Source organism: Phyllostomus hastatus, unplaced genomic scaffold, assembly GCF_019186645.2.
Source record: "Phyllostomus hastatus isolate PE091 unplaced genomic scaffold, TTU_PhHast_1.1 phas_contig_147, whole genome shotgun sequence".
NCBI lineage: Eukaryota > Metazoa > Chordata > Mammalia > Chiroptera > Phyllostomidae > Phyllostomus > Phyllostomus hastatus.
The window spans coordinates 8,550,396-8,622,484 of NW_025333603.1; positions in this window are offsets into that span (position 1 = coordinate 8,550,396).

The following is a 72,089-nucleotide window of genomic DNA, read 5'->3' on the forward strand; positions in this document are numbered from 1 at the left end:
AAATCTGCATGTGGTAGGAATTTTCTTTTGCCATACTTCACTAACATCCCTTCTTTGTCTTTATTATACATGGCTGGAAATGTAGTTATTTTAAAACTTTCTCTGTCAGGATTGCTATAATGTCAAGAAGTTAGTGGGGAAGCAATGAGGACCTACGAAATTGCATTTTAAAAAAGCATCCCTGGTACTTTTGATGCAGTTGGCCCTTTATACCATACTTTGAGGAAACCTAAACCAGATTATAAATGCCTTTTATAATCTAGTATGGGAATGATGTTCCATTTATCTCATTTTTCTATGAGGAAGAATTCAACAATATCCTGAGGAAATGTAAAAATAAATGCAATGAATGAATGAATGAATTTAGCTATGTTTAGATGTCAAAGACCTCTCTCTCTAATAGAAAACAGCTTCATGGACCTGGTTACTAGTCTCTGGTGTTTATGTTTCCTCCCTCAACTTGGATTTATTGCACTCCATGGGGAAGGTGCTGAATATACACCTTCAAATAAGACGAGCATTGTTTCCCCCCTCATGAACCTAACACTCTAATAGAAAACAGTTTCATGGACCCGGTTACTAGTCTCTGGTGTTTATGTTTCCTCCGTGAACTTGGATTTATTATGCTCCATGGGGTGAAGAGCCTTTTCCTGCTTCATGTACACCAAACCCAACTTTAGGAGAGAAAAAGATTTTTTTCTTTTTTTATTGTTATTCAATTACAGTTGTTCCCATTACCCCCCTGGCCCATTACTCTCCCTTGCCCTACCCACCCCCTACCACCCACATTCAACTCTTCCCCCCATTGTCTTCGTCCATGGGTCCTTTATACATGTTCCTTGATGACCCTTCCCTTTCTTTGCCCTGTTATCTCCCTTCTTCCTCCCCTCTGGTCACTGTCAGTTTGTTCTTAATTTCCATGTCTCTGGTTCTATTTTGTTCTTTTTTGTTGTTGTTGTTGTTGTTGTTGTTGTTTTCATTTTTTAATATATTCTATTGACTATGCTATTACAGTTGTCCCATTTTCCCCCCTTCACTCCCCTCCACCCTGTACACCCTCTCCCACCCATATCCCCCCCTTTAGTCATGTCCATGTGTCATACTTATAAGCTCTTTAGCTTCTAGATTTCCCATACCATTCTTACCCTCCCCCTATCTATTTTCAACCTACAATCTATGCTACTTATTCTCTGTACCTTTTCCCCCTCTCTCCGCCTCCCACTCCCCTGTTGATAACCCTCCATGTGATCTCCATTTCTGTGGTTCTGTTCCTGTTCTAGTTGTTTGCTTAGTTTCTTTTGGTTTTGTTTTAGGTGTGATTGTTAATAATTGTGAGTTTGCTGTCCTTTTACTATACATGTTTTTTTCTTTATCTTCTTTTCTTAGATAAGTCCCTTTAGCATTTCATAAAATAAGGGCTTGGTGATGATGAACTCCTTTAACTTGACCTTATCTGAGAAGCACTTTATCTGCCCTTCCATTCTAAATGAGAGCTTTGCTGGATAGAGTCATCTGGGATATAGGTCCTTGTCTTTCATGACTTGGAATATTTCTTTCCAGCCCCTTCTTGCTTGTAAGGTCTCTTTTGAGAAATCAGCTGACAGTCTGATGGGAACTCCTTTGTAGGTTACTGTCCCCTTATCTCTTGCTGCTTCTAGGATTCTCTCCTTCATTTTTACCTTGGCTAATGTAATTATGATGTGCCTTGGTGTGTTTCTTCTTGGGCCCAACTTCTGTGGGGCTCTCTGAGCTTCCTGGATTTCCTGGAAGTCTATTTCCTTTGCCAGACTGGGGAAGTTCTCCTTTATTATTTGTTCAAATATGTGCTCAATCTGTTGCTTTTCCTCTTCCCCTTCTGGTACCCCTATAATTCGGATGTTGGAATGTTTAAAGATGTCCTGGAGGTTCCTAAGCTTCTCCTCATTTTTTTGAATTCTTATTTCTTCATTCTTTCCTGCTTGTTTTTTTGTCTTCCTTCTGGTCCACTCTATTGTTTTGAGTCCCAGTTTCCTTCCCATCCCTATTGGTTCTCCATGCATCTTCCTTCATCTCTTTTATGGTAACCTGCATTTTTTCATGTAATTTGCGCCCAAAATCAACCAATTCTGTGAGCTTCCTGATCACCAGTGTTTTGAAATGTGCATCTGATAGATTGGCAATCTCTTGGTTGCTCAAAAGGATGAGTCCTAGGGCATTGATCTGTTTTTCTATTTGAGACATGTCGCTCCTGTTATGGTGAGGGGTGGAGCCCTTAGGTGTTCATCAGGGCTGGGCACCCCAGTCGCTAGATTGTGACTTTGTATGTGGGGGTGGGGGCGGGGGCGGGAGGGAACAATGGTGGTAGCTCCATTCTCCTGGGATCTCAGTCCCTTCCCTGGGATCCTGGGTTGCGCGCTCTGCCCTGGTTCACAATCACAGCCTCGCTGGGTCTGCCAGTTGCTGCTGGCGTACTCAGGGTCCACCCACTGCAATCTTGCATGCCCCCCGGATGGCTTACGCTCTTCTGGTTGCCTTGTGTGCCCAGTTCTCCCTGTTCTCCATGCTCCGCAACCCGTGCCTGACTGCTGCTTGTCTCCGCCCCTCCTACTGGTCTGGATGAACGGGTCTACTTCAACTTCTTGGCTGTCTGGCTTCCATTCAGATAAATTCTCTGTCAGTTCTGGGTGTTATTCTGCCTTTAAATTGTTGTTGTTCTAATCTTGGTTGAGCGTGGAAGTATGGTGTGTCCACCTATGCCTCCATCTTGCCGGAAGTTGTTTGTTTGTTTTTTTATTAGGTTCCACTTATAGGTGAGATCATAAGGTATTTGTCTTTTACCTCCTGGCTTATTTCACTTAGCATAATGCTCTCCAGTTCCATCCATGCTGTCATGGAGGGCAGGAGCTCCTTCTTTCTTTCTGCTGTATAATATTCCATTGTGTAAATGTACCACAGTATTTTGATCCACTCATTTACTCATGGGCACTTAGGTAGTTTCCAGCACTTGGCTATTGTAAATTGTGTTGCTATGAACATTTGGGTGCATAGGTTCTTTTGAATTGATGTTTCAGGATTCTTAGGGTATATTCCCAGCAGTGGAATTGCTGAGTCAAAAGGCAGTTTCATTTTGAGTTCCAATCATCCTTCTCTTTGTGTGCCTCACACTCAGAGTTGTGAGAAGGCTGCTGAGTAGGACACAAGGATAGAGAGATGAGCAAATGGAAACTTGTTAGGTCTGCTCTCCTTTTGCTAAGTGAAACTATAGCCCTAGGGTGTAACCTTTGGAGAAAAAAATGTCAGCCTCTGTCTAGAGCCTCTCAGCTGCAGCCACAGAAACTTTGACCTTTATATTTAACATCTTCCCTGCTTCACAATCCTTGAGCCAATCCTGATCATGCCAAGAGGTCTGTCACCTAACACAACACACCAACACATAGGTGGGCTCTGAAATCTTTCTTAATGCCCTAAATCTGGTATTTAGTGTTCCTGATTTCCTTGGTCAGTTTTTCTGCCTAATTCCCCGTCCTCTTCCTGGGATAAGAAGCCAGTCAGTTTGGGCCTGAAATGACTAGTTGAGGAGTCTTAAAGCCATGTTCCTTTTGGCCTTTTATATATTACTCCATAGTAAAAGGAAGAATTCCACTCAACTTTCTTTAGCTTCTAAACTTTTCTAATTTCTATTCCAAAACACTATTTCATATTTGTAAAAACATTCAGCAGTGTCTTACACCCTGAAAGGGGAAGTCAAAATACCTTTTAATTTTCTTTTTCTTAAGTTTTCAGAGAGGATCATAATATTGACCTGCCTTACAGAACATTAGGATTAACTAATTAACATTGAGTAGTACTTTGGAAATGTTAAATACTATAGAAATGTTAAAAAGGTTTTTTAGACTTGGAGTCTAAAAGACAAATACCAAACTTCATTTAAATGCTTTTATACCATGAGCTTCTTTTTTCTCTCAGAATTTTAAAGGAGGTTATGTAGTTACATTTCTGGTTCTAAACAGGAAATGTCACAATGATTATAAAACACAAATGTCTAATTTCTCCGCCTTTCCTTTCATTCCCTGTTTCTCCACAAGATCACACATTCACTTAACAAGCAGTTCCTGGTCACCTGCTTTTTGACAAGTAGTGAGTAAGGCACAAATACAGTCAAAAGGAAGTTTACAGTAGTGAGGGACATTCTTCTGAGTAAATAAAACTATTGTATGGGTTGGCTAAAAAATTCATTATGTTTTAAAATAAAGAACAAACTGACAGTAACCAGAGGGGTTGGGGGAGAGAGATAATGGGGGAAAATAAGGGGAGATCCCTCAAGGAACATGTATGAAGGACACATGGACAAAGCCAACGGGGGTAGGTTTGAAGGTGAAAGGCAGGGATGGGTGCAGTGGGGGGTCATGGTGGGGTGAAAATGGAAACAACTGTAGTTGAATAACAAGTTTTTTAAAAAGATGGCTCTAGTAGTGCTTGGGTGTCTAACTTCATCAGAAAAAGTTTTGTTAGATTTTACTGTGACAGCTATCATATCAGTGTGCATTTTTTAAAATTATCAAAATTGGTGAATATTTATGTAGCCATTTTATTAAAAATGGAACAAAATGCACAATATTTTTGACATATTGTGCTTTATTATTTCAAGGAAGGTAAAAACACAACTAAAACACACACAAAAGAACAGATTTGTGCAGTATGAAGAAGGTGCTGTGACTGATCTAATGTATCAAAAGTGGTCTATGAAGTTTTGTGCTGGAGATTTCTTGCTGGAAGATGCTCCATGGTCGGGTGGACCAGTTGAATTTGATAGTGATCAAATTGAGACAGTAATTGAGAACAATCAGGTAGACTTCTGGTCAAGATGGAAGCATCAGGCAGATGTGGCTTGCCTCTTTATACAACCATGTCAAAATTACAACTAAAATATAGAACAATCAACCATCACTCAAAACTGTCAGAAATTGAGTTGAATAGAAGTCAGGCAACTATGGAATTAATTAATAACCCTGCAATCTTCATACTATCTTTTAGCTAGATAAATGTAAGATGAGTGTACATCTTTTGGGAAGCATGATTCTTAAAGGAGAAGTCATAGGATGTTTTGTCTTTCCCTTTCCTGAAGGATGGGATATAGAGCATGTTGGCTAGATTTTGAGCAGCTGTCAAGAACCATGAGGTAGCATGCTTCAGTTGGTGATGGATGGCAAAATAGAAAAAGAGTAGGTTTTGATAATAGTAGAGTCACCTTACCATTTTTGGAGTACATAATTACAATTTTTTATGTGGGAGAAAAAGAAGCTTTTACTATGTTTAAGACATTGTAATTATTTTTCTGTTTCTTGCAGCTATACATATTTTTAACTGATATACACAGCTACACATTACCACAATTACCAGCACCACGATTCTCCTAAAGTATTAAGTGTATTAGTGTTAGTTGGAGTTGGAAGTGTTGAAGAAAGGATTGACATTACAAAAAATGAAAAACAGCTTCTTGTCTTAAAATATTCTTTAATCACTCCCACTGCAAGGGATTTATTAGCCTCTTAATTGCATGTGATTATCCTCTCCTGTACTTACCACCATCTCTATAGTTTCTCTTTCTGTCAACTTGGGTGTAAAACTCAAATTCCTCTCACTTGTTGATGTTGAACCTGAAAGTATCTGTTTGCATTGCTTGGGCTTTTGCCATCTAGGTTTTACATACACCCAAACTTATTAATTTTCCCAAGAATAAAAGGAAATCTTATGCCAGTTTAATAGTATTGTAGATAAAAATTTTTTGTCTCATTATACTCTAATGATAATAGAAACTAACATCTGTTGAGTACTTACTATGTGATAGGCATCATGTTATAATCCTTGCATTTTTCCTTTTTCATTTTTAAAAGCAACTATATTGATGTATTTGACATAAAATAAATCACATATATTTAAAGTATACAATTTGATATTTTGATGTGTGTACATTTATGAAACCACCTCCTCTCTACTCAACTAGTGATCTTTAACTCACTATAAATTAAATTTTTGTTTTCTAGAGTTTTATATAAAAGGAGTCACATACTATGTATTTTTTGTCTGGCTTCTTTCACTTAGCATAATTATGTTGAAATCGATTGTATGTATAGATCAATAATTCATTCCCTTTTATGCATTTTATAGCTCTCTTATATAGACATCTCACAATTTATCTTGTCACCTGTTGATATACAGTAGCCCCCTCACCAGATTTTAGTTATTATATATAAGGCTGCTATGAATATTCAAGTACAGATCTTTGTGTGTATTTATGCTTTTATTCTCTTGGGTGAGTACCTAGTAAAGCAAAGACTTTGCTAGTAAAGCAAAGGCAGGTGAATGTGTAGTTGTTTAAGAAACTGCAAAAATGTTAACAGTTGTATCATCTGCATATCAATGAGCAACGAATGAATGCACTGTCCTTTGTTGCTTGACTGCCATTGTTTTGAAAGCCACTGTTTTATATATTTTTGTCCTTTTTTTTTTTTTTAGTTTTTCATGGAAGAGTATGAATCTGGTGTCTGTTACTTCAACTTATACTGAAGCAGAAATTTATTTCTATCTCATAGAGTGCTCACAACTACCATGTAATGTAGGCAGTTTTGTTACCCTCATATTAGAAACAAAGAAACTGCTTTTTCTTAATGACACATTTGTATTTCTACTGTTCTCTTTCATTTGTTCATTTAGTCAGTCAGTATTTCAGTCACTGCTATACCAGACATTGTAATAGGCACTAACAGGAGGGAAGGATAGGAAGAAACACTCATTTTAGAAGTATCACCCTGGCATCAGTATGGGATAAATTAGAAAGTATGAGAGAAGAGGAAGGTACAAAAATGCATAAGAGAACTGGCAAGAAGAACTAGTAGCAGTGGCAACAGGATGAAATCAGTCTTCAGATGTGTTCATGCATTCAGGAAGTAGTACACAGACTTTGGAGTAACAGCTGCTTACCATAGATGGACCCCAAACCTGTGTTTGAATTAACTGGGCAACTTAGTGGTTAAATGGAGATGTTTGACGTCCGTACTCATTTTATTCCTTCCTTTATTCAGCCAGACACTGGTGGGAGTGGGGAGGGACACTTAAAAAGACAAATTGTTTGCCAACAGGTAAAGTAAACCTAGTATCTGTTTCAATCAGGCTCAGGTTTCCCTGGAGATTTCCTACTTGTTTTAGGTCAGTACTATTAAACACTTAACTCCAGGATGTGATCTAGAATCAGGAAGGGAATGAAAAGATAATATTTTGGAAGAATTTAAAATAGCATGACAAAATGTTTTGTATTTTTTTTATTGGGTGACAAAACATTTATGTTTGTAGAAAAATGTATCAGTGTTGCATTAAAGCATTGTTTCTTTTTATACATTTGGACCCTATTTCATTTTTTCTTCCTACGTCGTGTTTTATTATTTTGTTTGGATTTTTAAAGTAAACATATTTTTGTAGTAAAAATGAAATCATTGCAAAATTATCCCTGACTTCTTATTTGAGTTTTCAAAACTCCATTTTATGCCACTTTTAAAGGTTGCCCACCTCTATGTAAATCTAATCATGATATATCCTTGTTATTCTATCAGATCTCTACAGTTATTTCCCTCCTTAATGAACTTCCTTGCCCTGGCCTACTCTGTCCAGCTCCATCTCAAATTCCACCTGAGTTAGCGTGGTAGTGAAACAGGGTAATGTTTAAGAGCACCTGGGTCAAATAGAGTTGATTTCATACCCTCATTTTGCCATTTACTACCTACGCAGATTTGGACAAGTTAGTTAACCTCTCTAAGCCTTTTTCCATCTGTAATATGGGCTAAAAATATTGATATTACTGGATTTTCATGAGAATGAAATGACTTTGTGCATATAAAGTGCTTAGCATATTCCATATGTATTTCATAAGTGCAAGATGTTTATCATTATTTTTATGATTAGGGAAAATCTAACCTTGCATTTACCCCTAAATCAAGTTTAGCAGGGATGGTGTTGACATAGCCTTTGAAGGCAATTAGAACTCAATTCTCCATCTTCTAAAGTTGGCAGAATCGCATTTCACAAGGAAAAATTAATTTTGTACAAGCAAGGCACTTCACAGACAGTGCATTTCCAAATGGCTAAGGATCACAGCTTCAGCTATAGGTTCAGACTAATTGCAACAGAGTGACTTTATGGTCTAATGATTAAGAATACTGGCCAGGCAGTGAAAGACAAATACCATATGATCTCACCTATAAGTAGAACATAATCAACAAAACAAACAAGCAAGCAAAATAGAACCAGAGACATGGAAATAAAGACTAAACAGACAGTGACCAGAGGGAAGCGGGGAGAAGGATAACAGAGGAAAGAAGGAGAAGGGTCAAGTCAAGGAACATGTATAAAGGACCCATGGACAAAAACAACTGGGAGGGGAGGATTGAATGTTGCAGGGAGGTGGGTAGGGCAGGGGAGAGTAATGGAGGAAAAATGGGGATAACTATAATTAAACAACAATAAAAAATAAAATTACAGTTTATAGTAAAAAAAAACAACAACTGTGAAGTCAGACTGTCTGTCTTTCAATTTGTCTTATTAGCTTATACCCTTTAAAAATTATCTAAAGTCTCTGTGTCTCAGTTCTTACTCTTTGGATTGTTCAGATTAAATTAGTTTATGTGCATAAAGCATGTAGAATAGCGCTCAGCACATAGTAAGCCCCATGTGTTTACTATCCTCATCATGACCATCATTGCATTTAAATATCCCATATTTTATACACCTATTAATAAACTAATGCATTTATGTTTTTGTCCAAATGTTAATAGTGGGATGAATAGAAGCTTTATTCCTATTTCACAGTTGAGCAAACTAGGCTCAGGAAGATTAAATAATTTGCCCAAGATTACACAGCCATGTAAAGGTACATAGAAGAAGGCCTTACACATAGTAATCTCTCAATAAATATTATGTGAAAAGTTGGAATTTGATCTTAGGTCTCCATAACTTCAAAAAACACTTTTTTGTCACTCCACAAAATCATCCAGCTATAGTTTTTATTTTATTGGCTAATCTGCTTTCTTGCATTTGTCCAATGCCATCGTTTACTCATCTGGAAATACAAGAAAATACTATTATAGTGGAAGCAATCGACTAATTGACATTTTTGTTGATGTGGTTTAAATTTTTTTTTTGAAATAAAGAACTAGCAAGTGAAATAAAATTATGTCTATATAAAAATACTCATAAGAGCAAGACATATATAGTAATTACAATATTAGGTGAAGCCTACATCTTTATAGTATTATCTTAAATATTAAGGGTGTTAGATGTCTGAAGTGAGTGTTTCAAATGCCTAGTTTTAATTATCACTGTGTAACTGAAGTAACAGACTTCTGCCTGTTCTTTTGTGCTTGCTTGGATTTGTTTGAAGATTGTTTTCTTAATTTGCATTGAGACATGTATAGCACAGAGTCAGAAACCCAGTCAAACTAGTCATTGTTATATTGTATAATTGTGGGACTATTTAAGCCTAGTTACTACTTCTTGGTTCTGAATATTAGGTCTCACTGGAGGTAAATGGGCTTTGGTCCTGTCCCTTAATTCTCAACTCCCTTTATAATGATGGTAAGAATATTAATATTTATTCATCATTGTGAGAAAATCACTGTTAAATATTTAACACTAATCATATTTATTCCTCAAAATAAGGAGTATTTTCATTCTACATAGGTACAAACTGAGGTGTAGAAAGTCAAAGAAACTAGGTTAAGGTATATACAGCGAAGATAACTCCAGAACCTCTTCTCTTAGCCATTATATTATATTTTTTATTACAAATGCAGCACATATTACTTGTGGAAATTATACATAACCAAAATGAAGAAAATGAAAACTGCTCATAACCCAGTTGAAAAGAAAAAAACACTGTTACCACAATTTTACTTGTTTTGTCTCTACAGATGGCTAGCTAGCTAACTAGAGATATATAAAAAGTCAAAAAGGAAAAATTGTTTGCAATTTTTTCATAAAAATTAGGTAGTATGAAACTATTTTGTAAAACTGCTTTATCTTCCACTTGGCAATACAGTCTAAATATTTTCCACACATTAAATATTTTTGTATAAGATTCTTTTAAAATAATCTCAGGAGATCATTTTTGGCTACACAATAATTTATTTCATCAATCCCTTAGTGTCAGACAATTAAATTCTATAATAAATAGTACTGTAATAAACAATTTTGTGTTCACCATGATTATTTTGCTAGGTCAGATTCCTGGATATAGAATTGAGGTTATGTATATTTAAAATACTTCACTCATATGCAGGATATAAAACAAACTCACAGACATAGATAACAATATGGTGATTATCAGACAGAAGAGGGCAGTGGAGAGTGTAGTAAAGCGTTAAGGGGGACAAATATATGGTGATGGAAGTTGATTTGACTTTGGGTAGTGGACACACAATGCAATATACTGATCATCTATCATAGAAGTGTTTCTTTGATACCTATATGATCTTATTATCCAATATCATCCTAATATATTTAATAAAAAAGAAATATACAAAAAGCAAAATAGCCAACATAAAATGATAAAAATGAAAATAAATATAAATATAAATAAAACACATTTGAGCCATTTAAATAAAATTCCCTCCAAGTTTTGTTTTTTTATATTCTCTCCAGCAGTGTCTAAATGTATGAACCTCTCTGATTGCTTTCAAAAGTATAATTTAACTTTATTTACTGGTTAGATTAGACATTTTCGATAAGTATAATGGCAATTTATGGTTTTGTTCTAGTTTTTTTTCTTTTGCAACTTGCTTGTTCATATTCTCACTCTCAGTAGTAATAATTTTTTGGTTGTGAGAGCTTTTTAAAAATTAATAGGCCTTCTTTCTTTTAGCAGTTTTAGGTTTACAAAACCAAAAATCGAGAGCAAACAGTCCAGGGAGTTATATAACCTCTGGCCCAACACCCCCACATTCTCCTATTACATAGCATCTTGTATGAGGTATATTTATTGCAATTGAGGAATCAATATGGACAAAACTACTGTTTAAACTAAAGTCTATTAGTTAAGGTGCACTAATACATTAGGGTTCATTCTTTGTGTTGTATATTCTATTGATTTTCACAAATATAAAATGACATACATTTACCATTACAGTTTTAAACAGAATAACATTTTTACTGCCCTAAAAATCCACTGTACTCCACCTACTCATCCCTCTCTCCTTCCATGGCAACCATTGATCTTTAATGGCCTGCATTTTTTTTTTTTTTGCCATTTTCAGATTGCCATATAATTGGAATCGTACAGTATGTATTCTTTTCAGATTGGCTTCTTTCACTTAGCAATGTGCATTTAAATTTCCTTCATGTCTTTTTATGACTTATAGCTCATATCTTTTTTTACTGAATAATATTACATTGTATAGATTATCATAGTTTATCTATTCACCTATTGAAGGGTATCTTGATTGCTTCCAAGTTTTGGAAATTATGAATAAAACTTCTATAAACACAAGTGTGTAGGGTTTTGTGTGGACATAAGTTTCAACTCATTTGGATAAATACCAAGGATCATATTGGGTGAATCACATGGCAAGAATATGGTTAGTGTTGTCAGAAACCATCAAACTGTCTTCCAAAGTGGCTGTACCATTTTTCAACAATAAATGAGAATTCTTGTAACTACACATTTTTACTCCCATTTGGTGTTGTCAGTGTTTGGGATTTTGGCCATTCTGATAGGTGTGTAGTGGTATCACTGTTTTAATTTACAATTTCCTAATAATATATGATGTCAAACATCTCTTTATATGCTATTTGCCATTTTTATCTTCTTTGGTGCCATATATTTACAGATTTCTAGCCAATTTTTGAACTGAGTTATTGTTTCCTTATTATTAAGTTATAAGATGTCTTTGTACATTTTGGATACCAGTCCTTTTAGTGATACATATTTTAAAAATATTTTCTCCAGTCTGTTTGTTCTCTTAAGTGAATGTTTTTATATTAAGTAAACTAACACTTTCTGTTGGATAAACTTGCATGTATTTTCCCATTTGTTACTTACTTTTCAGTGTTCTTTATACTATTTTTGATGTTCAGAAGTTTTCATTTTCAGATGGCCAAATCCATTTTTTTTTTCTTTGGGCCTTATTTCTTTTTGGTTAAACAAAGAAATACCCTTTCCTTTCAAGAGCAGTATATAACTACTTGTTCAGTTATACTCTCTTTAAGGGTTCCGTGGCTTGGCCTGGCTTTTTTTTTTCTTCCTCTCCCCATATTTTTCCCTCTCCCCTTTCTTCTTCTACATTCATTCTTGAATCTACTTTTATTTGGTTAACAGAGGTACACGTAGGGATGTAACTTCACTTCTTTCCCAGTGATTAGCAAGTAACTTAACACCATTTGTTGAAAATTTATTCTTTCTCCATAGAAAGCTTATTTTTTAACAAAAGAAGTTAATTCTTTTATCATATTAGGTAACTAAAATATAGACCTTTTTAGAATAGGAACTTCACCATTCTATTTCTCTGTACCCTCAGAGTCTAGAGTAGTTTCTGACATACAGTAGACATTCAGTAAATTTTTGTTGGATAATAAGTGAATGAATGAGTTCTTCAGGACTTTCTGTATTACTCCATTTATAGCTATTTCTATACCATTAGAATATTGTGTTAACACCTGTAAGTTTGTAAATGCATTTTATTGTTTGAACATAAATCTCCCTTTATTAAAAAAGTATTCTTGATTTTTCTTATATTTTAAAAGATGATTTTTGGAATCATTCTCCACATTCTAAAAATATATTTGGAATTTTCATTGAAATTGTGTTAAATCTATAGAGTAATTTGAGCAGAGTTGACATATTCAATATTCTTTCTATCCAGGAATATTGTATATTTCATCTTTTTCTGTTTATACTAGAATCTGGGTGACTTTATTTATGCAAGTTCTTCATCTTTTGTTTATTTGGCATTCGTTTTTACTTTTATTGCTATTAAGCATCAGATATATTTTCCTGTTATGTTTTGGAACTGGCTTTTGCTTACATATGGGGGAGCTATTTATTCTTATATGTTGGTTCCATTTACATCACAGATTTTAATAAGACATTTAAGTGATGTTTCTGGGAACTGTAGGCCACATTCAGTGCCCTTGCATATCTGTGCATTCTTCAACCTTTAGAGGCAATGAGAAGAATTGAAAAAGAACTTAGAACATGAGATCTGAAATCAAATACTGCCCTTCACATCTATAACACAGCAAATCATTTAAGCATTACTGAGTCTTAATTGACTAATATGGAAAGTGAGTATAACCATATGAAGATGCAGTAAAAATAATTGTCATGATTTTTAATCAATTATAATAACATCATGTGATAATATTAATAGCTATTTATTATTAATTTGAAGACTAAATAATTATTCTCACTATGCTCAAAATAATCTTATAAAGTAAATTCTATTATGCCAACTTTCATATAAGAAATTAGAGGCTTAGAGAAGTTTTTAGGAGTAATATAGTATAGTGGTTAACAGGAGTGTGATTTGGAGCTTGGCTGCCTGGTTGAAATTCCAACTCCCCACCCTGCTCCTTATGACTTTGAATATGTTTCTTAACCTCTCTGAGCATCAGCTACCTTATTTATAATATAGGGAATAATTATAATAATATGTACTACAGAAGTTTCTTTTTTGTTTTTTTGAGGTATTTTTTGAACTGTTTAAAATAATGCCTGACACATAAATAAGAGCCAGTTTAATGGCTCGTGCTTCCTCCTTTGAGGCCAGAAATTCTGTGTAGTCATATTCATATAGTCATGTGTGTTACAGGGTCGCCCTAATGACTTAAAGGAATGCCACACATCAGAATCTCTCTCCCTTAATCAAATTCTGCTTATCTTTCAAATTTCATGTAAATAAATTAAAGAGACACTTATATTCTTCCATTGATCATGACCACAATTTAGATATTATTTTATGATCAGTTATAGCAGTGATTTCAACCTATGTGCCACAAGAATTTTTAAAACATATAATACTTGATTAGTTAGTCAGGGACACTGACCTATTTTCTCTTAGGTTATCAAAAAATAAAAATGACAACATCCAACACAACAATAGCCATCTGGTGCAAATGAATCAAAATTATACTTTTTTTTGTCAGATCAGCAAAACATTTAACGTCTTTTTGGTGTGCTGTACAATTTTAGTAATTAGTTTTTATGTGCCACGAGATGAAAAAGGATGAAAATCAATGAGTTATAGCAAGATCTGAACAACAGCCCTACATGTCTTAAATTCTTGCTGTCTCTCACATCGAATCTTTTAGAAAATCCAACTGGCTTTTCCACCAATACTGCCTGAGTCTGAACCACTAACAGTGCTTGCTTGGATAACTGCTACAGTCTAGTAATTGGTCTTTCTGTTTCTACTTTTGCCTTCCTACTGTCTATTGTTAAAACAGTAGCCAGGGCTATGTGAGATACCTTAAAAACAGTGAAAAAACAACATCAACAAAACCCCACAATGTAAAGTAGGACCACTGAAACAAGGATAAAGTAACCAGAGGTAAGCAATGAGAGGAAAATTAGGCTTAAAACTGAACTGTACTTCCTAATAGGCAAGGCAACATGTATGTTGAATTAGGTAGTTCTTGTTAAAACATGGTCTTTAGATTATCAATACCAGAATTGTCAAATATGTTTATTTAATATTGATTTTTGCGCTACTCTAGACACACTGTATAGACCTATTTTGTTCTTCAGATACACATGAAGTCTGCATTTTTTACTAGCTCCACAAGTGATTCTTAGTCACATTAAAGTTTGCAGCCCTCTACCTTAAGAGGTATGATGTATTGGAAGAAAATCTGAGCCACATAATAAACATCATCACCAACAGTAGGAAAGAGTTTACTAAAGCAATTACTTTAATTTTTATAAGCTAAGTAGTTGGCAAAGATCACAGAGAATGTTGAACCTAGATTAGAACTTGTTTCCTACTTTCCAGCGTTTTCTGCTACATCTCAGCTAGTCATTGTATGTATCTTCCTAGTCAGTATACAATGGTGATCAGATTAATTTGATTGGTATCAAACTGTCAATAAATTTGTACTCAACAACTCTCATGCATCCAGATTATAAGATGGTCCCTTATAATCGAGAAATATATAGTCTGAGAGGTATAACCTGGATTCCACCTCTCTGATTAAATGGATAAACTGTATGAAGTGTCTATCACATGGCCTAGTACACAGTGCTCAGTAGACTTAATGTCCCTTTTTGTTTTCTCAGCCTTCTGATTCAAGACTAAACTTCAGCCTTTCTGCCTCACTTGCTATTCTCAAAATATATCCTATACATTCTTTCTACCCTACCATTTCTCATTCTGTTCTATCCACTGAAATTGTCTCCATCCTTAAGCATCCTTGCTGATTAGGCTTTAAATATAAAAGTCAGAAGAAAAAAAGTTGTTCTACCACCAGTCCTTTGTCTAGGATATTGTCTAGGACATTTTGCTTATATTCAGAACTTCCCAATGACTTTGTTATAGTAAAGTTTACCAATTATTACATAGACATTAAAGACTATCTGATGTATCTATATTTTAAATCATCCAAATACATGTAGCAATATTTCACATGTATATTTGTGCCTGATGTAATCAATAGAACATTTACCTGTACTGTTTTTGTCCCTTTAAATGGCTTAAGCATAAAAGCATAATAAAATTAAAACAAAACAGGAACAGACTCATAGATAGAGAACTGACTGACAGCTGTCAGAGAGGAGGGAGGTTGGGTGAAAAATATAAGGGGATTGAGCCCCAAAACAAACAAACAAAACCTCATAGACATGAACAACAGCATTGCAGTTACCAGAGGGGGCTGGGGATGGGGGAGGTAGAAGGAGGTAAAGGGGGGATAAATGGTGATAGAAGGCATCTTGACTCAGGGTGGTGAACACACAATACAATATACAGATGATGCATTATAGAATTGTATGCCTGCAACCTATATAATTTTATTAACCAGTGTCACCCTAATAAATTCAATTAAAAAATTGAAAGTAACATTAGTTGTGTTTGTGTCCTCAGACAAGTATATAAGCACTGACAATGTGTCTCATCAGACCAGACAGGTCATTCTTAAATTTATTTACTTTTATCTACTTGAGGATCCCCAAGAGGAATAAAATTAACATTGTATCTCCTGCAAACAAAATGACTGGCTGCAGAGGCAGGTATACATCTCTGAAGCATGAAAACAATACTAGTGTATTGTTAGGTCTACTAGGCTAGCACTAATAGGCACTCACTGAATAAGTTTGGGAAACATAAATGAATTTACCTGATTTATATTTTAGGTATTACTCTCCCAGCATCTCCAATCTTCACATTAACCCTATTAGGTTGGCATCATTTATTTCTCTTACAATGCAAATGAGGACACAGAGATCATACATACTATATATGCTGAAGTTGGAATTTTGATTCAGGTCTGTTCTTCTCCAAAGACTATTTTCTTTCACCTCATCAGATAATTTTGGGTTTTATCAAATAGACGAAGCTGTAGCTGTTTGTTGATGGCCAGGGAGTGTGCAGTGGCAGAGATGGTGGTTTGTGGAGGAGCCTTTGAAAAAGTGACAGACTTGCCATATGTGGAAATTTCCATTTGTCAAAAGAGAATTCATTACAAAATGGCCAGGTTCAAGAGTACATGAAAGTTTCAGAGAATTTCTTTCTCAGCCTTATCTGGTACTGAATATTTATACTCCAAAATTTTCAGTTTTGAGGATATTCATACAGAATCTAGCCACATTTGAGACAACATGTAGGGTGGAGAGATCAGAGGATCTGAGTTCATTTTGCCCTATTGCCGGTTACTTAAACTCTCCTAGCCTCCACTTTCTCATCTGAAATGTGGAGTAAAGAATAAAAGATTATGATCCTGAAAATCTCCATTGAATCCACACAAGATAATCAGTCTTTGCAAGATCAGAGACAACATGTTTTTACGACAATACAAACAGAAATGAAATAAGAGTAGCAGCACTATAATAATAAGTTTTCAGATAAATAATATTGTATTTCAGGTGCCCACATTTCTTCTCCATCCCCACACACCCTTCTAGAAGAATTGTGACAGCCTAGAAGAGACAACCATATGTACCATGTGATCTTAACTCCAGGATAGACTTGGAATAGTTACCTGATCTAAGCTGTACCACTCACATTCCCCACCCGTCCCCTGAAAATTAAAGAATTTATTGGTTGACAGTGAGGAACAGCTAGGAAGTCTGGTTGCTTTGGGCCAGAGGCCACACTTTGGTAAAGGTTATAGTGTTCATATACAAGTAGTTGAGTAGAAAAGCCCATTGAAGAGAGAAAAGAATGAAGCAGAAATGATAGACTGTGAGTTCTGAAAGAGATAGAAATTATCTCACTGGCTTCCAATGACCACAAAGTCCATTATGGGGGGAATTGATATCTATAACATTCTTAAAATAAACCCCACTTCAGTGAAGGCAGTTCGAGTGGGTTTCCATTCTTTGCAAACCAACAATTCCTAAGTTTTTATCATAAAGGATACCGTGTGTATATTTTGGAAATAACAACTCCTTAGTGTTGCAACGGCAGGCTCCTAGATTTCTTGGGGCCAGAAAGTCTGCAGCTATTGGATCTTCTTTGATCAGCAACTGAGCAGATACCTTCCTTGCTTTTAAAAAGCGTCCTATGTTGATAAAACATTCATATAGAAGATGCGTTAGTCCATTTGGTCAGCTATAACAAAATACCACAGACTGGGTAGCTTATAAACAACAGAAATGGATTTCTCAAAGCTTTGGAGGCTGGGAACTCTAAGATGACAGAACCAGCAGATTCGGTGTCTGGTGGACCTGCTTCCGCATATGTGACTACCTTCTCAGTGTAACCTCCTGTGATGGAGGGGGCAAAGGAGCTTCCTTGGGCTCCTTTTATAAGGTCACTGATCCCATTCCTGAGGGCCCTGCCTTCGTGACCTCATTCTCTTCCAGAGACTCTACCTCCTAATTGCATCACCATAAGGGCTAGGATTTCAACATATGATTTTGGGAGTAGCAGTAGACAGAAGTATTAAATCTATAGCAAGAAGGACAGAAAGTCCTTTTGCTAACCAGAGTAAGAGGACCAGAAAGGTGAATTCTGAGCCTAGCTCAATGTGGTGTCATAAGAGTAAGGAATTTCTATTAGTTTCTGAGACCAGTGATGAAAGTAGCAAGTACCTAAGGTAAATGTTGATCTATTCTTTCAATCCTTTTTGATGATAACATAAATGATAAATTGATTTTTTAAGGAATAGTCACATTTCCTATAATGTATACATAACTCATTACATATGTCAGTTGATTAAATTAAAGAGAATCTTAAAATGCTAGTGTAATACCAGAAATTAAAATGGAATAATTTTGTTGTGTAGTTTGCTGTACAAGTTGAGATTGGAGTCAGATGGGATCAAGTACATGCACCAGCTGTAATAAAAATAACTTTTGGCTATTTAACTTCTCTGGCCTCAAGTTTCTATTATGTAAAATGAGGAGAACAGTACTGACTTTATAGCATTGTGAGGATTAAATTAGTTAATATCTATAAAGCACTTAGAAAAGTGTTGGCACACAGAAGGTGCTCAGTAAATGTCAGTGCAGTTAGTAAATTTAGTCTAATGTAGTAAAATTTTAGGAAGCATAGTAAGGATAAGGTACACATTTGTTTAAATATATATATTACCACATATATGAAATATATATAAATATATATACATATATATGGCCATATAAAGTTAGAGTAAATGTAATTGTTTATACTAGGTCCTAGTTTAATGATATGCTGGGATCTGAGCAAAGCCCTCTGATGAAAAAAATTCTGAAAAGCTTTTTAGTAATAATTACATATACAAGTACCCTTATATATACCACTTACTTTAATTTTTATTTTACCAATAACCGCGCCATTAAACATTGACTTTTTTTATAGATATTGAAAGTGAGGTTCATTGAGAAGAACAACAGAGTCATTTTGGACAGATGGCAGAACTAAAATATCCTTCATCCTACCTGCCATGTGTGGGCAATTGGATAAAAATAAAGTGGTTCAGTGTGCGACCAGGATGCATTTTCCTTGTGGCCTCTGCCTATTTTCCAAGTTTCATCCACCTATCAATATTTTAGGTACAGTGAGGGCGTAATAACTATCTATAACCAGGCGACTCCTGTATCTCTCCCCTGAGTATTCACCTGTATAACGATAAAATGTACTTGTTCTGATTTTAATTCTTTAAGCTGAAATCTGCTTTTCTTTTTTCCTTCCCTCCTTTTCCCCTATCCTTTCCCTGCCTCTCTCTCTCTCATCAGGATTTCACAACTATGTGTGTTTAGAAATGTGTGTTTAGTTTCAAAAGGCTACATTTTATAGCAGAAAGAGCAAGGGCCTTAGATTGTAGTCCTTATTTAGCATAAATGATAATAAAATAACTATTATTTAGAGTAAAATTAGCATGTGTTAGGTCAGTTGAGTGCTTTCCATATAATCCTTAATCTTTACAATGTCTGTGTGGCAGGCAGTATCAACAGCATTTTATAGAGTGAGAAGCTGAACCTCAGAGCGGCTATGTGCCCTAAGATCTTCTAAAGCCTGTATGGGTTTTCTTTTCCCTGTTACTACTCCCCTAACCCTGTAACATTTAGAGAAGTCACGGCCCCCCATGGCAGCAGTTTTCAACCCTTTTCAGGTCATGCCACATCACATGTGAACTAATTAACTAAACTTCTGTGGCACACCAAAAATAAATTTTTTGCTGATCTGACAAAAATAGATACAATTTAATTCATTCACACTGGATGGCTATTGTGGCTATTGTTATGTTGGCTGTTGTCATTTTTTTATTTGACAATCTAAGGGAAAAAAGGTCAGTTCCCTTGACTGAATAGTCAGGTATTGCATTGTTTTAAACATTCTTGTTGCTCACTGGTTAAAAATCACTGTCCTATGGGAACCTCAGTTTCACTAATGTAAAATAAGGGAATCAAACTAATAGTCTTTGTTTCCTCCCAATTCTAGCAGTTTAATATTGTTTTAAGTGTTCCCCCAAAATATAAAATCTATTCAATAGTTATTTCAAAACTGTTAAGACATGTGTCAAAGTGATTATATTTTTAAAGTAAAAAAGTGCATTTAAAAGAAAGGAAATCCCATCACTCCTCATCAATTCTTAGAGTTCTTTCTTTTACAGATGTCAATACAATACAAGTTAAATGCTACGATAATTATAGTGTAGATGTTCTCATAATCACTACTCAGTTGGCTTATCTACAAGAGAGAAGGATAAAGGTGAGGAAGAAAAGAGGAAGGTTCACCTTACAATAAGAAACTAACTGCCTGCTTTTCCTCTGGAGAGGAAATCTGCAGAGGTTCTGTCTAATTATTCCACAACTAGCAGTAATTTGAGAGCTCCTAACAAATATGATACTATGGATTGAGGCACATTGATTAATGAATGTCCGCTTCATAATGGATATTGACACAAAAGCCATCTGCGAACCTTTATTTTCTTACTACATTAGCAAACATTATCTGAGCACCTGTGTATACCACAAATGATCAAGATGTAGTCCTTGTTTTCAAGAAGCTCACAATTTAGTGGGAGAAAGATATTATACCCAGATAGTTATATAATCATCATTAAATTTGTAAGAGGTGAGCATGAGTCACATAAGCACCAAGGAGGGGTTTCTAACTACAATGTAGAGCCAGGAAAGGTTCCTGGAGGTGGGAGATCCCAAAGATGAGTTTTGAGTATTAAAAAATAACTAGCTAAGCACAGAGTTCCAAAAAGGAATTTTAGCAGAATATACAGAATAGCATAATGAGCTAGCTGTTGTTTCCATAGCTGAATTTAGAGCCCACAAATGGAAGAAATGTGTCTGAAAAGATAGGCAGTGATGATCATATAGGGCACCAACTGCCATGTTAAAAACCTTGGAATGTGTCCTGAAAACAGTGGGAAGTCAGCCATTCAAGGGCTTTCAGAAGGGATGGGACATGGTCTGATTTGTATTTTGGAAAAATCATGTTTGTCTGTATGGGGATGCTAAGGCTATTAATAGGGACCCAGGGGTCTCCTTTTCAGGAAACAGCTATGAAAACATAGCAATTCATCTCTGATTTTGTTATAAAATTAGGTTTTTAAGATAATGACATAATGATGTCCTTGTCTCATGTTTTAATGACATATATCTAGCCTCCACTTTTGTTTTGTTTTATTTTATTTTATTTTTTTACATTCTCAATATAACATTTCAAGGAAGAAATTATTGTTGTCCACCTTAGCAATTAAGGAACAGTGGTCTAATGAAGTTAAATACTGATTCAGGCCACACAGCAATGGCAGAACTAGGATCTAAACGCATGTTTGTGTGACTCCAAAGTCCCTGCTCTTTCTCTTTAACACATCTGCCATTACAGGCTAGATCTGGAACTTGACTCCCAAATCTTTATTTCTAGGGAAGTATACAATTTGCTTAAAGAGTATTAAAAGAATAATACTTACCTTCATTATGTGATAAAAAGCAAATTGTTGCCAAAACCAGATAAAAGCATTATAGGAAAGAAAAACTTCTCACCACTGTCTATTGTGAACATAAATTCAAAAACTCTTGACCTCATATTAGTGAATTGAATCCAGGAATGTTTAAAAAGAATTATATACCTTGACCAAGTGGTTTTTATTACAGGTATGTAAAACTAATTCAATATTTGAAAACTAATATAATCTATGACATCAATGGGATAAAGGAAAAAAATTAACAAAGTTCAACATCCATTCATAATTTCAGAAAAAACCCAAACCGTCAGGTAAGCTAGAACTACAGGGGAATTTCCTCACATTGGTAAAGAATGCTTACAGAACACTCTGTAACCTGCATCATAGTAAATGGTGGGAAACTGGCCCCTAAGATCAGGAATGAGGCAAGGCTGTCCCTCTCACTATTGCCACTCATCATTGTATGTGTTAGAAGTCCTAGCTAGAGTGAAAACAACCAAAGAGGAATAATTAATAAGTATACAGTTTAGAAAGTAAGAAAAAGAAAGTTGTCTACTAAAGTAAGTGAGTAAAATATTTTTTACCATATGAAGTAATATGAGTTGTAACTAATATCCAATATTGCCTTGCTGTTCACAATGGGTTGTCGTTGACATCATCTTACTTGAGTCATTGAGTTAGATAAGACATGTTTCTTCTCTTTTCTGTTAGAGGGTGGTAGCTAATTTAACTTCCATTTCTCAGATGAGTAGTAAAGGTTAACAGTAAGGGCTTTGGAATTCCAATCAGACAGGTTTTATTTGGAGTCCCAGTCTGCCACAAGCTGTATGAGTGGGCATGTTACTAAAGCTTTGAACATGTTCCATCATCTGTAAAAGGGGGACAATAAGATGTATTATAGAAAAATTGTTTAAAGCAATAATGATATTTCAATTCAGACATCTCATATACTAGTTTTATGATCTTAGGCACAGTACTGACAGTCTCTGAGCCTCAGCTTCCTCAAATGTGAGATGAGGATAAGAGAACCTACTTCTTGGGTTTAATTTTTTTAGGATTAAGCTTGAAAATATGTGTAAAACATTTGTCACAGAGCCAGTTATACAATAATTGCTTAGTAAATGGCAGTGGTCATTGTTATTGTTTCATCCCTTGTACATATTTGAGGGTAAGTGAACAAAGGACTGCATGGAGATTATGGGCAGGAAGAAAGGATCATTTCAGGAGAAAAGGCTGGACACACGTAAATGACTAGATTGTAGAGGATCATGAATGACAGACTAAGGCAGAGACCTTAGAGGAAAACAAGTCAAGGAACACTTCTGTTGGTGCTATGTTCCCGACCAATCTTTATGGAATTAAAACCCCCATGTCAGGAAGCTTACGAATGACCTAGGACTTCAATGTTGGATTCTTGCTTATAATTTCCCAGGAAGTTCTGTCCTCTCCTTTTCCTTAGGATACTTACTCCAGGAGGAAAGAGAGGCCAGGCACCCCAATGATCCAGGACCATTGGGAGGCAGTGTGAGTACCCGTTACTGTTAAGAGAAGGATACAGCCCTTATTTAGCGTGATTGCTGCTGATGGTCCTTGGAGCCTGGCCAGCCTGCATCCTTCCTGGGGCTCTTATTTTGCAATCTGTTTGCAAATAGAAGGAATGCTGCCAATTTGACTGGGGCATAGAATCCAACAGAGATGATGATGGTAATAACTCTGCAGTAGCTGGGCACTGATGCTGTCAGAGAACCTGAAGGGAGGAGGGGTCTGTTGTTTTGAATAACAATTCCTGACCCTGTGGCCTTAGAGTGATGGGTGGAACTTTCAGGCCATTCTCCTCCTGGGCCAGCATCTGCTCCTTGGATTAAAGGAAAAGCTGCCTATTCTCTTCCAGAAATAAATACCCATTTGGTCTGAGCAAAGCTGTCCCTGGCCCAAGTCGACCTCTTCTGACAGGATATGGAAACGATAGTGATGGATAGACCCCTGAAAGAAATTTACAAAAGTGTGAATTTTGCCAGATCTGTGTGTTACTGCTTGAAGAGGGCTGGCTCAGGGGACCAGGTTAGGCTGGCAAATTCCAAGGCAGACGGTCCTGCCTACACAGCAGCCTCCTGGCCGGAAGTCGGGGGTGGATCTAGATGGGAATCATATGCCTGTGCCATGTGTGTTTGCATTCGAGGGGAAAGAATCTCACGGCTGACAACTTTCCTAGGGCTCTGCAGAGCTCACAGCATGATGAGTGAGGAAGCTGCTGCAATGATTCTGTGCCCTGAATTTTAGAAAACCATCACTGGCACAGGACGGGGGTACTTGCACTGAACCTGCCCCTGTCATCTCATTGGATGCCAGACTAGAAACTCTGGGCAACTCCAAAAATCCACTTTCTCTTCCTGCACATCCCATGGGGAAATTGTTTAATTCCACTGTCCCCCACTTTTTCAGTTCCCATTTTCCCTATTCATTCCTGGATTTCGATTCAGTGACTGTTTAAGCACCTATTAAATGCTGGATACTAAGGGCTACAGGAAATAGGAATTGCTATCTTCATCTTAATGAGGAAGAAACTGAGACTAGTCACACAGCCGGCAAGTGGCTGAATCAGGATTGACTGTCCACAGCTGCTATTGTCCAGTGCTTAACATTTTCAGCTTCATCCCTTACAATTTCCCCTGAATACTCTGCATTGTAGCCATACTGAACTGCTCTTAATTTCTTGATCGCCCTGTCCTTTACTGAGACTTTTCTGTTTGTTTGAAACTGTCTCCTCCTCCCTGCCTCCTAACCACCCCCAGCTTCCTGCCCCCAATCTTTTTTTTTTTTTTTTTGTGGTAAATCTTACTCATCCTTCAGATCTCAAATAAGTATCACTGACTTTGAGAAGCATGTGTCTGGCATATACAAAACTAAGTAACGAAGCAAGATTTTCTTGTCCAGATGTGAGGCAATGCAGCAGAAACTAGAGATCAGACAAAATGAGAAAAGCCAGAGGTCATAGTCAGAGGAGTCAAAGTCTGGAGAATTTGGATCAGAGAGATGAGCTGCCTTGGATTTTTATGGAATGCCTTTGGCCTTGAACATAGGCAGGGAAGGAACCATTAAAATTACTGGCCAACCTGGATGCTTAGGGTAAGATACTGGGTCTTTGGACTGTAAGTCCAGATCTAATGTGGTGTAATGTGCTGCTTGGTTGATAGGTCCTATCATCTTCTGCAGAGCCAACCACATATTTTTCTTGTGTTCAGTGCATTTATGACATTGACTGAGGTTGCTATTGACAGTGCTGATACACAGAAGCCTCTGCCTTAACTAAGTTCATCTCCTGAGGACTTACTCCTTCAGTTTTTGGCAGCTAGGTGCCTGTTTTTCCACTTTGATAAGCCCAGAGAACTCAATTCAATTTCTCTAAGGGGTTTATCCTCCTATCTGCCTACTACAGGCAACTCACGGGGCCATGACCTTTTCACAGGGATGTTGTTATATAAGAATATTTTAAAGTCTCATAGAGTCACAGACTGTCAAAACTATTAAACCCTTAGAAATCATTTAGACATATTCCTATCCATGGGACTACGAGGTCACACAGAAAAGTAGTGGTTAAGTAACCAGGGTCTCCTGACCCTTTGTCTGGGACTTTCTCCATGATTCTACAGCCATCGTCACTAAATTTGAGTAGGGGAGAGATGGAGAGGAAGGACCTCTTAACTGCACAATTAGTTACCGAAAATAATACTGGTTCAAGAGTCAGACAGACTCAAGTTTGAATCTTGTTTCCAACTTTGTGACGTCAGGAATGTGTCTTGATGTTTCTCTGGTTTCTCAAGTAAAACATTAAGAGAAATTAATGTTGATGTAGTTCTTAAGAACAATGCTAATAAGCACTTAGTAGGCATGAGCAATTGTGTATTGCAGTATATAGCCTGATGTATTTTTTTAATACTTCAGCAAAATTAGGGTAATTGAATCATTTTTGAGGTTCTTGATTGACAAACCATTTATCTCAGGAATGTACAATTACTTGGTTTCTCTCAGCAGTTTGAAGTTGTTATTCTTTAGAGAAAGATACTGTCCAAGCAGTTCACCACTGGGTGATGTTTGGCCTTTGTTTATATTGCTTCATTGAGTCACTACTAGCACTCAAAATTGCATGAAGATTTGAACAGTTCCCAGAATTCTAGAAAACTGTCGATGTCCTATTATAGGACAGCCTTTGACCGTGAAGTGAGCAGCTGAAATCTCCTTGAGATCTGCCACAACTAGTGAGAAAGGAGTGCTGGGGGGTGAGGCCCACTAGCTAAAGAAACAACATGCCACACTTTGGTGTTTTTCATTGGAAAGTCAGGAAGCAGTCACATGCAATCTAACAATAATATTTTCTGGGGTAATGGAAGTAGTACTGGACTTGGAAACAGGAAGCCTGGGCTCTAGTCTCAACTTTTTCACTAGTCAGACTGATCCTAAACAGGTCACTGAATTTTATTGCAAAGTTTGATTCTAGGTTCCTCCCCTACACTATACTACTTCACATATTTATTCCTATGGTCATAGTTCTTTTTATTTAATTTGACATATTTTATATCATCCCCAATTCCCAGTCTTTACTTGGAAATCTTATCTGTCTAATAGCAGTCTAATAGCAGTGGACCAGGTTGACAGAGAATTAGAAGCATTCTAGAATTATGTTTGTGGTTGTTGGTGAGCCAGTGCTGGCAGAAATAGAGACCTAACTCTGAAAAGGCTGGAGAACATGAAATTAGACATATTGACTTAATGACATGGGATTCAAAATCATTCCCACATATTTAGATGTGGGAAAGCACAATTAAACTGAAAATTATAGGGCTCTTACAGATGTTCCACAGTTGACAGGGGGAATCAATTTGGAAGACTTAACTGATGTTGACTTCATTGGATTGTGTAGTGGCCCCTCACTTCTTCTCTAAGGAAAAATTTAGAGGAGATGTTTTTGGGGAGAAGAGTTGTGTTTTGGAAGGAGGAGGATCTCAGTTTACCTTCTGTGGTGTGTTGTGTACGTGTATGCTTAGAGTGGAACTCTTGCATGTAGTTTCATTTGCCCAGAGAAATCCATGTAGATTTTCAAATTTTCCAAGTAGTTTTGGTTGCTGGAAGAGGAGCCTTAAAAATAAAAACTAAAGTGCTTCAAAATCAGTGAGGCAAATGAGTAATAAAAATAGGGAGGCTTTAGATGTACTCTATACATAGTCTTCCTATGATACTCAGAGGTACACAGTATTAATACCAATTTTATACACAAAGGAATAAAAACTTAAGAGACTTTATGTTATTCTTCCAAACTTGTACAACTGATAAGTGACACAGCCAGGACTAGCACACAAATTTTCATACTCTCAATTCTGTGCTTTGTTTTTCAAACTGTGTCATAAATTGTATGTCTCTAATTTCAGGAACTATACTGTTGGCATTTCTGTTACTTTGAAACTGTAGAGGGTGAAACATTCAGTTATGTAATTTGACATTTAGATGTAGTTTTCCTCTAGAGCTGAAAAATCATATATTTGTCTACCAACTTGGCTTTGTAATATTTCAGCTTTAGTTTTTTGTTGGCCCTTGGTATAAAAATGTGCTATTGTCCTAATTAAAGCACTACAGAGATTTTAATTTATGGTCTTTCAAATGTTTTTTTCACTTAAGCTGTTACAACTATTTTTAGATGTATCCTCTATTGTCTAAAGCTTTTAGTGCTGCTGCTAGTGTCGATCTACTGTTGTTAAGGAGACATAGTAAAGATTCTAATCAACTAATAAAAATTGGCAGGCAAATAAAAAATTTTTAGAGCAAGAAGAGATACTAACAACTGTATATTCAGAATCTCCTCAGGGAGTCATAAATATTGTGGGAATTTTTTTGCAAACTTTTTTTAATTGAGTTGATGGCTAGCATACATACAATAAAATTTTCAGATATCAAGTATACAGCTCAATGAATTTAAACAAATAAATACACCAGTGTAACCACTACCCTGATCAAAATATAGAGTATTACTGGCTACCCAAATATAACAGATACTCCGTCATCACACATTAGTTTTCTTGTTCTAAAATTTTCTATAAATGGAATTATACTGTGTATACCCTTTGGACACGGCTTCTTTTACTCAACCATAAGTTTATCCATATTGTTGTGTTTAGCAGTCACTTATTATTTCTCATTGATGTATAATATTCTGTTATAAAGCAATGAAGTTGATTGGATGTGATAGCATTTGGTGTAGGACCTTTGCATCTGTATTCATGAAAGACATTGGTCTATTAGCTTCCTCTCTTGTAAAGTCTTATCAGGTTTTAGTATTAAGGTTACACTAGCCTCAAAGAATGATTTGAAGGAAGTTTTCTTTTTTTAATCTTTTCTCTGAAAGATTTTGTGTAAGAGTCTTCATAAAGTAAATGGATAAATTCATTAGTAAAGCCACCTGGGCCTAGGATACATATAAAAGAAAGATTTAAAATACAGATTTAATTTCTCTCGTTTTAAAAAATATTTTATTTATTTATTTTTAGTGAGAGGGGAAGAGAGGGAAAAGGAGAGGGAGAAAAACATCAATGTGTGGTTGCCTCTAGAGTGCCCCCAAATAGGGACCTGGCCTGCAACCCAGGCATGTGCCCTAGACTGGGAATTGAACTGGCAACCCTCTGGTTCACAGGCCAGCACTCAATCCACTGAGCCATGCCAGCCAGGGAAGATTTAATTTCTTTAATAAATATAGTACTTTTGTAAATTTAATTGTTGTTTTCTTAAATTATTTTCCCCATTAATAAAATTAAAAACCATGCACTTTTGCAGTGCCTCCTTCTTTAGTAAGGAGTTACTATATTTCTCTAAACCATTCATGTTGATCTTACACAAGTGACTTGCTTTAGCAAATGGAATATTAAAATATGTGACTCAGGAAGAGGATTTAAATGTATCTGAATGGTTTCGTTTGGTTTCTTTTGCCATCTACCAGAGAAAAATTTATTCTTGGCCCTGGCTGGTGTGGTTCAGTGGATTGAGCACTGGCCTGCAAATGGAAGGGTTGCTGTTTTGATTCCAAATTGGTATATACCTAGGTTGCAGGCCAGGTCCCCAGTAGGGGGCACTCGAGAAGCAACCATACATTGATGTTATTTCCCTCTCTCCCTCCTTTCCCCTCTGTCTAAAAATAAATAGATCTTTAAAAAAAAAGAAAAAAAATTATTCTCAGATAGCTGCTGGTCCCAGATTGAGGAATACATCGCCAACTAAACCCAACCGTGGTCTGGGAGTCAACAGTAACTAATCTCAACCAACTCCAACAGAGCTATGGTCATTCTGTAGGCTTATAAACAGGGATGTTTTTGTTTCTATGTATTAGGTGAAACAGTATTCTCTCCAAGTCTTGAAAGACTGGTGCTATGCAGAAGATGAATCTTATTGTTTAACTTTGCACTGGTTTGTGTTTGTGTGTTGAACTGTCTCTCTGATTGTTTTAGAACTGTGGGGCCCAGAAAGGCCTTCTCTCTAGCCACCAGAGACTTATATTAAGGGGCATCTCCTCTGTGAGCTGTACGTACCTGGTAGCTTTGATGGGGCCATGGGAGTGACATGGGTGTTGGGGTGCTCACCTGCTGCCTCCAGCGGGGCTGTGTAAATGGTGTGTTCTTTCAGTGCTTGGTGTAGATATTTTCTACTGACAAGCCTTTCATTTCACGATTTATTTCTTCCTCTGGATTTAATGTGTTGTTAAAACCCATTTGTGAAACTATTTTAGTTATTAAATTTATCTTTTTCTGTTTGTCCACTTGCATCTTTATCTGTATTTCAGTTCTCTGGTAAACAGTGTGGTGATTGCAGGGGGGAAGGAGAGTATAAGGGGACTAATAGGAATGAAAAAAATACAGTAAAAATTATTAAATACAAAAGAAATTACAATGAAAATAAAGTATAAAATAAGATGTCAAGAGAAAGATGGACTATATCATTAATTACAATAAATTATGTATAGGGGTATAAAATGTTAGTTATAATTTTGAAGGTTCTAAAATATTTGAAAAATCTGTGGGTCAGGTTTCTTTTTTCTTTTTTTTTTCATTCACTCGTTTCTGTTTCCTAATACATTTGGTAAATTTGGTTGATGCAGGGTATTGTGTTTGAAGATATAGATACCTTTATTGATGTCATTTTCACCCGAAAGGCTTCAGTTTTCTTCTGGCAGGCAGATTACTTTGAGGAAGATTATCTTTATCTGGTCAAGGCTGAATTTCAGGTATTCAAATTCAGGTGTACGTTTGACTTGCCCTTACTGCAAGTGCATAGCCTTTCTGGCATCTCAAATAGTGTGGAGTGTTTACCAAGTTTTTTAAACTTGTTACCTAAACTTTTGACCTGAACTCCAAACTCTTTTTCTGTAGCACTGTGAGACTGTTGAAATTTCTACTTAGCATTTTAACTTTCTTGATTCTTCTTTCTACTTAGTTTGTTAGCATCTCACCTATGTAAAAGCATCTTAACATTTTGCAAATGACATGAGGGTAAATTACATGAAGAATTTCCATCTCACTTTTCTGTGGTTTCTTAGAGGGCTGCCAAAGCAGCTGTAAGCCAGTCTCTATTTCGCCGGTCCCTGATTCACCAGATTCAACAAATGCTCTGTGTTGAATCTAAAATTCCCTTAAATTTTGCTTGATAATTTCTTTTTAAAAATATTTTATTTCTTTATTTTAGACAGAGAGGGAAGGGAGGGAGAACGAGAGGGAGAGAAGCATCAATGTGTAGTGCTCCTCTCATTAGCCCTCTCACGTGCTCCCTACTGGAGACCTGGCCCACAACCCTGGCATGTGCCCTGACTGGGAATTGAACTGGTGACCCTTTGGTTCACAGGCAGGTGCTCAATCCATTAAGCCACATCAGCCAGGGCTGCTTGACAATCTCTTAATATTTTGTTAGTTCTCCTATAGTTTTAAGAGCATTTAAAGTTGTTTTATGTAGTAGGGTCAGTCCAAATACCCACTATCTTACCTCCTTTCTAGTGTCCTTTGTATAGTATCATATCCATAGTCCTTATTTGAGATACATCTCACTAGGCCCATTGAAGAGAAATGACACAATTTTTCCATTTGAGTTACCATAGTGTAAAATAGAATGTGAACTTTGGAGCTAGACAAAACAAGACCTGAGTTTTACTCATTCTGTTTCATCTATGTAAGCTATATCATCTTTACAAAGTATGTTAAACAGTTCAACTCCATTTTTGACAGCTGACTGTTAGCATCTTTCAGGACCTACCCCTTTCCCTTCTGTCTCACATCTGGGCATACTGATGAGAAAGCATGGATGCTGCCATCTTTAGCACTGGCAGGAAATTCAAACCATACGTGCTCTGGTTTTGTATATGTGAGAATCCTCAACCTGGCTGCTGACCATTGCAACACTCCAAGTGAGCCTCCTTTACTGCTCTCTCAAGCCATTTTCAGGTCAGACTGGGAGACTACCAAGCCCTTGACAGAAATCTTTATTCTGTGAATAATAATTGTTTGTGTACCCTCTTCGTTCATGTGTGGCATCATCATCCTCAGCATCCAAACCAAATTTGTCTACCCCGTCTGATGAATGATGAAACAGAAAGTTACTTGATTTTCTGTTTTCTTTATATTACTTTCTTGATCTGTAAAATGAAAAATAATATTTACCTCTATGATTTTTAAGGATTAGAAATAATATACAATACAAAAGTGCCTGACCATTTCTCAGAACTTAGTAGGTATTCAACAAATTATGTATAATAATTTTAAGCCAGACAGACTTAGACTATTTTTCAGTCTCTGCCCTAGCCATTAATATTTTATTTTTCATAGTTCTTATTACTATCTGATGCTGCATTAAACATTTATTTATTTACTTGTGTGTTTTTTGTCTTCCCCACTAAAATGTGAACTATATAAAGGCAAAAACAAGATATGTCTTGTTTATCTGTGTATCCCCAGCACATAAATAGTTTGGGGCACATATGCAGAGTTTAATAAATGTTTCTTTAAAGAATGAAGAAATTAATCCATCAGATGTGTATAGATATAGAACCTAGAGTCTCACTTTTCACCCTTGATCTGACTTAACTGTGTTACTTGGTCCAAACTCCTCAGTCCATGACCTTACTCTGGGCCTTACTCAGTTGTCTTTATTTCAGAAGTGGGAAAATACATAATCAGAAATAGGAAGTAATCTTTCTAAAGTCAAATAACAAGCCACTAACATAAATCTGGAAGAGAAGACAAGTCTCTACTCTTCAACTTTCTTCCCTCTCACCTTCTCCCATCCCCCACCCAAAGATAGGCATTTTTTCCATACTGCTCTCTCTCTTTGTTTCCAAAGTCCACTGAATGGTGTTCAATAAAGCAAGCACTAGCTTTTAGTACAAGTCAACCTTTTCCTAACTGATTTTTCTCATTTTTCAACAGATTTGTAATTGTCAATTTACTGGCTGAGTTGAAGGCAACACCTGGGTTTGTCGTTCTAACCCTTGGAGTAATTTAACTCTACCTTGTAAGACAGGTCCCTACACTTGTATTATTCTCTGTTGGCATTGTCTTTTCAATCAATCAGTCATGAAAAATTCATGCCAACGTAAAGCCCTCGTGAACCACTCTGAGAAAAATGTGATTATCTTTAAACAAAGGGGAGATCTTTGCGTTCTCTGAAATTCATTGGAGAGAGCAGCCTTTAATAAGGAAACATTTTATCTGCTGTTTGCAATCCACAAGATACTCCAGCTTTTCCCATTCAAAATTGATCTCTTCCAAATCTTAGGTTTTCAAAACTGCTGTAAGGTGAAGCTCTATACATGTGGATTCTACAACAGTTTGAGGCTTGTGAAAGCTCAGCCTGAGCCTTGCGTGAATGGTGAGCAATGTGTCAGATAAATACAGGGCAGTGCTGTAAATATGATTAGGGTAATATTGTATCAGCTTGTGAAAACACATTTATTTCATGTTGCCATTATAAAATACTATGATTTGTTTTGAACTGTGACTCATTCCCCACCCACCTCCCCTTTGCTCTGGGCAGAAAAGGCCCTTTTTAAGCAAGTGCTTCTCTCTTCTCTCTGTCTCTCACGCTCTTTCTCAGAGTTACTGTTTTACAGGTTTGCTATTCATCAAGGGCTTTTTATAAAACATCTTTGTCTTCAGATGCAAATTGAAAGCATGAGTTTTTCTAGTATTGCATTTTAATTCACATGATTCTAAGGGGAAGAACAGGAGTTTGCTGCTTCTTTGTTTAGCCAAGATTGCCCAGTACTTAGATGAGGGCTGCAGCAGGTTTTATTCCATAGAGCTCCCTCTTATGAGGCAAATAAACCTGATTTTGATTTTGGATACTGGTTCTATCACTTGTCAGCACTGTGTTCTTGGGCAAGTTATTTAATTTCTGCGAGAGTTTCAGTTTCCTCTTCTGTAAAATGGGAATATTAAGACCCTTCTCTCAATAGTTGTAAGTGAGATTTTATAGGAAAAGTGCCCAGTACACAACAAGGACTTAAGAAAAACAGAACCATAGAAACCTATATCTTGGAGAATATTTGGTTTAGTTATATAGCTGAAGATTGGGCCTTTAGACAAAGTATTATTATTCTGAGTTTATGGATGGTTAGCTGAAGTAAAATAAAACACACCAAAGTTTCCAAAACAGTGAATGATGGTACAAAATTTGAACTCAGGTGTCTGTCTCCTAAGACTAGTATGATCTTTTTTTTTTTTTTAAAGATTTTATTTATTTATTTTGAGAGGGAGAGAGAGAGAGAGAGAGAGAGAGAGAGAGAGAGAGAGAGAGAGAGAAACATCGATGTGCGGTTGCTGGGGGTTATGGCCTGCAACCCAGGAATGTACCCTGGCTGGGAATCGAACCTGGGACACTTTGGTTCCCAGCCCGTGCTCAATCCACTGAGCTACGCCAGCCAGGGCAAGACTAGTATGATCTTGTTGACTCATTTATAAATGAGTCAAGAGAAAGAAACTTAATTACTTTATATCACATATCTATTTCACTTCCCATGAACCCAGCCAAACTGCATAATTCTGAAGGGCAGGAAGTGATATCCCCATTACCTAAAGTCATGGAGTAAAAATGGAAAGAAAAAATTGATTAAAGTACTTATATATGTGTGTGTGTATATATATATACTACCAGTCCATAGGTCAGCTGGGTTGACCCATATTCTGTACTGGTGATCAGCTCTGCAGTCGGTAGATAATCTGCTGATTTTTGGCTAGGTTCTCTCTTACATTTGCACATCAGTTGGCTAAGGCTGGTCTAGGATGGCTTCAGCTGCAACAACTGGGCTCTTTTTACTGTGGTCTCTCATCTTCAGTCAAATGTTGGTGGTAGGATTTCAAGAGAAAACATGGACCTACACAAGGCTTCTTGAGGTCTTGGCTTAGAACTGGTATTCTGTTACTTACACTAATTTATATTGGCCAGAGCCAATCATGAGGTCAGCCCAGATTCAAGAGGCACTTCTTTTTCAGGTACAAAACAGCATAATACAAAGAATATGGATACAGAGTGGAAATAAGAATTGTGAAAAATTTTGCAATTAATTTAAAGATGTGATATATGATATGTAAGAAATATAGGTATTAAATGTCTCATCAAGGAAAGGTTGTGCTGACATTAAACAAGATAACCCAGGAATGGAAATCATTCTCCATATTATAGTTAAAAGCAAATAAAATATAAACCTAATAGAAGCCAGATTGGTTAGCATTGGGGAACCAACCAGGGAGTGGTAAGTCCACCTTAAGAGAGGGACTGAATGAACAAAAAAGCGAAGGATTTTTGATTTTGCCAAATTATGAAAACTTACACATTCCTGATAGAAAATTTCAGAGGCATTGAGAAAAACACTGAAGATTCCTTTCCTGTGCCTGATGAGTAGTCAGTCCATTGAATAAATATAACGTGCACTCACCTGTTGCTGCACTTCTCCTAGGGACTCTGTAGCACCTCTGGGCAAGGGAAACATAGTAAGTACAAAGATTCACTCTCTTGGAACATTGTAGGTAGGTCTAAGGTTGGAGCAATCAAGGGGGCAGCTGGTTAATCTGTCCATTCTCCTTGGCCTTTTCATCACCCTGGGTGAAGAACAGGGTGCCAATTTTGGGGTGCTCTTTCCTAAACATAGATCTGAATCTTTTATACCTATACTTAAAACTCTTCAGTAGCCCCTTTATATTGCTTTCAGTAAAGTTAAAACTCTTTAACATGTCTCTCACATGCCTTTTAATGCCTCAGTCTCATCTCTTACCCTGCCCAGCCCCAGAATTCTTTGCTCTTGCCACAGAAAACAATTTGTAGTTACGCAAACCACTCTTATCTTTGTTCATGTTGCTCCATCTGACCATAATGTCTTCCATGCTGTCCCTCCTTTCTGGCCAGTACTATTCATCAGTAAAGATAAAGCTTTCCTTCCACTGGGCTACCTCAACAGTGTGTGTGTGTGTGTGTGTGTGTGTGTGTGCATGTGTGTATTTCACATGTTTGTTTCCCTCAATAGGAAGTTTATTAAGGGAAAAGGGTCTTATCCATTTCTGTAATCCCAGCAAATAGCAGGGTAGGGATTGCATACTGTTTATTAAATGAAATGTTTAAATGAATATTTCTTCAATGAATAAATGAATTAATAAAATTTAGAACAAAACTTTCTATAGGAAATGCTGTCAGACTGAGGAAAAGAGAGGTTTTTTTTATTTGTTGTTTGTGTGTTGCTGGATATTTATTCTGAGTTATAGGGAGAAGAAACACCTCCCTGAAAGATCTTATTTTAATTCTGTCATGTTGCTAATGCTCTTGTTTGATGTGCTAAACTTCCCTTGATGAGAATGTTCTGCTCCATTCCCTTTTTCCCTCTTTGCCTTCTCAGAACAAGCTTTCAGTGAAGGGGAGAAGAATCTTCTAGTATGCAATCTGTAAGCCATTTCTTTATTATCTCTATTGAGCTGCAGTATCTGTGTGAAAATTTTGACAATTTCCAGTTAACAAGACAGGTGCAGCTGATTAACAAACTTTGTTGGTTCCCTGCAACTGCTCAACATCAGCTTATAATAGATAAAGGTTTGTTTTTCACAGAGTGATTATCGATCTGCCAGACTTCATACTTTTGATGTATCAAGTCCAGGGTTTCATGGCCTTGTTTTAGGAACTTGTGTGTCAACCTGTTGATTCTACATGGGCAGGAGGCTTAACTAGATTATACACATGCACATATTCTCACATATGTTTACACCCATATACATATACATATATGTATATATCCATATAGGCATGAACATACACCTTTATGCATGTGTGCAGTATTTATGGTTTTCTTATTACATTTTCTTGGCAATTACATTTAATCCTGACAACAACTCTACCAAATAGGTATTATTTTCCCCTTTATTTATAAGGCAAACAAGGCACAGAAAGGTGGTAAAACATGGTTATAATTACACAGGAAAGATAGGCTTAGAACTTTAATTTTTTTCTACAATGCTATGTATCAGGTTGGACTCAGAGTATGCAGTATAATAGCATGGAATATGGGTCAGATTTGTTGAAAATAAAAAGAGACTTAGATTTAATCCCCAACTCAATCCCACATTACCTACATTACCTTTGATATGTCATGACACCAAGGCAAATTCACCCTAAACTCCTATTCAGTCATATCTACGTCACACTGGCCTGGCTACATGGTGGCACATGAAGACCATGTAGCCAGACATATGCCAAGCAGCTGTCTCACATTGCGTCATATACATACTTCTTTACATTATCAGAATAGGTTCATATCAAGCAGTTGTCTCAAAAGAAGTTACTGACATCTCTCATGAAAACTACTCATACCTAACTTAAGGGTTCAAATTGATTTTTAAATTTAAATGTAACTATTAGCAGAATAAAAGTAGGATGAATGGTTTGCCAATTACTAAAGAAAGAAGGACAACCATAAGGAAGATTTTAAGGAATTGTGAAATATGACAAAATTTAAAAAATTTGTAGAAAAGCATAAATAAAATGAACCATAAAAGAAAATAACCAATAAAAGACAGACAAGATTACTCAGTGTGAAGCCACATGAAATGGTAAAAGGAGAATAGACTGAGATTTGCCTTAGTTGAAACATACCATAAAGCTACAATCAACAAAACAGTGGCTGACTATCCCTAGAATAAACACACAGATCAGTGAGACACAAGTGGAAGTCCAGACATATACTCAAGCATATAAATATTTATTATGTGGAAAAGTGGCATTTGAAATGAGAAAGTAAAAGGATGACTTATTTCATCAGTGTTGGAACAATTTGTTAACCATTGAGGAAAGAAATGTCATGCTGCTTCTTCATGTTTTACATTCAAATTCCTAATGAATGAAAGGTATTTAAACTTTTAAATTAGGGAAATTTTCCAAAAAATACATAAAATAATATGAAAAACACTCAAGGATCCACCACTAAGATGAAACAGATGTTAACATTTTGTTATTTTTTAAATTTTCCTTTCTTTTATTGATTTTGATAAATATAACATTATAGGTACAGCTAAATCCTTCCCTCTTTCCATCTTCCTTTTTCCCAGAAGTAACAGTCCTGAAATTAATGGGTATTATTTCCATATGTGGTTTTATACTTTTATTGCACATGCCTGTATTACATTAAAATATACTGTTTTCTGTTATAATGATTGCCTTCTTTACTAAACATAGTTTTCAAGGTTATCTGTATTGATAAAAGTTTGTATAGTTCATTCATTTTAAATACCTATTGTATTAATGAACAACAATTTATGCATTTTTATTCTGAGTTAAGTGGTTTTAGTCTGTTTTGCTATTGCAATGAACAGTACTACAATGAACATTGTTATGTGTGTCTCCTTTTACAACGTGCAAAGATATCCTAGAAGAACACACAGAAATAGAATTGCTAGGTCATTTGTTATAAGCATCTTTATCTTTAGTGTCAGATTACCCTCAAGGAGACTATTCTATTTCACTTGCTTACCAGTGATGTGCAAAAATCACTGTTTCCTATATAATTACCAACACTATTGTTTTGCTATTGTGATAGGTAAGAAATATATTTCATTATTTTCTTAATTTACCTTTCCTCAATTACTTTTCATGTATTTTTAAACCTTTCATTTTTTTATAACTTGTCTGATATCCTTGGCCTATTTTCTATTGAATTGTCATTATATTTTGATGTATAGGAGTTCTTTATAGGTTGTGTATTAATACTTTTCCATTACAAGGGTTATGCATGCCTTTTTTAATCATTGTCTTTTTCGTTTGTCTTTTTGTTTGTTTTCAATATATTTTGATAGAATACAGATTTTGTAAAACAGTCAAAATATTTATGTTTTTCTTCATGGCTTATGCTTCTGATATTTTGTATAAAAAATCTGTACATACCCTGAATCTGTTAAATAATCTGCCGTGTTTCACTTTGTACCTTTTATTCCTTAATCTATCTGAAATTTATTTATTTGGTGTGAGGTAGGGGTATAATTTGATGTTTTTCACATATAGGTGACTTATCAACTCCACCATTCATTGACAGTTCAACTTTTCAGCCTGATCTGCAATGTCATTCCTGATGTATATTGAGTCTGTTCTTTGACTTTCTGTTCTGATACACTGGTATAGCTCTTGTAGAAGGAAAAGGGTCATCATGGAACACATATAAAGGACCCATGGGCAAAGCCAAAGGGAGGAAATATTGAGGGTGGGAGGTGGGTGGGGTGGGGGAAAGTTGTGGCAGAAAAATGGAGACAACTGTACTGGAACAATGATTAAAACATAAAAATAAATAAATCTGTAGCAATGTAAGCCACATTGTTTTAATTACCAACATTTTATAGTAAGTCTTGTTATCTGTTAAGACTACCATTGCTGTTTTTTTTCCTTGCATTTCCATATAAATTTTATAATCAACTTATCAAATTTTGCCCTGGTTGGTGTGGCTCAATGGATTGAGTGCCAGCCTGTAAACCAAAAGGTCACTGCTTCAATTCCCAGTCAGGGCACATGCCTCACTTGTGAGCCAGGCCCCCAGTAGAGGGGGCACAGAAGAAGCAGCCACACACTGATATTTCACTCCCTCTCTTCCTCCTGCCCTTCCCCTGTCTAAAAAAATAAATAAATAAAATATTTTTAAAAAATGTATCAAATTTTACACATAAACACACACAAAGCTGCTCAGATTTTGGTGAATTATGTTGATTCCAATAATGAATCTTCAGTCTATGAAAATGATGTATTTTTCATTAATTTAAGCCTCTTTGATTTGCCTCAGTAATGTTTTATAATTTCTGTGTAGAGGTTTTATTTATTACATTTATTTATAGGTATTTGATATTTTTGATATCATAATTTTTATCACTTTAAAATTTTTATTGCCAGTATAGTGATTTTTAATATTGACTTTGTATCAATGAATTCTAATAGTTTGTAGATTAATTTGGGGTATTCTATACACAGTTGACTGTGTATGTAGTACAAAGTTTTATTTCTTTTTTCCCCAACCCTCTTCTTCCTCTTTATTTTTATTGCCTATTGCATTGGCAAGAACTTCCAGTACAGGCTTTAATATGAGTGGTGATAGAAAAGCAGACATTTTTTTTGTTCCCAAATACAGTGGAAATACTTTAAAGTTTTCGTAATTAAACATCATACTGCTGCTGTTGTATTTTCAGTTACATATTCTTTATCATATTAAGATGTTTCCTATAATTGGTTTTCTAAGAGTTATTATTATTTAAAATATTTTATTTATTTTTAGAGAGAGAGGAAGAGGAGAGGGAAACATCAATGTGTGGTTGCCTCTCGCATGACCCCTACTAGGGACCTGGCCCACAACCCAGGCATGTGCCCTGACTGGGAATCAAAATGGTGACCCTTCAGTTCACTGACCTGCACTCAATCCACTGAGCTACACCAGCCAGGGCAGAGTTGATTATTATTAAAGAATAATTTATCAAATGCTTTTTCTTCACCTTTTGATATAAATATGGTATATTACAGTGATTAATTTTATGTATTTATTTTTCTTATTTATTTATTTACTTAAATTGTTATTCATGTACAGTTTTCAGTCTTTTACTCCCATCCCAGCCCACCCCCACAGCCCTCCCCACCTCCCTCTCATTTCCACCCCCCTTGTTTTTGTCCACGTGTCCTTTATTCTTGTTCCTGCAAACCCTTACCCTTTCCCTTAATTTATCTTTATAGGGAGGGGAAGGGAAGGAGAAAGAGGGAGAGAAACAATGATGTAAAGAAACATCTATTGGTTGTCTCTAGAGCATGGCCCAACTGGCATGTGCCATGACCAGGAATCAACCAGTGACCTTTTGCTTTGTGGAATGACATCCAGCCGAGTCACAGCGATCAGGACTAATTTTAGAATTTTAAAACAAGCTTGCATTCCTACAGTAAATAAACATTAATTATAATTTATTATTTTCTTTCTTTCCCACTGTAACTGGATTTAATTTGCTAATTTTTGCTTAGATGTTTTTTGGGAAAGAGATTTTCCCCATGTCTTTTTCAGATTTCATTATCAAGTGTATGTGGCTCACAGAAAACAAGTTGGAAAATGTTCCCTCACTTTCAGTTATCTGGGAAAATTTGTATAAAATTGGTGTTTTGTTTTCCTTTAGTGTTTAGAAAGCTTAACCAGGAAGTCAATATCCAGAAATCAAAGGCATTTCTGTACACCAACAATGAAACAGCAGAAGCTGATTTCCTTGAGATCAAGGAAAAAATCCCATTTGAAATAGCAAAAAGAAAAATAAAATATCTAGGAATAAACCTAACCAAAGAGGTAAAAAACCTGTATTCAGAAAACTACATAACACTCAGGAAAGAAATCAAGGAAGACACAAACAAATGGAAACATATACCGTGTTCATGGATTAGAATAATTAATATCATCAAAATGTCCATACTACCCAAAGCAATTTACACATTCAATGCAATTCCTTTTAAAGTACCAATGGCATATTTCACAAACATAGAACAAACACTTCAAAAATTTATATGGAATCATAAACGACCCCGAATAGCTGCTGCAATTTTGAGAAAGAAGAGTAAAGTAGGAGGGATCACAATACCTGATACTAAACTATACTACAAGGCCACTGAAATCAAAACAGCCTGGTACTGGCACAAAAACAGGCACGTAGACCAATGGAACAGAACAGAGAGCCTAGAAATAAACCCAAGTCTCTATGGTCAATTAATATTTAGGAGGGAAATGGGGAGGGTTGGGAGGGGGGCCTGGATTGGGAGTAAAAGGGAGAAAACTGTATTTGAACAATGATTAAAAAAAAAAAAAAAAGAAAGCTTAACCAGGTAAGTTGCCTGGGCCTGGCATTTTATTCACAGGAATAATAGTATGTTTGATTACCTCTATAAATTTAATAGAATTCCTCAGATTTTGTGTATCTTCTATCACTTTCAGTAAGGTATTTTGTTTTTCGAAGAATTCGCCCATTTCCTCTAATTTTTCAAATTCATTGTGTAGTATCTTTTTATTATAATAACCTTTAATCTTCTTAATGTTTACAGTTGTATTCCTGATATTAGTAAATTATGCTCTTTCTATACTTATCTTGATTATAGGCCCATTGTTTTTAGAGGTTCATTGTTGAAATCTGAGTTGTTTTTGAGATCCAGCAACTTTCTTTGACTCTATTCTAAGTTTTGTTCAGTTTCTCTTTTATTTCATATGTAGACAATCATATCATCTGTGAATAATGAGTTTTACATCTTTCTTTTTAAGCAGTATACTTTTTACTACCTCTTTTTATTTTATTGCAGTAGAATTTTCATTACCGTGTTGCGTAGAAGTAGTAATAGTGGCAACCTTGTTGTTTCCTGTCTTAAAAGGAGCATATATTACATTTCACCATAAAGTGTGATTGCTATAAATTTTAAATAGACACCCTTCATAATTTGAAGGAAATTCTTTTCTATAAGTAGATTTCACAGAGTAAGAAATATTTTGAATGCTGTTAAATATTATCAGATGTTTTTACTATACCTATTTGTTAATAATTTAGTATTCTCACTTAATTTGTTAATATGCTTACTTGCCTTATAGACCTTTTTGATGTTGAATCATCTCTCCATTCCTAAGATATGTCTTGCTTTATTTTGATATACAGTTTGCATGTGTGTGTATAAATTTACCATTGGATTGGTAATTTTTTTATTATTTAGAAGTTTTTCAATAAATGTTTATAACTGACACAGGGCTACACTTTTTTTACTGTTTTAAAACTACATTTATTGGGGTGACATTGGTTAATAAGGTTATATGGGTTTCAGGTGTACAATTCTATAACTCATTATCTGTATATTGTATATTGTGTTTACCACCCCCAGTCAAATCCATCACTATTTATCCCCTCTTTACCCTCTCCTACCTCCACCTATCCCCCTTTCCCTCTAGTAATCACAACACTGTTGTCTGTGTTGATGAAGGTTTTTGGTTTTTTTGGTTTCTACTTTGGTTTTGGGGTTTTTTTGTTTTGTTTTGTTTATTTGTTTCATTTGTTTCTTGCTACACTTTTCAAGTCTCCAGTGTTCATGCCTATTTTCACTTCAAGTTTATAATATCCTTATAAAACCAGCTTGGTAGCTTTCTATCTTTTTCTTTTTCTTAAATTTTACTTAATTTTTCTGAAAATAATATATGTATATAATTTCAAAGTCAAATAATACTACAAAAGCCAAAAGAAAATAACCCTCTTTTTACCTCACTCCCACACTTTTGATTCCTGCTTCTTATAGCAGGGATCAGCAAACTTCTTCTGTAAAGAAAGACATAGGGAGTAATTTAGGCTTTGTAGTCTGTCAGGTCTCTGTCACAACTGTTCAACTCTGCTGTTCTGTCACAAAAGTACCTAATGAATGAGCATGGCTTTTTTTTTTTTAACAAAATAGGAAGCAGGCAGGATTTGATCTCTTCTCTAGCAGCAATCACTTATATTTCTTTTCATTGTTTCCTCTGATATTCTATATTTCTAAATAAAATTTCTGTACTACTGTTCATTATTTATTTTAGTTTTATGTATTATTTACCAATTTTGTATTATGAAAGTGATTAAATTCTTTAACAGTTCTGCTACATAATACAGGTACTTCTCTTCTGCCTATATTTATATTATATTTCATTATTAATATTTAGGCTTTTCTTTATTGTGAATAGATGAATATTAATATATATGAATCTTGTGATACAGGATTAAGTTTTATCTCTTACAGCTACCTTGATGCCTCCTGCCTATTACTAATAGTTGTTTTGTTTTTCTGTTAAATATGTTTTCAATGTATTGATTGAGAATTGCTTGTCTTCATCTGAGTCCTTCCCCCCCCACTTCTATATCATTGCTCAGTTGCATTGGTGTCTGCTTCTACTGGATATCTTTTATCATTAACAGATTGGCGGCAAAATTTGAAATGGAAGATCTAAATGCATGTGTTGAACATGCCAGTGGAGAGCCAGCCATTTCATTGTGGGAGGCTTCTATATCTAACTTTGAAAATTTTTAATCTTTTTTTTCACTTTTTTTAATTGTTCAAGTACTGTTGTCTCCATTTTCCCCCACCACTACCCCCCTCCGCTGCCATCCCCACCTCCCACCCTTGATTCTATCCTGCCTTTGGTTTTGTCCATGTGTCCTTTATACAGGTTCCTGAAAACCCTTCCCTCTCCCCCCACCCCCATTATCCCTCCCACCTCCACCCCTGGTTACTGTCAGTTTGTTCTTAATTGGAAGTTTGTTTTCCCACAAGAATTCTTTAATCTCTTGACTACAGAGGTAATAGACTTGACTACCAGTATTCTGGGATTTGAATCCAGAGTCTCTGTACTTTGATCTCTCTGGAGAAGGAACTTCTAGTCTCCCATCACAATGGAGAGTCACAGTCACTTGGGTGTTTGGTATGAGGGAAAGAGTCTGGAGACTTAATTTCTCTTTTATAAGGACTTGTATCTGCTGTGCCTGACACTCTACTTTCAGTGATACCAAATACGTCAGATGTTTTGTATCTCTGGAATTCTGTTATATGAATTATTTCTTAACTTTTTAATTGAACACTTTTTCAGTCTTCTTTTCTAGTACATGCACATAAGGCTGAATTTTAACTTCTCTTTATATTGCTTTTTTTATGTGCCACAAGATCTGACATGTACTGATGAATCAATCATCCAATTCTAAATATTTTTAAATTTCTATCATTATTTCTTCTTTGATACATGAAAAATAAAGAAGAATATGTAATAATTTGGTTCATAGGATGTGCTCAGAAGTTGCTATTATTAGAGTTGTTATCATTAACTCATAGGTTCTATTTCTTATGATGCATTTTCAGTAAATAACTAATAATTAAGTGCAAAATATGGAAAGCCAAGATTTCCTGAGCTTCCTACTTCTGACTTCCTTTGACTCTCACAACCACAAGCAGCTTTGCTAAACTGGCTGGAAATCATTTTTAAAAGATGCATGGGTGGGGAATGGTAAGTGATAGTGTCCTTTTTGCATGTTGTGTCATAGAAAGTATGAGCTCTGTGGTCAGAACACCTAAGATTTAAGTCCTAGCTCTACCAGTTAATAGTTCTAGGATCTATAGTTGGGAGAGGGGGGGAAACAGTTAGCCTTTATTAACTTCAATTTCCTCATGTCTGAATTGGGCTAAAATAAATGACTTTTGTTTATGGATGTAGATGCTAAATAATATAGATATTTAAAATGCCTGGGAAATTCTCCTGACACAGTATAGGATATTAATGATCAATAAATGTTCCACTTTCTCATTTATGTATTCCAGCCTCACATAGGCACATTATTTCTGTAATAGATGTCCCCCTAATTTAGATCTTGAAATTGTAGTATGGCTTCCAGGTTTGCTGGAAATGGATCAGACACCTGGAATCTCAGAAGAAAAAAGGGGGATTAAGCTCTGTGAGGTTCAAAGGCCATTGGTCCCCTTGATATTGATTTTCTTAAATCAGACAGTAGCCTAGACCCTGGGAGAAGTAATTGAACTGACAACAGGCAGGTCTGGGTTATTAATAATGGAATAGCTTTGGACATTCTTGATGACTTAATTTAATGACAGAAGAGAGTTCTGAAACTGAAATGCCTGGAGATGGGGTCAGTGGCTAGATCTCTGAGGAGAAAAAAAAACACAAGTTATTCCTAAGAGCTTATTTCATAGAGCAAAACATTTTATGGTAGTCCCAAACATGAGGCCAGAGGAAATGATTAAGATTTTCTCTTTTCAAGAAAACAAATTTGTAGAGGCTTGATATTTTTTCATTATATTTATTTTTACCCTTATTTTGAAAAATAGACTTTGTTAGTTATGGAATTTTGGGACCTTAGTAAGTAACTCAAAGATAGAGATCATGGGCATCTTTTTTTTTAATCCCCTAGATTCAATATCAACTCTCCATCTATTAATTACATGACTTCAAAGAAGTTAGTTAAACGCTCTGAGCCTCAGTTTCTACATCTGTGAAATGGAGATGTTAATATTGCATTGTAGTCATAGGAAAATATTTAAAGCTTGTATAAAATACCTGGCGCTTGCTATTATATAATGCCTCACCCAATAAATATTTGTTCAGTGAAATAATACATGAATTTTGAGGTTTCCCTCCCTCTGCCTCTGGGTAAAAAAGCTAATCTGTGGTCACCTCTTGAAAGCTTTCTTTTTCTCCAGCTATTCTGGCTGTGCTTGCTCTGGTCTTCATCCTCTCTCCTTTGGACACTTTCAGTGGTCATTTAGTGTCTTTTAACCCCAATTCTCTTCTCTTTCCCAATCTCTTCTTCACAGTATGACAAAGTTATTTATTAGAACAGGGCCTACTCTCTTTTAACTATACTACCCTCCTGGAAGGACTTTACAGTCTTCTAAAACACTCCACTCTCCCATTTTAAAGGTGAGACCCAGCCAAGAAAGGGAATTACCTAAAACCTATGGCCCTAAAAACTGATGCTAAAATTAGGGTTGGGCCCAGTATCCCTATCCCCTAGCAGAGGATAGTAAAGGGGGTGCAGAAAAGGACATACACCCTCCAGTTCGAGTTTAAAGGGTGCCTAGCAATTGCAGGATTTTTTAACCTTAGTTTTGCACTGCTATTGTCTTTAGTGTATTGGACTTTAAATTGTACTACTGTCCCTGTGATGATAATATCATTTATTTTCATGCGGATTCTAGGTCAGCTTAGAGAAATGGCATAATTTAGTGTGTACCAAGTATGGTTGCAAACACTATACATGTATTAACTTATTTCATCCTTATCAGTAACCCTAGGTACCACTATTATTCCCATTTTCCAGATGAGGAAACAGACAAAGAAAGATTTAGGAGTTTGGCAGAGTCGTACAACTTGAGAGTGGTAAAATGGGATTAAAATTCAGGCTTCCAGGTTCCAGAGGCTGTGCTGCTGACTACTATGCTAAGCTGGAACAAACACACTGAATTTCTGTGGGCATGGTTGATCCTCACTGTACTGTTGGCAGCCAGTCTTTATGGATTTCTTAAACCCCGCTTATTATTTCCAGTACTAATTATCAGGAAGTAGCAACTTGCATAACACAGTCTTCTGATTAACTTTTTCTTTTCTTTTTCAGAGAGTCATTTTCAACATTGTTAACTTCAGCAAAACGAAGAGTCTTTATAGAGATGGGATGGCCCCTATGGTAAAATCTACGAGCAGACCAAAATGGTAAGTGACCCACAGAATGGGACATATTTCTGGTTGGAGAATTTGACCCAGGCCTCAACTTTATCTGCTGTATGGATAGGGCTTAGCCTCACTGGCACTAAGAAGATGAGTTTCTTTCTAGATGGCCATTGGTTAGACTCCAAGTGCTGTGTTTTGAGAATGTTAGGATGGAGAATGTTGAGATTCCCAAACATGGGAATGTCCATGTTTGGACTGACCAGTGTTCTGAGGGAAGGCACAATGTGGTATTCGGTTAACTTCCTCTCCTGTTTGCCTTCTATCATGATATCTTTGGAAGCTTAATTAGAGTTGACTCCGTGTTGTTTGTCATTTTAGCCTGAGCATACACGTTGTGCAGTAACCTGAGAGGACATGGGAAACTATATTTTAGTAGATTTTCCTTGCTTTTCTTGTTTTCTGCGGTGTTTTTGTGTAGATGTTCTGATGTTGTGTGTTTTTTGTGGACGTTAAAGTTCTATTTGTCCCATTGCTGGAGTGAGAATGAGAGCTGGATAGGATTGCTCAATAGCAGTAATAATAACAATGACAACATGGATGATAATGATAACTTCTCTTACTTACGTAGAGCCCATTCTTTGTCAGATGTTTTACATTTGCTGTTACTATTCTCACAACATTTTTGCAAGAGAAATATTTAAATATTTCTATATTACTGATGAAGAAATTGAGGCTAGGAAAGGTTAAGTATTTTCTAAATATGATAGCTAGTCAGGAGAGGTTTCTGCATTATATTCATTACCTTATATTGCCATTCAAACCAGTTATTTGGTTCATTCATTCACTCATTTATTCATCCATTCACTCATTTACTCATTCAACAAATAAATGATTGAGTACACCAAAACAAGAGATTTTAAAAACAGAAACAAGTGTTATTCATCTATCACACAGTAGGTGTTAAGTGAATGCTTGTTGAACTGATCTGAATTTATTATGAGAATTTACATGTAAAGTGCCTGGCACTTGGTAAGTGCTCAGTAAATGTCATCTATTATTAACAGTATTATGTAAAAACTACACAAATGCAAGGAATTGTTAATATGACTCTAGCTTTCATCCCTGTTCAAAATTTAATGACTAGTGAGAAGATCATCTCCAAATGTCTATATTTATAGAAAACTAGCAATTCATAAATATTGAATTGTGCTTTTATCTATAAACGATGCTTGGCAATTTTCTATAAACATTGGGCTGAGAAGCACAGGTTTGCACAAATGCAGGCATTTGATGATGATAATGAAAACTGTTTATTAAAATATAAAAATATCTTCCTGGGCCTGTTTTTTGCTTTGCTCTATCACATCAACTACACCGTTGTTCCTTAATTCCTTTTTGACAGTGGGATCTGGGCCTGGAGTAGGCCTTTGCCTTGAGTCTCTAAAGGCAGTCCAAAGTGGATAATAATAGCACACATGTCTCTCTTAACAGATGTGTGTCAATGCATACTTCACACCTTTCTAACAAAAGGACATCACTGTTGATCTGCTCACAGAGGCCTTTAAAATAGTACAGTACTTCTTTTACTGGGCTCTGTGTCAGGACCTTGCACAGCAACAATAGTCACTGTCCTGTTTTCTCATGTGTTCTGCTCTGGGGTCTTCTCTTCTTTTGTGCTTTTGAAAATTCTTAAGCCTTAACTATTGCATTTTGTCTTGTTTTGTTTTTCATGAACTATCAGTTGGGTCCTCTCTGTCAGGGCTCTTGACAAGATTGTGAAATATTAATGAGTCCTTGTATTTATATTATAATGCCTTAGAATTAAGTCAGTGCTGCTATGCCATGTTGGCAAGCTCTCAGTGGCAGTCATCCAATCACTGGACTTCTCTAATGGTCTGAAAGACTTTAGAGCTTCATACCTGAGTTTGTTGTAGTTTATCAAGTCTATAAGGTACAAGGTATCAGAGCAAGATGGGTTGTTTATATGTTTAATCTCTTCTGTTTTTTGCTTTACCATCCTCCTTGGATGCAAAGCTGTTCACATTTCTGCATAGTCACCTTTCCCTAAACCAGATGTTTAGATATTTGTGTACTTAATACGAGCTAATTGAGCACCTTTAATGCTCCACACATTATTATAGGAATTAGGGACATAGCATAAATATGACAGTAAAGATCTGTTCCTAAATGGAACTTTCATTTTAGAATTTTATTACCTGTTCTCTAAAGGCTATAATTGTTATTTTCCTTGCTATTGGTTTGTTCTAAAGATTCCTTCTACCCCTTTGGTGCTTTCTGCCGAGGACTGTCTTCCATTCCTTATGTTGATTGCCTGTACCAGAACCCATCTTCCAGTAGTCACTATCCTAAACATTCCCAGGACAACATAAAGTATATGTGACTGTTTGGCTCTCAGAATTTACATTTTACTGGCCCTGAGGAGTTCATCACAATTGAGGATTCTAGACAATGGCTTGACTCAAGGCTGACAAATAACCCGCAGGTCCCTGTTGTATCCAAGTTGCGAGCGAAAGAAATCTCCGAAGACTGAGATCAGTTTGATGTCAACTTTATTGGCCAAGCTTAACCTGCGCAGGGGCGGACTTCCCAAATGAGACCGTAGTCTCGCGGCTACGCAGAGCCGCCAAAATGGAAGTCGCGCCTGGCTTACAAACTACTGGGGCTTTATAGGGGCTAGCAAGCAAGCGAGGGTTACAGAAGCAGATGTGGCTGTTAGTCATTGGCTTATTCACACAAAGCAGAAACCTCTGATTGGTAGAGGTTGTTGTTGGCGGGCAGATCTTGGCGGGTAGTCTCTAGGGCAAAAAAAATAACTCTCAACTAGGAGCGGTTAGTTGTTTATCTAATCTTTGCTCACCTCATTCTGGTGCACTCTGTTCCCCTGCTCACCCTAAGCTTAGGCGAACATCCTATTGTGTAGCTCTGTACTTTTCCATTTCCTTGTTTCCCTTAACCTTCCCTGTGGTTTATAGGCAATTTCGATGGATCCCACATTCCCTCCTTCTCTTCTTCATTCGTCAAACCCTTGACTCATGTTCCTCTTGCGGGAGGATTGTATGGGGGCTGAGATAAGACCATGAGTTTCACTGTTTCAATCCTACTCTGAATAAAGGCTAAAAGCTTATTCAGAATTATTGGTCCTAGGGTTAGGGCTAGTAGGAGGAGAATTAGAGGTCCAGCTAGGGCTGATATCAGCGTGGTTAGCCAGGGTGAGGTTCTATATAGGGAAGAATACCAGGAGGATGACTCAGTTTCTTGTTCTCTGTCTTTAAGGCGTTTTGTGAGCACTTTTATACTCTCTCTAATAATTCCTGAGTGGTTGGCATAAAAGCAACAATCTTCCCCTAGGGCTGCACATACTCCTCCTTGCTGTAGGAAGACTAGGTCCAGCCCCCTTCGGTTCTGGAGTGCTACTTCTGCCAGGGAGTCTACTTGACGTTCCAAATATTCTACTTGCTCCTGGAGCAAGGAGAGGTCTTTAGAGAAAGTTTGTGATAATGTTCTAAGACTATTTTCTCCATGAATTAATGCTCCGGCCCCTACCGTGGCTGACCCTATGACTCCGATGGTGGCCACGATGGGAATCAACAATGGGACTCGCTTGACCCGGGAGGGGACTTGTATCAGAAAATCTGGGTTTCCTCCATATAGGTATACTTGGGGAATGATGTAAGCACTAACACAAAGCTCAGGGTTAATAGGTATTAGGCACTTAAAGATACCTTGAGTGCAGACAAACCATACTCCTTCTGGAGCTACTGTGATAGTCAAATTGCTAGGATCTGCCGGCAGATACACCTGGTTGAGGCAATAATCGCTGTAGTTCGAGGCCAGGGTATAGTTCGCTAGCAAGTAACAAGTGCCTTGCCCATGGAACTCAGCTAATGTAAGGGTACTTTCAAATTCACACTGTTGCAAGCCGCTTACCGGGCTGCTCGTGGGAAGGGGTTCTGCTCTGGGCAGTTCGCTGGTGATATTGACCCCTAAACCTACATAGAATGGGGGTCGAGGGCTAAGGCAAAGCCAGCAAGACTCAGTTATGTTAGGCTGGGTGCTGTTAAAGTAAGGAAATACCTGCTCCAACAGGCTTAATGCTGACTCTCCCTTATGGTGCGGTTTCTTAGCATAGGGGTCTCGATCTCCCAGGGGAGGTCTTGAGTCATCTAATTGTGATAGTCCCTTGGTCTCACTCTGGCTGGTACTAACTTCTGCGGGTGCTGGGGCCGCTGAGGGGACCCCTCCTCCTGGGCTAGGGGCCGGCCTTGGTGGTCGTGGTGGTAATCTCCCTGCACCTCCCCTCAGTAGCGGCCTTCCGCGGGTAGGCAGCAGTTTAATTGTAAAGAAAGTTCCTGGGTCTATACCTGTTACATAAAGTCGGAGACCCCAGGTGCGGCCTCTTATCCACGCAGGGTCTTTTGGGTTCAAAACTACTACGGAAGTAGGGTTGCACTTGCCTGCTCTGCAGTTCGCATCTTGCATGGTTTTTGGTGCCTTATTTTTATATCGGATGAGGAGAATGTGTTTGTCCTTTCCTCCTCCTGGGTTCCAGCCACCATCAGTAAGGGTCTCACAGCCCCAGGCCTTGCAGTAATAATCTCCGTGAGACCCACATGTGTACCGCTTCCCAGAAGGGGGCTCCGGACACCCGTAATAGGAGGTGTAGAACAAGTCTCGATTTAAGTCTTCTTCCCCACCATCCCCACAAGTGTTCCCTAACCCCTTAGAAACCCCTTCAAGGGGGCTGGGTTTATGTGGGTGGACAGAAAAAAGTCTACCATGATCACAGAGTTTTTCTTCAAAAAATTGTGAGAAGTCTGCCCTTAAGGTAACGGAGGTGGCGCTGTTCCATGTATGGTTAGTGGCGATTACTGTCCCATCAGCAGTTCTTATAAGCACCCACTCCTGTTGTCCTAGGTTATGGCTCAGGACATTACTGACAGTCAGGAGCCTCAAATACGTGACAAAGAGAGTTTTAAGGGTTTGTCTGGGTCCCGACGGACCCGCCATGTCCGTGGTTCTTCTCCAGGTGGTTGGGCTGCCTTAATGTGGGACAGGTGGATCCAGTAGGGTTTCTCCGCTACTCGTACAGCGGAGGGTGTGCTCAACAGTACCTGATATGGTCCTGTCCAGCGAGGTTCCAGGTTTCCCCTCCGATGATTAAGGATCCATACCCACTGTCCAGGCTCTGGCTGTTCGGACTTCTCTTTCTGTTTTCCTTCTGATTCCAGGCGTTGGGCTTGTTGGAAGGCACGCACTTCACTCCGGATCTCTTGCAGTGCCTGTAAGGACTTGAGGAAGTTATAGTTAGTAACTTCTATCTCTTCTGTGGTCAGCTTAGGGATCAAAGGCACTGGCTGTCCATATAATATTTCAAAAGGTGCCCAACCCTTAATATAGGGGGTACATCTTACCCGAAAGAGGGCGAAAGGGATAAGCTCTACCCAATTTTCGCCGGTCTCTTCTCTTAATTTTATCAAGGTTTCTTTTAGCGTTCTATTCATTCTTTCTACTTGCCCTGAACTCTGAGGTCTATAAATACAATGGAGTTTCCAATTGATACCTAATCTATCTGCTAGTTCTTGTGAGATTCTAGATATAAATGCTGGACCATTATCAGATCCTATGGCTATAGGTATCCCATATCTGGGTATAATCTCTCTCACCAGGATCTTGCAAACTGTAGAAGCTGTCTCTCCCCTAGTGGGAAAGGCTTCTACCCATCCAGAGTATGTATCCACCAATACTAGCAAATAGCTATAACCTAACTTCTCTTTGGGCATCTCAGTGAAATCAATTTTCCATAGTTCTCCTGGGGCATTTCCCCGATGCCTCACGAAACGGGGCAATTTCTGGTTCTGGGCGTTCACCTTTGCACAGGTCTTGCACCGCGAGGTGATGGAGTGGATTATCTCTCTTAGGTGTGGTCCTAGATAATGCTTCCTGATTAGTAGTTCTAGTTTGTTCTGTCCCAAATGGGTGCTAGTATGAATGTCCTGGGCAATTTTTGTTAATACTCCTTGTGGTAGGTATAACTTTGTACTTGGGAGTACTATCCATCCATTCTTATTTTTTTGTTCCTCCTAATTTGGTTCCTTCTTGCTCCTCTTCTGTAGAGTACATGGGTTTTGGGGGCAATTCTGGCTGAGGTATCAAAGGGAGCAAGTTACTCTCTGCACTCGTAGCGGCCTCTCTGGCGGCAGCGTCAGCCAGACTGTTTCCTCTTACTATGGGAGATTCTCCTTTCTGATGGCCCCTACAATGGATAATGGCAACTTTCTTAGGTAACCAGATGGCCTCTAGGAGAGAGAGAATCTCCTCACGGTTTTTAACGTCCTTTCCTCCTGCGGTTAGGAGGCCTCTCTCTCTATAGATGGCTCCATGGACATGGGCTGTGGCAAAAGCATAGCGGCTGTCAGTGTAAATGTTGGCAACTTTTCCCTCAGCTATCTCTAGGGCCTTGGTCAGCCCTATCAGTTCCGCCCTTTGCGCAGAGGTCCCAGCAGGCAGTGCCCTTTGCCACAGGACCTTATCTCCTGTGGTCACTGCTGCCCCTGCATACCGCTGTCCATCCTTGATAAAACTGCTCCCATCAGTAAAGAGGGTCAGGTCTACCTTTTCATACGCCTGATCCCTTAAGTCTGGGCGGGAGCCAGTTACTGTGTCGAGGACTTGCTTACAACTGTGGACCACAGTGGAGTCTGGTACTGGCAGCAGGGTGGCGGGATTCAGGGCAGTAGTCTTGAGGAATTGTACCGCCGGAGGATTCAGCAGCTGTGCCTGATACTGTGTCAGCCGCGCATTAGACAGCCACCGGTCCGGAGGGGACCGTAGGACCTGTTCGATGTAATGCTCTCCTATGACCTGGATGTCCTGCCCCAGGGTCAACTTGCCTGCTTCCTTAACTAGTAGGGATGTGGCTGCAATAGCCCTTAAGCAGGCCGGCCATCCTGACGCCACAGGATCCAGTTTCTTTGACAAGTAGGCTACAGGCCTTTTCCATGGGCCTAGAGTCTGACTCAGTACACCTAGGGCTGTACCCTCCTTCTCAGCGACATATAGTTGGAAGGGCTTGGTTAGATCAGGCAGGGCTAGGGCTGGAGCTGATACTAAGGCCTCCTTCAAGGCCAGGAAGGCTTGTCTTCCTTCCTCTGTCCATGTAAAGGAGTCCTCCCTACCTCTGGTTAGGTCATGCAGGGGTCTTGCTATGTTTGCAAAACCCAATATCCACAACCTGCAATAGCCTACAGCCCCCAGGAATTCTCGTACTTGCCTTTTGGTGGTTGGTTCCGGGATCTGCAGGACCGTCTGGATCCGTTGGTCTGACAAGGCCCTCAGTCCTTTTCTCAAGTCATATCCCAGGTAACTCACGGTTTGGGTTGCAATTTGGGCCTTCTTGGCTGACACCCGGTAGCCCATCCTCTCGAGGTCCTGGAGCAGGTCCAGTGTGGCGGTCTCACACTCCTCTTGTGTCTGAGCCGCCACCAGGATGTCGTCCACGTACTGGAGGAGGACTATCGCCGGGTGGGTCCTCCGAAACTCTTGGAGATCTTTACCCAGGGCCTCATTGAAAATGGTTGGTGAATTCTTGAACCCTTGTGGGCAACCGGGTCCAGGTAAACTGTCCTATTAGTCCATTGTCGGGGGTCATTCCATTCGAAAGCAAATATTTCCTGACTCTGGGGGGGCTAAGGGTATGCAGAAGAAGGCATCTTTCAAGTCCAAAACAGAATAGTGGGTATGTGTTGGGGGGCAACGAGCTCAGGAGGGTATATGGGTTTGGCACAGTGGGGTGTATTGTTTCAACCCGGGTGTTTACTTCCCGTAGGTCCTGGACCGGTCGGTAATCTTGGGTCCCAGGCTTTTGGACAGGGAGAAGGGGGGTGTTCCATGCCGACTGGCACTTTCTCAATATACCTGCTTCTAGTAGCCGTCGCAGGTGCCCCGCAATCCCCTGCCTGGCCTTTGCTGGGACGGGATACTGTCTAATTCGGACCGGCTGGGCCGCACTGGTCAGCTGAACCAGTACCGGGCGGTTGGTGAGCAGCCAACCCGGGCGGGTTTGTCTCTGCCCATACCCCTGGTACCTGCGTCCGCAGTTTCTCTAGGGCCTCATTCCCCTTCCTCACGCCATCCGGAAGCACCGCCAGCAGATATTCTTCGGATAGGGGAACCGTCACCTTCATGCGGGTCTCCTCCGATGTTCCTTCTGGCTCGAAGCTTATAGTGGCGTGGAGCTTCTGCAGCAAATCCCTCCCGAGCAACGGGAACGGACATTCTGGAATGACTAGGAAGGAGTGAGTGATGGTCCCTTGCCCCAGATCGGTGATTCTGGCCGCCGTCCAGGGGTATGCCTCACCCTTACCCGTTGCCCCTATAATTTTTGTGGTTGCCTTCTGAATTTGCCCCTGTGGTTGTTTCAAGACAGAAAAGGTGGCTCCCGTGTCGACCAGGAAGTTTACTGGCTTCCCTTCGACATTTAAGGTGACCATGGGCTCCTGGGAGCCGACGAGTATGGAGCCCCGGCCCCGTCAGTCTAAGGTTTGAAGCAGCACTGCAGGGCTGGCCTCTTTTGCCCTCAGCTTAGGACAATTTTTCTTCCAGTGCCCTTTTTCTTTGCAGAACGCACATTGGTCCTTGTCTACTCTGGGCCGCTGGCCTTTTGGCTTTCTTTTCCTCTCTTCTTTCTGTGGGCCTGCCTGGGCCGCGATCAGGATTTTTGCTACTTCTTTTGCCCTTCCTACTTCTGGGTCGTCTCTGTTCACGTACACCTTCTGAGCAATTTCTACGAGCTTGCTAATATTCTCTCCTTCAAATCCTTCAATCTTTTGTAATTTCTTTCTAATATCAGGAGCTGCCTGGGTTACAAAGGCAATGTTCAGAAGCCGCCTGTTCTCAGGGGCCTGTGGGTCTAATGGGGTGTACACCCGGTAGGCTTCTATCAGCCTCTCTAGAAAACTAGCCGGGATTCTTCTCTCCCTTGAATTACCTCACTAACTTTACTAAAATTTGTTGGTTTCTTGGCTGCTGCCTTCAATCCCCTTAACAGAGCCCGGCGGTATTGGAGGAGCGCATCCCTTCCCCCCACTCGTGTTGGGATCCCAATTTGGGGGCTGCTCAGGTAACATATCTTGCACTTCCCTCCTTCCCACCGCAGTTTCTCCTTCCTCTCCCATAACTGCTTTGACAGCTTCCCTCATTATTCTATCTCTTTCTTCCGAGGTGAACAGAGTTTGCAATATTTGCTGACAATCATCCCACGTTGGCTGGTGGGTTCTAAATATGGTCTCTAGCAAGGAAATTAATCCCTGCGGCTTCTCAGAAAACGGGGGATTCTGCAGCTTCCAATTGTATAAATCACTAGTAGAGAAGGGGACATAAACCAGCCGCGGTGGTGCATGTAACGGGGCGTCCGGAGCCGGTGGCACCTCCCTAAGTGGCAAAATGGCGGCGCCACCTGGGTGTGGTGCTGAACCTAAAATGGCGGCGCTATCCGATTTTGGCGCCAAACCTGTGCCCCCATACTGTGCGCCACCGCGGGTATGAGGTGGACTCTGTATTCCCTCTCTCCCTCCGCCCGAGGAGTCTGGCAGGGGCTGGCGATACGGGGGAGGAGCGGAGGGAGCTAACAGCGGGTCTTCTGGTACTTCGGGCAGAACAGGATATAACTTCCTCCCTCCCCCGTTCCCCTGTCTCTGCTGAGGCCGGCGCCCCTTCCCGATCTGGGAGTGAAGAGTCTGCCTGGGTGCCATTGCCACACAGAGAGCCCTTTTCTCTCCCCGCCCATTAGATTGGCACCGGCGGATATACCCCGGACGATCAGTGGCTATATCTACCCACACATCTATGTAGACCATCTGATCTGGGTGGGGGGTCGCATACACCACCCGCCGAACCGCGAACAGGAGGGGCAACTCAAAAGTCCCCTCCGAGGGCCACCCCACGTCGAAGGTCGGCCACTCAAGTTCACTGAAGGTTCGCAGGGTCTCTGGGTCGGGTGGAGGACCTCCGTAGCCCCGAGCGCGATTCTGAAAGTCAGAAAAGTTGTTTAGCAAACACTCCAGGGCCGTACTCGCGGTGGAGCCTCCTTGTCCCATCTTGGGCTGGTATGGGGCCTCTAGGATTAAAGTAGTAATTACAAAGACAACCCACGCCACGAAGGCAAGACCAAAAAAAGTCTGAACACAGCAAGGGTCTCTCGCTCCGGGCATGTGATTTCTAGTATCTCATAACCACTCTTTTCACTCATACACCATCAGGCCGCGGCACACCTCAGTCTGTCCACACACACACACTTCGCTAGCGCGTTCAGTCGCGGCGCAAACCGAAATCAATTGCCAAATGCGACCTAGTCGCGGGAGCAAAAGCTCCGGTTCTCGAGAGCGTCCTCTCCTTGAGAACCCCGCGGGTGGACTACCGCGACGTCTCGCCTACCACCTCGCGGCTCCAGTGAGTCTAGACTCCCAAACCAAATTCCGCGGCAAGCTTACCCGGGTTTCACTTTCTCAGCCTCCGAAGACTCGCCTTCTATCTCGCTGGGGCCTCCAAAAATGTTGTATCCAAGTTGCGAGCGAAAGAAATCTCCGAAGACTGAGATCAGTTTGATGTCAACTTTATTGGCCAAGCTTAACCTGCGCAGGGGCGGACTTCCCAAATGAGACCGTAGTCTCGCGGCTACGCAGAGCCGCCAAAATGGAAGTCGCGCCTGGCTTACAAACTACTGGGGCTTTATAGGGGCTAGCAAGCAAGCGAGGGTTACAGAAGCAGATGTGGCTGTTAGTCATTGGCTTATTCACACAAAGCAGAAACCTCTGATTGGTAGAGGTTGTTGTTGGCGGGCAGATCTTGGCGGGTAGTCTCTAGGGCAAAAAAAATAACTCTCAACTAGGAGCGGTTAGTTGTTTATCTAATCTTTGCTCACCTCATTCTGGTGCACTCTGTTCCCCTGCTCACCCTAAGCTTAGGCGAACATCCTATTGTGTAGCTCTGTACTTTTCCATTTCCTTGTTTCCCTTAACCTTCCCTGTGGTTTATAGGCAATTTCGATGGATCCCACAGTCCCAATGTTAGAATATCTCCTTTCTTGTCTCACTAATTCCAGTTTCTACAAAACCAAAACAACTATCATAACAAAAGGAGAAATAGCTGATACTTTTTCTGGTCTAGGGGTGTTGCCTATTTTAATATTCAAATAGACTGTGGAAAATTTCTTACCTCATGACAAACATTAAAAACCCTAAATTTCCTGGGTGAAATATATACCTAATGGGAAAACAAACTTTTTGTTACCTTTTCAAGCCAGATGTTTAGATATTTGTTTACTTAATAAGATGTTATTGAGTACCTTTAATGTGTCACACATTATAAACATTAAGTAAATATTATTATTCACCTATCAAAGGGAGCTGTGACTGATCCCAAGCAAATATGTCTTCAGGCCTTAGTAAAGGTCTGGTAATCAATTAGTTGTGGAAAGCAAATGAGCAAAGGCAGCAACTAAAAATCCATTATGCAAATATATGGTCAGCTAAGGCTGCTCTGCCTTGAGGCGATAACTTCACAATAGCTAGCAGCAAAATGGAGAAGCTGGAAAATTCAGAAGTTTTCTGCTTATTTTAGTTCACTCTAATTCTATTTACATATTAGATTTTTAAGATTATTGGTTGTTAATATTCTGTAGCATCAAGTATCTGCAACCATTACTCTTTAATAGTTTTTAACACTATCAAAAGCTGAAATTGCTACTAGGCACTGCTAAGAATTAGGGCTACAGAACAACTGGTATCTGTATTCTCACCTCTGCAGAAACTAAGACCATGATATTTACACAACTAATAAGTGATAGCATCAGCCAGAGACCTCAGGACTCCAAGTACTGCTCCTCCCATACTCCATTCTTGGGGAGGGTGGAGGAAGAAGGCAAAATGAAGTAGGAACCAGATAGGTGATTTTTGGTAGATCTGAAATAACTTCTCTGATTGATTTGTTCGTTATAGTAGATTAAGGAGATTAGACCAAATTTTAGAGGCAGTTTCCATTTAACACATTTTTATTGAGTATCTGACATTGTGCTAAGTTCTAAGGTAATAAATGTGAATCTGATCTGGATTATATCCTTAAAATTTTACTTTTTTTTAAAGATTTTATTTATTTAGAGAGGGAAGAGAGAGAGAGAGAGAAACATCAATGTGTAGTTGCTGGGGGTCATGGCCTGCAACCTAGGCATGTGCCCTGACTGGGAATCGAACCTGCGATGCCTGGTTCGCAGCCCGCGCTCAATCCAGTGAGCTAAGCCAGCCAGGGCAAAATTTTACTTTTTAGAGGTTGAAATAAAACACAAACATAAATAGGTATGATATAAGGAGCACTGTGCTAAGAACCAGTATGGAGGTATATAAAATGTGCTGTGGGATTAGAGAAGGGAAGAAACTGATACTATTAGGACTGCAGGGGAGAAAAGGAAAAGCTTTTGGGGCAGGTGGTATTTCAGCTAGGTGTTGAGGAAATGGTACAAGAACAAAAATAAGAAAATGGGATTCCAAATGGAAGAAATAATGTGATGAGCCATGGCACCACTTTCATGAGTCTCAGTTTCCTCATTATAAAAAGTGCATAATAACATTTTCAGACTCGTTATAAGAAACAAATATGAAATCAATGTGTATATACTTTTTAAGGTCTCAATGATTTTATTAATTCAATAAATTTTCTGACTTTTTCTTTTCCTCTTACCCACCCAAAACTGACTGGTATGTGAATAGTTATAGTCAACCAGGATTGTGCAAAGCATTAGAACGAAACAGTGACAAAGAGTGATATGGTCACTGTTCTCATATAGCTCTGCTGGGCCTGCTGGGTTAGACATTAAATATGTAACTCTTATTAAGTGTAATAACTGTTATGACATGGGTAATTATCATGCTGTGGAAATTATTTAGCATTCTATATAGCATTTAAGACTTAATCTGCTCCAACAATAAGAGATTTTCATTAGGTGTGTTATTTATATTGAGAGCTTGAAAATGACTAGGAGTTTGATCATAGCAAGTGGGAATACGTAACAAGTGGGAAATAATAGAATTTGTTTGAAGGCCAAGAGATGAGAAAACATTATATTTTTATGACAAAGCCCAGTGTGATTGGAGCATGAAGTTCTAAGGAGAAATTAACTAAAGCAGTAGGTAGGAGTAAAATTGAGGTGGGCCTTTAAGTCAAACTAAACAACTGGGCCTGATTCAGAGGGCAATGTAGAGAAATTGAAGGAATAAACCAGGGCGGAACATGATAAGATTGACATTTTAGAAAGGTCAGTTTTGTTGTTGAATAGAGTATATTTTCGAGAGGAGGACAATTGTTTAGAGGTTTTTGCAGTACTTTCAGATACAGCTGATAATGTATTAGGATGGTAATAGTAGTGATGAAAACAAGTTGGGTGCATTTGAGGGTTAACAAAAGATTGATCTAACTTTGTGACTGACTAGATGTGACTGGTAAAAGAGAGGGGGAATTCTGGATGGCTCCCATTACCCACTTCTGACTACTGACTAGCAGGGTTGACTAACCCTCCTGGTTTGCCTGGAACTACTGGGTTTCCTGGGATATGGGAATTTTTTTTCTTTTTGTTGCGAAAGGAAAGAGGCTTTATTTAGGTGCCACATGGTCTGAGAGAATGGTCGACTTCTGTCTCAAAGGCCATCTCATCTTACTACTCAACCCTGCTGTTCCTCATAGGTATAGGGAAGAAGGGCTATTATTTCTATCCAATTATCTTGCTGGATTTTGTGCACTTGGGGCCCCATCCATTCATCTTTCTAACTTTTGGTGCACTCAGGCCCTATCCATTCATATTTTTAACTTTCAGTAGTACTCAGTGTAAGAACTCCCCCTGCCACCATCTTGGCCAATGAGGAGACTCCCTGGTACCTGACTGTCTTTGGTGACAACTCCCCCCTTCAAAACTCTGGACCTTGTAATCTTATGAGGGTAAATGGATGAAGGCCTCATCTTCTGTAGTTACTTCTTGCTGTCAAAGAGTATAGTCTTACCTATTCCCAGGCCCAGAGACCTTTAGTATCTATTAAAAGAAGAGGGGCATCAGAAATGGAGGGAAGAGTTTACATGAGGGAGAAAGACTGCTGCCTTCAGAGAGTGGCATACACACGGCATCTGGAGGATGACACTGCTGAATAAGTGAAGCTGGTAGAGTGCTTCATGTTTCAAGAGACAGTGTTGCAGATGTTCTTCCAAAGTGAGACCTATTGTATAAACAATCAAATGTTTAGTGAGGGGTATGCCTAGTAGTGCAGAGGGAATTGTAGTGAAATTGGAAACTGGAGAGACTAAAGGATCCCCATGATTTAATTCCGAGTGGGACTTTGGGTGCACACCCAACAGCAGGATACATTTGCTAAGGAAGCCACTGTCTGGGAAATGCCCAATAAAATAAAAAAATAACATTGTCACTTAGCTTTGGAAGGCACTGTGCCTTTCTGAAAGAGGAAATTTAAATCTCCTTTGGGAGTATAGGTCCAGCTTTCCCTTGCAGTATGAGATATGGAAATTTAAACTTTAGTTTTAAATTGGGGATTTCCTGGGAAAACTAGACAAATCGGTCATTCAACTCTTGAGTGATGAGGCCAAGATTAAGACTCAGGCAGACAACTCGAAAGGTAGAACAAAAAAAAGAAAAAGACCTTGCATAAACACTGGGAAGATAAAACCAAAAGTGCATAAAAAGTAAATTGGAATAATCCATTAATACTCTACTCAGTTTTATCAGTAACACTAATGTTATTACCAATTACCTTTGAATATTTTCTTGTAAAGTGATAGTACTAAAAGTTATGTTTGCATCTGGGTTAAGTTTCAAAGTTAACTCCCTTTCCATCTTAGGTTAGGAATGACTAAGAAATCCTGAACATCCTGAACCACTTACACAAATACTTACAGCGGCATTAGATTAGAGATTAAAATGTAGGGTGTTTTTTTGTTTTGTTTTGTTTTGTTTTTTGTTTTCAACAATTGGAAGATGTAGTGGAAAGAGATCAGGAATAGGAATCTAAAAATCCGAGTTTATTCTTGGCAATACTGTTCTAAGAGTTAAACAATCAAAAAAGGTCAATATTGTAGAAAAATCTTTGTATACAAAGGTATTCATTAGAATACCTTTGATAATGAATACCTCCTCTTGATAATGGCAGAAACTCAAACCAAATTAAATGTCCAAAACTAGGAAAAATTGCTAAGTAAATTATAGTGAGTCAACTCAATGCAGTATTATGCAGGCATTAAAAATAGTTTCCAGGCATTTGTAATAACATGGGAAAATGCTGATCTTGTGTAAAGTAAAAAGTAGGATAGAATATATATAGGGTAGGGCTATATATAATTGTTATAATATAAACCTACATATATATTAAATACTCACACATATAATACTGTTAACTGAAGTCTTTGGATGCCAGAATTTTTATTTCTTTAGAGTTTTTTATATTTTTAGAAATTCTACTATTTGAATTTGTGAAAAATCAAAGTTATACTTATAAAAATAAAATAACTAATTTGTTAAATAAATGATGTTAACAACTACTTGTGATATGATCTGGGCTGAATCACATCACTGTTCTGGGACTTGGTTTCCTTTTTTAGGAAAATGGGTATCATGTACTCTATCCTTCTGACCTGCCATAGTACTATTGAGATGAGTATAGACACTGGCAGTGAGATGTAAGAGGCATTTGGAAATATCTGCTGTGACCAAAAATCAAATTCTTATTAAGAGGTGAGACAGAGGGTCATGTAACCATATCAGTGACCAGTGTCGGTAGTCTTTGGGACCTGTACATCTCAGCTTGCAGTAACTAATTATTAGATTTGCAACAATTTTGTTAGTTGCTTTTTACCATTGGTAGCTTGAAATCACATATTATATAATGGAAATTGGAAAATGCTAAAAATCAGTCCTTTACATGGAAAGGAACCCAGACAACATCAAGCTGTGAAAGCAGCAAGGTTTCTGTCTGCCAGGTAGAGATAGATAGCTAGAGACACAGAGGACCACTTATAGGGACAACACACAAAATTTCATTTGCAACCACTTATGCTGGGCTCTGGCAGAGGGAGGGCAGAGTGGACTAGTGATGTGTGAAGAGAGTCTAGGGTTGGTGGCTCTGGAGAGAGAATTGAAAAAAGAGCTTCCAGAATCTCTGCACTGAGTCATTCCCCATACTGCAGGAGCTATCTTTCTCAGGAAAGTCACTCCTCTCTGAATGGAATCAATCTGAGGGAGCAATAGCCCCACCCACAGGAATTACTCTGCCCCACCCTGTGGAGCTTGAGCCAGCCTACCGATTGCACATTTATTAGTTTAACAGCTAAGGCAGTGAATACAAAGAAGCACCCAAAAAGGGAAGACAAAGAAACAGATCCCAGATCAAAGAACAAGAGAATTCTCTACAAGAAGAACTAGGCGAAATGGATGGAAGCACTCAATTCATCAGATAGAGAGTTTAGAGTAATGATTATAAGGATACTCAACAGCATGAAAAAAAACAACAACCCATAGAAACCATAAAAAAGGACCAGCCAGAAATCAAGAATGCAATATATGAAATAAATAATACACTAGAAGGAATAAACAGTAGGTTAGATGAAGCAGTGGATCAAATCAGTGATTTGGAAGGTAAGGTAGAAAAAAGCACCCAGGTAGAGCAGCAAAAAGATAAAAAAGAATTTAAAGTAAATGGGGAGAGCTTAAAAAATACTTTAGACAACATGAAGCATAATGACATTCACATCATGTTAATATCAGAAGGAGAAGAAAGTGAGCAAGGGAATCAAGAACTTATTGAAGAAATAATGACCAAAACTTCCCTAATCTGGTGAAGGAAAAGACACACAAGTCCAGGAAGCTCAGAGTCCCACACAAGTTGGACCCAAAGAGGTCTATAAGGAAATACATCATAATTAAAATGACAAGGCTTAAAGACAAGGAGAGAATCCTGAAAGCTTCAAGAGAAAAGCAGGAAGTTACCTACGAGGGAGCACCAATTAGACTGGCATCAAATTACTCAACAGAAACATTTCAAGCCAGAAGGGAGTAACATGAAATATGCAAGGTGATGAAAAGCAAGTACCTATAACCAAAGCTACTTTGCCCAGTGAGGCTATCATTTAAAATGGAAGGAGAAATAAGGAGCTTTCCAGACAAGAAAATGCTAAAGGAGTTTGTTAACACCAAACCAGTACTGAAACAAATGTTGAAGGGCTTGCTTTAAGAAGAAAAAAAGAGAAAGGAACAAAAAAGAGAGAAAAACAGTTTAACAATAAAGTGGCACTATGTATGTATCCATCAATAATCACTGTATATGTAAATTGCTTAAATGCTCCAAACAAAAAAAAAGGCATAGGTTAGCTAAATGGATAAGAAAACATGACCCGTTTATATGCTGCCTCCAAGAGATCCATCTTAGATCAAAAGATACACACACTAAAAATAAAGGGATGGAAAAAGATATTTCATGCAAATGGAAAAGAATAAAAAGCTGGGGTAACAATACTTATATCCAACAAAATAGGCATTAAAACCAAGGTTATAGTAAGAGACAAAGAAGGATACTACATAATGATAAAAACAATCAGTCCAATAAGAGGATATAACCCTAATAAATATTTATGCTCCCAACATAGTAGCACCTAAATATGTAAACCAAATCTTGATGAATATAAAGGGAGAGATGAACAGAAATATAGTCAGAGATTTTTAACACCCCATTGACTTCAATGGATAGATCTTCCAGGCAGAAAATCAACAAGAAGACAGTGGCTTTTAACGACACACCAGATCAAATGGGATTGATATCTTCAGGGCATTTCACCCCAAAGCAGCAGAATATACATACTTTTCAAGTGCACATAGAGTGTCTTCTAGGATAGACCACATGTTGGGATACAAAATAAGTCTCAATAAATTTAAGAACATTGAAATCATATCAAGCATCTTCTCTGACCCCATACTATAAAACTAGAAATCAATCATTAGAAGAACACTGAAAAACATGCAAAGACTTGATAGCTACATAAATGGAGTGGGGGGTAAGTATAGTATAGGAAATGGAGAAGCCAAGGAACTTATTTGCATGACCCATGGACATGACCTAAGGGGGGATTGCTAGAAAGGAGGAGGTACTGGGTGGAGGGTCAAAGGAGGAAAAAGTGGGACAACTGTAATTACATAATCAATAAAATATATTAAAATAATATGTTATTAAACAATGAGTGGGTCAAAAACAAGATCAGGGAAGAAATCAAAAGATACCTTGAGATAAAGAAAAATGAAGACACAACAATCCCAAATCTGTGGGACACTGGGAAAGCAATTCTAAGAAATTCATAGCATTACAGGCGTACCCCCCTTCCTCCTCACCCACCCCACCCCCCCAAAAAAACAAGAAAAACCTGAAATAAACAATCTAACTTTACACTTAAAGGAACTGGGAAAAGAACAACAAACAAAGCCCAAAGTGAGTAGAAAGAAAGAAATAATAAAGATCAGAACAGAAATAAATGAAATAGCGTCCAAAAAACTGGTACAAAAGATCAGTGAATCCAAGAGTTTGGTCTTTAAAAATATAAAGAAGATTGACAAACCTTTAACCAGACTCATGGGGGAGAGGTGGAGAGAGAGAGAGAGAAAGAGAGAGAAAGGGCCCAAATAAATAAACTTATAAATGAAAGAGGAGAAATTACAACTGACATCAAAGAAATACAAAAGATTGTACTATTATGAACAACTATATGCCAACAACTGGACAACCTGGACGAAATGGATAAATCCCTAGAAACATACAGTCTTCCAAAACTAAATCAGGAAGACTCAGAGAATCTGAATAGACAGATTATACCTGCTGAAATTGAAACAAAATAAAAAAAAAACTCCCAAAAAACAAAAGCCTTGGACGAGATAGCTTTACAGGTTAATTTTACTGAACATTCCCAAAAGAACTAACACCTTTTCTTCTCAAACTATTTCATAAAATTCAAGAGGGGGGAAGGTTCCCAATCTCATTTTATGAGGTCAGCATTATTCTAATTCCAAAACCATTGAAAGACACTACAATGAAAGAAAATTATAGCCCAATATCCTTGATGAACATAGACACTAATTTCCTCAACAAAATATTAGCAAACCCAATACAACATGCACCAGAAAGATCATACACTATGATCAAGTAGGCTTTTTTCCAGGAATGGTACAACATTTGCAAATTAAAAAATATGATTCACCACATGAATAAAATGAAGGGTAAAAACCACACGGTATATAGATGCAGAAAAAACCTTTGATAAAATCTAGTACCCATTCATGATAAAAACTGTCGGCAAAGTGGGAATAAAGGGAACATATCTAAACATAATAAAAGCCATATATGACAAACACACTGCCAGCATCAGCCTCAACAGGCAAAAAGTACAAGTGTTCCCCTTAAGATTGGCAACAAGACAAGAGTCCACTTTCACTTCTCTTTTTCAACATAGTACTGGAAATCCTACCCACATCATTCAGACAAGAAGAAGAAATAAAAGGCATCCAAATTGGAAAGGAAAAAGTAAAACTGTCTTTATTTGCAGATGACATGATACTATAAATAGAGGACCCCAAAGACTCCACCAAGAAACTATCATAACTGATAAATGAGCAGAGTTGCAGGATACAAAATTAATATTCAGAAATCAGCTGTATTTTATATGCCAATACCAAACTAACAGAAGGGGAAATCAGGAAAACAATTCCATTCACAATTGCTTCAAAAATAATAAAATACCTGGGAATAAACCTAACTAAGGATATAAAAAACGTGTACTTAGAAAATTATAAGACATAGAAAGAAAGACATAGAAGATGCAAATAAGTGGAAGCACATACTGTGTTCATAGATAGGAAGAATTAACATCATTAAAATGCCCATACTACCCAAAGCAATTTATAGATTCAGTGAAATTCCTATCAAGATTCCAGTGACATATTTTACAGAACTAGAATGAACATTTCAGAAATTTATATGGAACCACAAAAGGCCCCACATAGAAACAGGGATCCTGAGAAAGAATAAAATTGGAGGAATCATGCTACCTATTATCAAACTATACTATAAGGCTATAGTAATCAAAACAGCATGGTACTCACATAAAAACAGACACATAGATCAATGGAACAGAATAGAGAGCCCAAAAATAAGCCCATACTTTTATAGTCAATTAATATTCTACAGAGCAAGCAAGCACATACAATGGGCTAGAGACAGGTTATTCAATAAATGGTGTTGGAAAAATTGGACAGATACATGCACAAAAATAAAACTAGACCACCTTCTTACACCACACACTAGAATATTTCAAAATTGATTAAAGACTTAAATGTTAGACCTAAACCCATAAAAATCATAGAAGAAAACATAGGCAGCAAAATCTCAGACATTGCTCATAGGAATTTTTTTATTGGATATACCTCCCCAGACAAGGGAAGCAAAAGAAAAAATGAAAAATGGAAGCAGAAGGGGCAGGCCAAGGAACATGAATAGAAGACTCATGGGCATGGACAATGGAGAGAGAGTGACCTGTGGAAATGGCGGAGGGTCAGGGGAGAGCAATGGGGAAAAAAGCAGGACAACTGTAAGTGAATCACAACAAAAAATAAACAAATAGGACACATCAAACTAAAAAGCTTTTGCACAGCAAAGGAAATCATCAACAAAATAAAAAGACATATGGGAGAACATATTTGCTGATACACCTGATAAGGGGTTAATATCCAAAATTTATAGAGTACTTAACAAATCTCAACACCAAAAAAAACAAGCAACCCAATTTAAAAGTGGGCAAAGGAACTGAATGGACACTTCTTCAAGGAGAACATACAGATGACCAGTACATATATGAACAGATGCTCGATGTCACTAAACATCAGAGAAATGCAAATAAAAACCACAATGAAGAAATTCCATCCTGTTGTCCACAGTGGCTGTACCAGTCTAAATTCCCACCAACAATGTGCTAGGGTTTCCTTTTTCCTACAACCTTGAAAGCACTTAATGTCTGTTGATTTGTTCATGATGGCGATTCTCACCTGTGTGAAGTGGTATCTCATTGTGTTTTTAATTTGCATCTCTGATGGCTAGTGATGCTGAGCATCCTTTCATATGTCTCTGGGCCCTCTGTATGCCCTCCTTGGAGAAGTGTCTGTTCAGGTCCTTTGCCCATGTTTTATATATTGGATTGTTTGTCTTCCTGGACTGGAGTCATGTGAGTTATTTATATATTTTGGAGATCAAACCCTTGTCTGAGATGTCATTTACAAATATATTTACCCATATAGTTTGTTCCCTTTTCATTTTACTGATGTTTTCTTTAGCCGTGCGGACGCTTTTTAATTTAATGAAGTCCTATTTGTTTATTCTTTTCTTTATGTCCCTTGCTCTAGGGGGCATATTGGTGAAAATATTGCTGTGTGGAATATCTGACATTTTCCTGTTTATGTTCTCCTCTAGGACTTTTATGGTGTCACAACTTATATTTAAGTCTTTTATCCATCTTGAGTTTATTTTTGTGTATCGTGTAAGTTGGTGGTTGAGTTGTCCCATCAGTAAATGAGTGGATCAAAAAATGGTGGTACATTTACACAATGGAATACTATGCAGCCAAAAGAAAGAAGGAAATCCTACCCTTCATGACAACATGGATGGAATTGGAGAGCATTATGCTAGGTGAAGTAAGCCAGGTGGTAAAAGACAAATACCATATGATCTCACCTAAAAATGGAACCTCATCAACAAAACAAACAAGCAAGTAAAATATAACCAGAGACATTGAAATAAAGAACAGACTTACAGTAACCAGAGGGGAGAGGGAGATAACAGTGGAAAGAAGAGGAAGGGTCATCAAGGAACATGTATAAAGGACCCATGGATAAAGCCTAAGGGGGGAAGTACGGAGGGTGGGAGGTGGCAGTGTGTGGAGCAGGGGAAGTGATGGCGGGAAAATGGAGACAACTCTATTCCAACAACAATTAAAAAATAAAAATGAATAAAACCACAATGAGATACCATCTCACGCCTGTCAGAATGGCAATCATCAATAAGTCAACAAACAACAAATGCAATGAGGATGTGGAGAAAGGGAAACTCTTTTGCACTGTTGGTTGAAATGCAGACTAGTGCACTCACTGTGTAAAGGAGTAATGTAATGGAGATATTTGAAAAAATTGAAAATGGATCTGCCTTTGACCCCACTTCTGGGAATATATCCAAAGAACACAAAACACTAATTCGAAAGAGCAAAAGCACCCACCCCTATGTTCATATATTATATTCTTGTCCCAGCTAGATTTGGGTTTAATCAGATCTTCATTCTTTTATTTTAATAACAGCTTTATTAAAAAATAATTCACACACCATATAGTTTACTTATTCAAAATGTACAATTCAGTGTTCTTAAGTTTATTTTGAGTTCTGCAACCATTTCTGTGATCAGTTTTAGAATATTTTCATAACTCTGCTAAATAAAATCCTCTGCCCATTAGCAGCCCTTCTCCTTTCCACAATCCTCTGTCCTAGGCAACCACTAATCTACTTTCCATCTTTATTGCCTAACCTGAACATTTCATATAAATGTAGTCAAACAATAAGTGTTTTTTATGATTGGCTTTTTTCATTTAACATAATGTATCCAAGGTTCATTCATATTATAGCATGTGTCAGTACTCAATTTCTTTTTATAGCTAAATAATATTCTGTTAAAGGAAAATACCATTGTAGTCATTCATTGTTTGATGGACATTTGGGTTATTTGTACTTTTTGGCTATTATGAACAAAGATGCTATGAATATTTATGTACAAGTTTTTGGACAAATCTTTCCATTTCTCTCAGGTTTATTACTAGGAGTGGAATTGCTGTCTTGTATGGTAACTCTGCTTAACCTTTTGAGGAACTGCCAGACTGTTTTCCGAAACGGCTGCACCATTTTACATTCCGATTAGCAGTATGTGAAGTCAGATCCTTTTGGATTCCTGTATTTTGTTCTCCCACATAATGTATGGATATGTATGTGTATGTTGCATATGGTATTCATGTTCTCATATGTGGATTTATGTGTGTGTGGTATATGTAGTAAGTGTGGTTTTATTTGTGTGCACATGTGCCTCTTTTACATCAGTGTCAGGGCTGGTGATACCGTTTAGGTACTGCACTTTCCACCTTTCCCAAAGAGATATTTTTGCTGGCCAATGAGGTAGATTTTGTTTGGAGCAGCCTGCCTCCAACCCCATAGCCTGGCAGCCACCAACTAGGCAGTTCTGTTGGTCGGTCCCAGGGCTTCCAAGCTTTGAAAAGGGTGGTATCTCCTGTCCTTTCTAGTAACAACCATGCAGTGTAGTCTGGAATGGGGTCCTGTGTTAGAGTCAGGCTGCCAACTGTCTCTTAAGGTGGTTATTGAGTTTAATTATTATGGAGGATTCGGAAGAAGAAAAAACTCCCTCCACAGCAATACCCTTTTCTTCGTGAGCCCTCTCTCTGGAACCAGCTTCTTAAAGCCAGGTTCCACCACTTCCATTGTTGGGTGATTAAGCAATTCCTGTAATTTTTCTGAGCCTCTATTTCCTCAAATATAAAAGGGAGCTAATAATACACATCTTATGATTTTATTGTGAGAATTAAAGTTATGTGACTTCCCCCAAATATTGTAGCTATAAGAATTATTGTTTCAATTTGCTCTTTTTTTCATAAAAACCCTACATCATCCCTAGAACTTAATGCCTCTCTATGAAAGTTTGCTTTTATTGTCAGGTCTATATTTGCAACACATTCCAAAAATCTTTATTTAATATAAGAACTTAATAAGGGTACTTGGATCATAAGCCGCATACTTATTGTTCTTTGGCTTATGATCAAGTATATTAGAAGCAATAAAATTATTTAACTTGAACCCAGATGTGGTATAACATAAGGGAGTTAGGGGAAAAAAGTAAAAATCTCTGCTCACAAAATAGCACATTATAAAACCCCATTCATTTAAAGAAAATGTAACTGAAATAGAGGGGATTACCTCCCACTCACTCTGGTGAGAAGAAAAGAACAATTAAAATGAACATATTAGGGAGAATATTATTTTTATTCCAATATTTCCATTATATTTTCTCCAGTTGCGTGCTGAATAGAGTTCTTTACTGCAACTGAAACCCCTAGATAGAATTTAAAAGGAGCAAAGCATGGAAGATAAAGGCAGTTCTTTTTTTGCAGGGTTGAGGGTAGGTTTTCCTGATGAAAACAAAGAAGATGAGACATTAAATGTGTGGAGGGGTATGTAGTTGTGAATGAATCCACAGCGATAAAGTCCCTGGGGGCGCTACCCTTTTTCAAACTTCTCTTTCTAATCTGGATAGCATGAACAGATTCTTTGTACTCTGCTTCTTGAGAGGTCATGTGTGCGTAGAAGATGGTGGAGGAGTGGGAACAACAGAAGAAAGTAGCATCTTTAAAATTCTTACTACATATCATAGAATTTCAGACTTTGAAGAGACCTTAATGATCACCTAGTCCTAATTCTCAATGAACAAATGATAAAAATGAGACTCAGAGAGGAAAAATTGCCTCAGACACATAGCAAAGTGGCCAGAACCATGTCTAGAATTTGGATGTCCTCTCAGGACAGCCTCCTAAGCTGAACAGCCACCCCATTTGCTTTAATTCTGAGAGTAAAAGACATCTGAAGACAGGCAGACACAAGTGCAAATATACGTGGTGTCTATATGGCTCTGGGAAAGTTGCTTAATGTCCCTATGCCCCACTTTCTGTGTATGTAAAAGAAAATTATGCCTTGCTTTTAGAGTAGTTACAAGGATTGAGAGAAGGTGGAGCGAATCACCCCATGCAGCAACTGACATCCCCTTTCCCTCCCCACTACTCTTTAGCTTAGGCTGTACTGTTTACCATGACCAGGACTGGCTACTTCTCCAGAGCCCCTCAGCCTCCCCCAGGTGCTACTCCTTCCTGGTCTAGAGCTGTGAGTACCTGATCCAGGCAGTGCTGAGTCACTCCCCACAGCAGTTGGTTGCTCACTGTGTCCTGCTCAGCACATTTCCCACCCCCACACGATCAGCCCCTGTTACATACAGCTTGAGTCATCTCTAAAAGTTAGGACCCAAACATTGGAAAGTCGTTTCCTAAACTGGGTCAAGGAATCCAGATGCTTGTTCTGATTAGAGGAATTTTATAGATGAATGACTCCCACCAACCATGCCATGGACCCCAGTTTCTAAGGCTATTTCTGGAGCTGAACATTTGCTGAGAAATGTCCCTGGAACCTGAGTATTTCTTTTTTTTTTTATTTTAAATTTTTATTTTTTTAGTGTCATTCAAGTACAGTTGTCTCCATTCCCTCATGCACTCCCCTCTACTTCAGCCATCCCTACTTCCCACCCTTGATCCAACCCGCCTTTGGTTTTGTCCACGTGTCCTTTGTAGAACCTGAGTGTTTCTTACTCTGCGTGCTCCCAGTTGTTTCTTTTAAAAGGACAATGTGCAAATGTGTTTTTTTAGACTGAGCTGGCAACCTTTCAAAAGTGGCTTGTATTAGTTCTTTTCTTTCTCTCTCCTTTTCTTCTCTCCCTTTTCTGAGTTTAGCAAAAAGATAATGAAGGCAAAGACTCTTGCTAGCTATTGTAGGTATTGATTAAGTCATAGTATCTGTGATTTCAGCTGAACAGGAATCTATTT